General features: G+C 36.7%; 3 protein-coding genes across 3 annotated transcripts; 1 reads left to right on the forward strand and 2 right to left on the reverse strand.

Annotated features, from left to right (window-relative positions):
- The first annotated feature begins 22,816 nt into the window (after positions 1-22,816).
- LOC113290355 (protein MOS2-like) lies at positions 22,817-25,482 on the forward strand. Its single transcript, XM_026539964.1, has 2 exons — positions 22,817-24,501; positions 24,796-25,482. Exon 1 carries the CDS (start codon positions 22,975-22,977, stop codon positions 24,484-24,486), a length of 1,512 nt encoding a protein of 503 aa, XP_026395749.1. The 5' UTR covers positions 22,817-22,974; the 3' UTR covers positions 24,487-24,501; positions 24,796-25,482.
- A 318-nt stretch (positions 25,483-25,800) lies between these two features.
- Positions 25,801-28,953, reverse strand: LOC113290361 (tubulin beta chain-like). The gene is made up of 3 exons (XM_026539973.1): positions 28,421-28,953; positions 26,880-27,149; positions 25,801-26,759 (listed from the first exon to the last, which is right to left on the reverse strand). Exons 1-3 carry the CDS (start codon positions 28,815-28,817, stop codon positions 26,077-26,079), a joined length of 1,350 nt encoding a protein of 449 aa, XP_026395758.1. The 5' UTR covers positions 28,818-28,953; the 3' UTR covers positions 25,801-26,076.
- Positions 28,954-30,634: 1,681 nt separating this feature from the next.
- LOC113290371 (BRISC and BRCA1-A complex member 2-like) lies at positions 30,635-35,562 on the reverse strand. Its single transcript, XM_026539983.1, has 13 exons — positions 35,279-35,562; positions 35,024-35,117; positions 34,757-34,934; positions 34,583-34,673; positions 34,243-34,278; positions 34,035-34,133; positions 33,218-33,348; positions 33,070-33,118; positions 32,852-32,941; positions 32,705-32,758; positions 32,194-32,259; positions 31,337-31,434; positions 30,635-31,234 (listed from the first exon to the last, which is right to left on the reverse strand). Exons 1-13 carry the CDS (start codon positions 35,366-35,368, stop codon positions 31,165-31,167), a joined length of 1,146 nt encoding a protein of 381 aa, XP_026395768.1. The 5' UTR covers positions 35,369-35,562; the 3' UTR covers positions 30,635-31,164.
- Between the last annotated feature and the right edge of the window lie 29,997 nt (positions 35,563-65,559).

Raw genomic sequence — 65,559 nt, forward strand, 5'->3', positions numbered from 1 at the left:
ATTTGGTTTGAAAAACATTTACTTATTTAGAGGTCACAACATAAAACTTTGGTCTAAATTTTGGATGAACAATAAAGTTTTCTCTGGCAGTCATGATAAATTTCTTTTATCATCTGGTCCATTTGGAAATTCAGAAATCGTGTTTCATTTGATAAAATTATGCTAGTCCACCAAAATCTTATAGAGACCATCAATGCCACCTATCAGAATCCTACTACCTCCAATACAGCTTCTGATAAGAAGACACCAAAATACAGAGGAATTAGTGACAAGGTTTATAATATTGAAGACTTCAGTTGCTATGACTGGCTAGTTTATTTTGATGCTGCTTTAATGGAATCTGATCTTACAATGGGATACGCCATTTCAATTGTGGACAAAACAGGAAACATGAGAGATTGTCGTGCAAGCACAAACTGGGCATCTTGCCCACTAGAAGCAGAAGCTAAATCTGGAAATGAAGCCTGAGATGGTTAAAGGAACCGAACCTTGTTAACTGCTGCTTAATCAATGATTGTCAAACGCTGGTGAAGGCTGTAAATGATGTTTCTACTTCTGATGACCTACCTTGGAGAGCTCTCAATAGCATCTACAGATGCAAATTTTCCTTTTCCTCTTGTCATTTGGTTTCCTTTAAATTCAGGACTAGAAAGTTTGTTGATTTAGAAGACAAAATCGATAAAGAAGTTAGAACTAAGCAAATTTCCTATTTCTCTACGGAGAATATTTCAATTCATGAGAAATCTGCTTTTCTAACAAAATTTGATCTCAAAGTTAGACCTTGGTTCTGTAATGTAAACTTTAGTTGTTAATTAAATAGACGTCTTCTTCTTATCAAAAAAAAAAAACTTAGGATTTTGCAATGGTTGTAAGTTTCTTTGAAGACCATGGAACTTGAGATTCACCATGAAAGTTACAATAACCAACTGTAAACTTTCTTATAGCTAGACACCCTGCCCAATCTAACTCAGAATATCCTATCAAAGAATAATCATCACCATGTAACACAATACCACAACCAACAGATCCTTTCAAGAATTTGAGAATTCTCTTGACAAGTTGAAGATAAATATTGATGGGTGCTTGCATAAATTGACTGACATAACTGACAACAAAAACTTTGTCTGGTCTTGTAATTGTAAGTAGTGTAAAGAACCTGTTAGAGCAGCGCTCGGTCGAACTCAAAAGTTTTTCCATCTCAAACTTGTTGTCAATGTTAGATGTACAAAACTATATCTTGATTTCTAATCTACTAAAGTCAAGTCTTTGTCTATGATTAGAGTATGCTAGTTGAATATCAGACATCATTGAATAATCCTATAATATTGAAGATTGAAGAACAAACGAAGACATTTATGAGAACTTCATCAATAAAGAGGTATGTTAAGACTGGCATATCCCATTTACTCGCGATATTTACTAGTCAATCTTATAACACTATGTCGTATGATTTTCGTAGAATTAATATTACAAAGAAGAAAATTCGAGTTCAAGCTTGTCTTGGTTAAACTCTTAAAATGTGATTCAAGCAATGAATGTTCATAGATCCTTAGCGATCTTGCTTAGCAAAAATTTGTTGTTCACAAACTATTTTTGCTTCCAATTGGTCATTTAGAAATTTACCAAGCAACAGTGCATATTGTCTGGTCATTGAAAACGTTTAAAATTAAATATGTGAGAAAAGAAACTAAATTAAATATGCGAGACAAGAAACTGCTTGCGATGGGTAAACAAACTTGTATGTTTTACCAAAATTAGTCTGAATTTTAAGAACTGTATAGGTTCGAAAACCCGGTTTGCAAACCCTTTACATCTGAGTTCGGGAATGAGGTAGGTTCGCAAACCCAGTTTGCTAACCCATACCATATGACTTTCGCGAATTGTTAAGGTTCGGGAACCCTTGTGGCGTGAATTTCGCGAACTATCAAGGTTTGCAAACCCTTGTGTGCTGCCTTCGCCAACTGTCAGAGGTTTGCAAACCTATCCAATTCCAGTATTAATAGAAGTACACGAACTATTCTACATGACTATGTTCTCTTTTGGTACAATTCTCATAGACACTTTTAAGACAACTTTAGATCATTGATTAATCTTCAGTGTTATTGAACATCGGTAGTGCTTGCAAGTTCAAAGGCTACTTAGAGCTACGAACTATCATTGTGTATGGTTCCAGAACCCTTGACGGTAGGGCATGTTCTTCATGTAAATTTAACGCGTACTTCTCACATGGTTACATGAATTCCTAATAAGAATTTCACCCAGACTGTCAAAGTGTTTGTTTGGATATCAAGCTATTTTAGCTTGAATTCAAAGCTACCTCGAGCCTTGAAAATCTATAAATAGAGAGACTTTTGCAACTGGATTTCTGAATCCCTGGAACTCTTATGTCCCAGTTGCAAATCTAGATTCATCCTCTAAAACCTAGGTTTCCCCTTGGAGACATAATTAGGTTACAACTTTGAAGACTTAACTTAGGGATTCGTGAAGCCCGGTCATACTATCTTTAACCCTATCGTTCTTGTATCTGGATCTGTTCATATTGATCTTTGAGGTTTCTGTAATCTTGGTTAGTAATCCAGGCTTCTCAACTAATTGAGATTAAGTGCTTCAGATTCGTGAGGTTTGCGAAACTTTGTCTACTGCATATAGATTTTCAAGCCTAGATTGAAACATATCAAAAAGGAAATTAAAATAGCCTTGTCTGTTATAGGCAGATATGAGTCAAAAGCCTTCACTAAGGTTGAAGCAATTCTTAGGATTTAAACGTCATCTAAGGGAATCAAGTGCGCAGAATTTAGCGAGGTTCAAGAGGCGTAAGGAACATGACTCCAGCTGAATTTCTTGGAGGGTTAATCCAGTCTCAACTATATTCCAATCTGAAGTCTAATTATAAGATAGTGTATGTAGCGGCCTAATACATTGTGGTGTTCAAAGATGGGCGAGGTCTCAAGATTTTTCTGCAAGTGCAGTTTTCCTTGTTAACAAAATTTCTGGTGCCTTGTGGTTTTCTTTTTCTGCATTATATTGTTTTATCTTTATAATAGGAATAACACAAGTAGACGTAATCAATCTTGATAGTTTAAGTAATTATTAATTGAGATCAGAAATAAGACTCGCTCTTGTTGAATTCATATCTTGAAAGACAGATTGCAAGTTTCATACTTGTTAGAATTTTGATCCTCTTGATTTGCATAATACTGGATTGATCTTGAATATTGATTTATGAGATCGTCCAAGAACTCTTCTACACAATCAGGTTCACGGATTTCTTAGTCTATACATAATGATTGTGGAAGATATAAGTGAAAAACATTATTTACAATCTTCTATAAGGGTATTTGCTTTTACCTACTTGCGATTATATTAGGTTTTGTCCATACAGGTTGTCGTACGAAAAATTTGGTGGCGTACTTGATAGCCTCTCCTTTTCAGAACCCACTAAGATTTTATACTTTGTAGGAGACTCGAGAGGATCACCATTTGAAATTGATACCCTTTTTTCGTTTATAGCTTGTGTTTTGCAAGGTGTTGCTTATAACATTTAGTACTCGTAAGAAAATCCAGAGTTTATTTATGCTGGGTCAAAGTGATTCTATGAGATGAATCTTTTTTTTTTTTGGTCAATCATTTATTCATATCAAATTCGTGATTACACGATCTCTTACAAGAATAATAAGAACATCAAAATACAAGATAATCAAAACCCTAATACAAGTAAAGATATCAATTACAAGTAGCAAAGACAAAGAGCCATAAACCGCAACGATATCCAATTTATGTATATGTAGTTGGGAAGAATGATGGTATTATCCGTAATCGATTCCGACCATTTGATATGATTTTCTTCTTCTTCAACAAGAGATGATCCTAAAAGAAAGGAGTAATTTGCACATAATCTTGTAGATCCATATGTGCCTGGATGTTCCAAATCCCTTTGATTGAATATGGATTCAAAGCAATACCGTATTGAATCTTCGATGTTCTTGAATCGAGAATAGCAACGAATCAGCGATCAAATTTGAATAAATCACTCTCAAAGCGAAGATAAATTCGCCCAAATGGCGAAGAAAATTCGCTCCAAATAGCGAAGAAATATGTCGAAGGACATAGAAAACCAAACGAAAAATTAGTTTTATTCAATGATTACCTACTAAAACTTAAAAAGAGAAGAAATCTTTCTCAGATCTGGTCCAAAAAGGACCAAATCTGAGCAAGATGTTAATGGAGGCTGGAGTTTTTTTTTTCCTTAGAGAAAAGATGGAAAGAAGAAGAGAAAGAGGACTACTAAAGAATATAATTAATTTTAGTAGATTCTATGAGATGAATCAGTCCTAGAAGCCTCAATACCCAAGAAGTGATGCACAACTCATAAGTCCTTCATAGCAAATTAAGTGCTTAAACAAGATATAAGAGAGTCAATCAGAGAAGGGGATCTACCTATAAGGAGTATCTCATGTACATACATAATAAGAATCAAGCAATCATAACCGAATTGGATATGAACATAGAATTGATAAATCTGATTGGATGAAGCCATTCCACAGTAAAAAAAATGTTGAATCTCCCAAACCATGCTTTAGGGGCATGTTTCAAACCATGGAGAGATCTTTTTTAAATAACACAAATAGTCAGGTTTAGCATCAATATAACCTTGTGGATGATTCATATAAACATCTTCATACAGAATGCAATATAAGAAGGTCGTTGAAACATCAAGCTGCTTAATAATACAATTCTTGGTTAAAGCATGAACTAGAATGAAATAACGGGGGTCTAACAACCACACCCAATAATTCGCCTAGCAGTCAGACTGGACTTAACTTCGGTTCTTATATTACAGAGCAAAGGCTCAATCAAAATATATAATCAAAGAGCTTTATTTATTTCAATATATTATCACCAACTTAACGAATATAAGATTGAATCCATAAGTCTGACAATATAGTGAACATAACCTGGACGGTGCCTAAGACCAATATCCAAGGTTTAATCAAAGTTGATTCCAACGATGATCAATCAACGCACAACCTGTGATATTTCAATTATAAGGATAAACAATATAATGCGGAAAAGAAATAACACAAACACCATAAATTTTGTTAACGAGGAAACTGCAAATGCAGAAAAATCCCGGTACCTTGTCCAGACTTGAACATCACACTGTATTAAACCGCCACAAGCACTAGCCTACTACCAATTAACTTCGGACTGGAATGTAGGTGATCCCTAACCACGTATCACACTGATTAAGGTACAGTCGCATTCCTTACGCGTCTGAATCCCAGCAGAACTGTACGCACTTGATTCCCTTAGCTGATCTCACCTACAACAAAGAGTTGCTACGACCCGAAAATCAAAGACTTGATAAACAAACTTGTCTCTCACAGATATGTATATCACTTTGATTCCCTCTTAGATATGATCAAGGTAGCATTAGAATCGGTAGATTCAATTAATCAAATAGTTCAAAAACTACAATTCATTGAATCAATCAGAAATCTGGTCTTATGTCTCCCGAATAGCAGTCTAGATTTACTGATAACCTCACAACGGAGACTCTACTGTCTTAGCAGTTATAGTGTGTTGTGCAATCACAAAGTTTGAGATGAAGGTACTTTGTGACTTCTTTGTATCTTACCTACCGGAGATAAAATCGGAATATATCTAATTCGATATTCAATACTAACGATAATGTGGTAAGATCATGATTACGATATTGACGAAATAAAATCAATCGATCCTGGCTTCAAGAATCCCCAAGCAAAGTCTTGATAGTCGTAACCTAATTATGTTTCTCAGTAAACTGGAAACCTAGGTTGAGAGAGAAGCGACTCTAGTATAACTGGGATATACGAATGTATCAGGGATTAGTTTTCCCTGTTGCACGACGTTCTCTATATATATTCTTCAAATTAGGGTTGCTTAGAAACAAAACTAAACATATCTTAATGATGAGTGCCAAATATTGTATATATTTGCACCTTTTTATTGGCATTTAACTCATCATTTTTGCACTAACGCTCCATTTTATCCCATATTCTGTGTTTTCGTTGTTTTCAAGAATAAATACAATTAATTTTGCATTTTTAGGTACTAAATAAAGCCTGGTTAACTCACGGAGCGAAAATAGCAAAGAAACGGCAAAGACTCCCGCAGAAAGGCAGCGAAGATTGATGTTTGCAAGAGCCGGATCAATTAAAAGTGGGCTTGAAGAGGAAGAATTGTTCTTAAAGAAGATATGGGCTTGGCATACCCAAGGCCCAAAACCCTTACCCAAATCCACTTCCATTATCCATACCCATTTCCATCAGAGCCGTCAGATTGGATCCATCTCATCATCCAACGGCCACCTCATCATTGTGCATCAAAATCCGAAGCTCCTGTCAAACACCATAGTACCTAACTCCATCTGAAGCTGTCAATTTTGTTGTATCTCATAATCCAACGGTCGCTACATACCTCTCCATCGTAGCCGTTCGATTCAATCTATATGGGATCATCCAACGCTCTTTACTCGTTGTGCATCAAAGTTCGCTACTCCCGCTCAACACCATAACCTAGAATACCTATACCCCAAAACAAACAGCCCCTAACCCATTCTTCTCTCGAGCTCTTCTTCCCCTTCTTCCCAAAAATTGCAGAGCCTGCAAATCCTTCTCCCCGACACCACCAGCGTCTGCTCCACCATCTCCCATCCCTCGAGTTCCACCACCACAACCACCCGAAAAAAACTCATCTCCCTAGTTTCCCTCTCTCATTCCTAGCATCATTCCTGGATGCTATGAATTAGGCAGTGAGAAGCTAGGGTTAACTAGGAGCGCAGAGAAGACTAAGAAGGCATGGGTTCGTAGCAGAAGAGGAAAGGAAGGACGAGCAAGAGAGTAGAGGAGAAAAATTCAGAGAATCAGTGAGTGAATTCTCGATTTTCAAAATTCGGGTTTTTTCAAAATTAGGGTTTAGAAATTAGGGATTTCATGTAAAACTATAAATAGAAGTTGGTATTGTGTGTGTGTGGGTATGCCCGGGCTAGCCGGAGCACCAAGCTCTAAGTGTTCTGTAATTTTACTATTTCATCTGTTTCATCCAGTAGTATAATTTGATCATGTTTTAGTTCTCTAAGCTAAGGTTGAGATGAAACCATAGCTTTGTACTATGTTATTTATGCTGTTTGTGTGATTCTTGAATGCTTAAAATGTTGTATGATAGATTTAATCTCAGTGCATCAATACTCTGATCTCACAATGTATGTCAAGCATCCATTGTAGTTAGGATAACATTGTGTTGATTGAACTGCAACTCATGTTTGATAGATTATTATTAATCCTTTGACTAGTTGTGCTTGATTAGACAATTAGTGCTCCGGGTTAATACTTTAGTTGCGATTGAACTATCCATTGGTGAAACACCTTAGGTAAGTGATGGACTTGACACTTCTTCCTTATCTGTTACAAGGACAAGAGTATCATACTCAGTTGAATGCTTAGTATAGGTCTAGAGGTGGATTCAAAGCCTAGCAGTCCCTCCCATATCCCAAATTCCTTAGTCATTGTCACTGTAGGTTAAAAATTAGTTAGGAAAATATTAGAAAAACAACATCAGTTCCCTCCTTGTCCCTGAGGACTTACCCTGCTTATTTACTAGCTATAACAGCCCTGTATACTTGCAGGAAAATTAGAACATAGTTTTAGGTATAATTCCTTAGCTATCACTTAAGAATAAAGCATTCAATTTCCACCGTTAGATGAAAAGACCTAATTTTGATTTCAACCAAAGTTAGCTTAGAAATTAAGCATTAACTCTCATTATTGGATGATTTTCTTGACTTGCACACAAAGTGAAATATACACAATCTAGATAGGTAAAACCATACCAAAATGAGTTGGTTCATAAAATGAACTCTTTTAAGATTTAAAAGTCTTTTACTGTGAACACATTAGACTTTCCTTGATATTTAACCAACGATTAATCGGCGACCAAGTCTATGTCTATTGATGTTCTTGAGAATTATTCAAGGATAATATATTTCAAAGAAACATCAATCAAACTTGAATCGTAATTGGCTGATTTAATCAGTTCGTGTATTGTATTGTTTTTAACCAACAAGTTGAGAAATAAGTTCACCAACTTATTAAATTAACGATTCCACGGAAATAAGTTCGGCAACCAGTTCACTAACTTTTTCATTCACGAATCCAGGGACTTAAGTTCGCCAACCAGTTCGCCAACTTTCCCGATTACAAATCCAGGGAATTAAGTTTGCCAACCGGTTCGCCAACCAATCTACCTGAACCAAATACTTAGAAACTAACCCCGTTGGGGAACTAGTTCGGCAACTTATGTTCCAGACTTGTCAAGAGATCCAACAGTGCAAAACTTACGTTGGGCAACATGGATATATGGATACTTCATCATATAAGTTCAGTAACGAAACTCATACTCCCAATCCATTGCTTTTAGTTCTAAATTCTGACTTTAACCAAACTGAAGTAACTATGGAAACGACAATGATAATCTCACCCATATCATTAGTTCGAGTTAAATCAATCATGGTTACTATATCATTACAAAACATCCTGAGTATACATTAAATGATTGATATAAAATGTTCCAAGGTAATTTTCACATGACCGATATGAATCAAATCGAAACATTCCTGAGTAATAGTAATCTGACCCATACTATCTCAAAGGCTAATTTCAATTGACCATCATGAACAATAAATTGTCTGAAAGACTTTTTGCTTAGCACTCATATTTCGAGAACATATTTGAATTACGTTCTATTTGAAACATTCACTGTGTGCGATTACTATATAGACATACGAATTTTGTCTCAACTAGAATATAGATAGAATAGACATAATGTGAGTGTTATATAAGTTCAAAGTCTTCACATACCTCTTGTTGATAAAATCCTTCCAAACGCCTTCGGTTGTTCTTCGTCTTCAAAAGGTAACGCCGTGAAGTCTAATGATCAACTACCAACTTCTATCCTAGTACGAGACATGGCCAATAGTAGACTAGAAATCAAGATTATAGTTTTGACAACTAACATTGACAAACATGCTTGAGATAACAACGCATGCGAGTCTGACCGAGCAGTGCTCTAACATAGAAAAACCTAATTATAGTAGCTTTCACTGTATGATTTACTATCATTAGAATCATCTGCCTTGAGTTTAAGTTTGTAGACCTATTTAGATCCAAGAACATTCGTTCTTTGACAATACTTTACAATACCCAGGTAGTGTTCTCCTAGAAGGCATTATATTAGTTATCTATAGTTGCACTCCATCCTGGATCTTTATAAGTTTTTAGCTCTAACATTCGTTCTTGTATAATACTTGTAATTACCCCAAGTATTATTCTCATGTGATGCATTATATTCATTATCCGTAGTTTACTCCATCTTGATTTTTGATTGTAGTTTTTTAAGTCTTTAGTTGTAGAGAGAATATAATTAGAAGCTAGAGGAGTAGGATGTTTCATAGTATGATGCAAAACAAAATATGATGGTAAAGCCTTTGACATATGAATATCAAATTGAGATCTTATCACTCTTCTAGTTGTAATATCTGAAGTATGATGCTCAATGGTGTCAATCGCACCAGATCTTGAATCAGAATTATTAGCTTGAGAAGTATGTTTCGCATCTGCTGTAAAGTATCATTTGTAGGTGGCAAATCAAGAATTCAAGAAGCAATATTATTTTTGTGAAAAAATATCAATGATTGTTTCAGGTATAACAACATTCACTGAAGTAAGGGACATTAAAATAAAGTTGTCACCACTGGAAGAACCAAAAAGAAATACCGACTCTTCAAAAGTAACATGTCTAGATATGTAGACCTTGTTCAATTGAGCATCATAACACATACAACCTTTGTGAAAATAGATATATCTATGGAAAGTACACAGAGTTAACTTTGGACTTGATTTATGTTTCCTTATTGCAATAATATCATGATAGCATGCACAACCAAAGACTTTAAAGAAAAAATAATCCGTAACTCTATGAAATGAGATTTCATATGGAGACTTGGAATCCAAATTTTATGAAAGGTTCATATTAATAATGTATACTTAACTGCATTTAAGAATAATTATGTTCAAAATTTCTTTGGTAATGAGGCATGAAAAGAAGCAGTATTTTTCTATTCATGTAAGATGTCTATTTTTATCTCTGCCACTACGTTTTGTTGGGGAGTGTTTGTACAATAACAAGTAACTATAATCCCACACTCATCTAAATATGCAACAAACCTTTCATAAGTTCCAAAGCTCCATCTACCTGAAAATTCTTAATTGTAGTAGAAAATATATTTTCTGCAGTGTTCTTAAAATGCTTAAAATAAGACAAACTTTTTGATCTAAGATTCATTGGATATAAATCTGCTAAAGTCATCTATAAAAATGATATACATACATAGCCTGATAGTATAGGTGCATGACCCCAAGTATCAGAATGCATTTTGATAGGCTTATATGTAATCATAGTAGACGTAGTAAAAGGCAGTTTAGTATGCTTACCCAATTGACAAGGATGAAATCGAGTATTGTATTCAGAATCAGAAATCTTGATAACCTTCTCTTATTGTGTATTCTTGAGATTTGGTTTGACAAATGACCAAGTCTTTGATGCCAAAATGAAGCAGGTATTTGGATAGAAGTAAAATAAATAGGATGTTGAGCTACAGTCATTCTAGACTTTATTGGACAAATATTTGTCTTCTCCTCCCCCTCAACCAGGACCACATCATTATTAAGATCTTCGATCACATATCTAAAAAGATCAAAAGTGATAGTACAAGAGTTGTCCTTCACAAACTTAGCAACTGATAATAAATTTGAGCGATCTGAGGAGCATATGATACTTCACTCAAATTGAATTCAGAATTAGCAATTAGTAGAGAGGATTCTACTGTGAGAAAGATATGCAAATTAAATAACTACATTGCCTACTATAACTCTATCTCGGCCCTTATAGAGATGGACTAGGCGACTATAATACAACAGAATCACTACTCATGTGAGTAGTTTCACCGTAATATGAAAACTACTGCACATAGTTGGTAGGCTTGTAAAAGGTCCTAAAAATTATCCCCGGCCAAAAACTTGGTGGGCCCGGAGAAGTGTATAAAATTAAGCGCAATAAAAACGCGGGCCTACAGTAATACCGCAAGTGCACGGTCGTCGGTTGTAGCTCGTGCAAGTACGGGTCGATCCACAGAGATCGGGAGTGTTTGGAGTGTTTCTAGCTAATTGGGTTCCTAAATTGCTATTGGGCTATGAAGCCTTTTGGCTTAAATTGGGCTTTGAGTACTAATGGGTTTGATAACAATAAAATGAACTGAGCTTGGACTCAGTTATCTTTGAAGTATAAATGGGCTTTGGCCTTAAACTTAGGCTTTTGATTAAGCCCACAGTTGATTGAATTGGGCTTTGAGTCTTAAACCTTGTTTTGGGCTTTTGGGCTCAATGGGCTTTTGAAAGGCAAGAGGAAGAAAACAGCAGAAAACAGTAGCAGCATAAGCAATGAATGCAGCAAGCAGCAGAAAACAGTAGCAGCATAAGCAATTAAGACTGCACAGCAGCTGCAGGGCAAAAGCAACAGCAACAGCAGCAGAAGTGGCAGAGAAGGCAATGCAGCAGCTGCACAAGCAGTGCACAACAGCACAAGGCCAAGAAGAAGGAAAGGCAGTTAACAGGAAAAGAAGTAGCAACAGGGGAAGAAAAGGCAGCACAATGCAGCAGTGCAATGCAGCAAGGCAAGTGCACAGCAGCAGTGCAAGGCAAGTGAAAAAGATGGCAGTGAACAAAACAGTGAAGACAATAAAGAAAACAAGCAGAGAACAATGCAAGAACTAAACAAAGCGAATACTAGACAGCAAAGAAAGATAACAAAACAAACCAAGGCCTAAGGCCAAGGGCAGGGATGTGGAGAAGCTAACAGAGCAAAGCTAAGGCATTCTTCTAGAGTGGGAAGAGAACTAGCTTGCTCATTGTCACTAGTGAGCACTAGTTTCTCCCCACTACTCAATCAAATCAGTGCAACCTAAGCATACAAAAGGAATGGCAAGATAATCAGCTTGCTATGAGCACTGATTTCTTCCATTACACAATCAGTTCAATGCTTCAAAGGTATCTAGCCTAGCATTCCATCAAACTAACAGTGAATTAAACATAACAGGAACATTAACAAAGGAAAAACATCAAAGGAACTTATCAACACAATGCATCAAAACAAGCACATTAACAGGGTAAACACTAACAGGATTAACATTAACAGGAACAACTTTAACCTAACATGATAAATTAACACTAACAGGGAACAACAGGATTAACATTAACATTAACAGAACATAGTAAACATGAACATAAATAAAATTGAACTGAAATTAAAAACATTAACAGGACATGAAAGTCCTGGATGATGGCTATTCCAAGCATACCTTTCTACACCACACCCATTCTCTATTTATACCCACAGACACATTTAGGGTTTTCCCCCAATTTTCCCCCAAAACAGTAGAACTAGGGTTTGGTGAAACTCACCTAATTCCTTGAAATAACAGCTCCATCACGTCGACCCATCCTTCTATTTGTCCTCCTCTACCTCTCCATGTCTTCAATTGCTCCTCACTTTCGACCTAATTTACCAATTTTGCACGCTAGGGTTTCTGATAGAGAACGTGCAGAAATTGAGAAAATAGGTGGCTAAGGAGAAGGGAAACTGATGGTATTGGTTACTTTGATGGACGTGGTGACAGAGAGTTGGTGGCGGAGCAGGTGGTGACAGAGGTGGAGAAGGTGGTGGTGTACGGTGGTTTCTGCAGAGGAGTGGGGAAGAAGAAAAAGAAGAGGAGAAGAATGGGTCGAGTTTAGGGTATAGGTATAGGTTGCTAGTGTGTGAGGCGGGATATCAAATTTCGATGTTGGCGAATCTGAGTCACTGGATGCGAAGCTGGTAGGTGAATCGGACGGTGATCCCTGAAGAGTCTGGTAGCGACCGTCGGATGCTTTGATACAACAAAATCAACGGTGAAGATCGAGTTTAGGTGTTGTAGTGTTAACCGGAAGTATCGATATTTGATGAACAGGCAGAGAAGCGACCGTAGGATCTAAATATGATCTAATCTGAAGGCTTGGAATTTAGGCACTATGGTGTTTTGCAGGAGCTTCAGATTTTGATGCGCGATGAAGGAGCGACCATCGGATGATGAGATGGATCCAATCCGACGGCTGAAGATGGAGGCGGTTTTGGTTATAGAAAATGAGGTTGTGCGCACCATTCTTCGCGGCTTCCTTGCGTGATTTCTCCCCTTTTCACTACTCTTTTCTCTTTTCGCTCCGCGATTCATCCAAACTTTATTTATTACCTAAAAATGCAAAATTAATTAATAAAAAATTTATTCTTGAAACAATGAAAATACAGAATATGGGATAAAATGTAGAATTAATGCACAAAAGATGAGTTAAATGCCAACAAAAAGGGATAGATATATACAATATTTGGCACTCATCAAATACCCCCAAACCTGAATTTTACTTGTCCTCAAGTAAAACAAACTAAGGAAATCCTAACTATACCACTGTCGCTGGTCTCTCGAATGCATTTAGCGTATGCACTAAGCCTTTTAAACCACTAAGTGTCCCTAGTGGACGAGTTGAAGTCTCGTGAAGGTTTGCTTAGAACGTACCTACAAAGTTCTAGGTCAAAATATAAGCTCATATTCCATCAAATGTGACATGTGCAAAACAGTTTAAGCTCACAGCAAAATGGAGATGTCAATCTAGCTATCAAGGCACAATCCTAGCACTGATAACAAAAAAACATGTGATAAGAGTGTAAAGTGTATCTACACATGTGTAAAGAAAGATCTGAAGTTATGACTACTAATCACCAAGAGATAGTTTCTCAGGCTAAGAACCGAGGTCGAAATCTAGCTAGCTGTCCGGACTTTACGAGAATTGTGAATGAGTTGGAGGTATTTCACAATTACTCGCGTTGTACATCAATGGCATACACCCTCCTTGCTTATTACAATAAAACAACAAAATGACTATTTACATGACTCTTATTTACATTGACTATTCTCTTTTATTTTTGGAACAAGAGATGATGGAATTGATAAATACTTGATTTTTTTTTTTTTTTTTTTTGTATTTTTGATATTTTTTTTTTTTTTTTTTTTTTTTTTTTTTTTTTGAAAGGAAACACTTTTGATACATAACAAAAGGAAACAAAAGATTACATGACACTTTGCAAGAGGTAGCCCTTTTTGATGCACCCAGTTAAATTCGATGGTTGTCTTTCTTAATGTAACCTCCACCTTCTATCCCAACCAACCAAAGAACAAGCTAGTCAAGTTTCGTTCAGTATTCTAAAGTGATTGGCAATCGTAACTTCCTATCAAACACCTTGAAGATCGAGGCCATACATGTATTGGTAGATCGTGCGCGTGCAAATTTCTTATCACTATGTGAATTGTGCTAGAATCAGGGTGCCTAAATATCTAGACTAAGACTCCTAATAATACATATTTGCACAAGAGTCAACATTTCAAGGTAAATGAGCTCCATTTTTTATGTTTTTCAATTTTTAATTTTTTTGAATTTTTCAATTTTTTCAAAAAGATGGAGTTTGTTTTCAATTATGGCATATTATCGTGGTATCTACTCTATACCCCCAAACCTAAACTAAACATTGTCCTCAATGTTTCAAAATATGGAAAGAATTAAAATGCAACATATGGAAAGGGACATGCTGAGTAGAGTAAAAGGAGAGAGAATACCCGATTTCGGCGAAAAGAATTAAAACTCCGTTATTCAAGGCAAAAATCCAACATATTTCAGCCGAGATCATATTGGATTAGCAAAATATACAAAAGGAACAAAAGGATTTTTTAAAATTTTTCTACTGGATTATATACAAAAAATTCACCATACACTAACAATCTAAAGAGTTGAGGATCAACCCAAAAGACAAAGTGTTGAAACATAGACAGTTTCAAAACACTAAAATTGGACTGAAATGAGAGCGAGAGTGAAAAACCGGATGAATCACCCCTAAACCTAAATTTTTCAACAGGTTTACTTTTAAGCACAAAATCTAACAATTTTAGGGGTGCAGGATTCACAAGGTCTAACTGAAAATGGACTTTGTTTGGGATGGACAAACATGCATATTCCAACTGTGGCTCCTTAAAAGTATTGTATTTAGATGCAAAATATTCCAAGAGGACTTGAGAGGCACACAGTTCCAATCCTAGGTTGGGAATCTTCAGAAAAGTTGGTTTAAAATTTTTGTTACAAACCAAATCTAGGTTGGGTGGAATAATCTCAATTGTGACTTAGGCAAGAAGGTGACATCTAAGTTTCTCACATGCATGAGATCAAAAGTACCAATATTATCAGTCACATCAGCATTTTCTAAATCATAATCAAGTTGTGTAGCATGCTCATCATCACAACACAATTTCACAAGTCCAAATTCAGAATCATGGTTATCCGAAATATCCAAATTAACATCAAAAGAAGCAATATATTGTGGCTTAAGTATGGAATCAGACACATCAACTATATTTTCATGCATAGGATCATTAGTGTCAACAGAGATTCAACATTACCTAAGTCATGCTCTTCACAGGATAACTGCACAATATCTAAATCAGTAGCCTCATCACATGTATATGGAATACTAGAAGAAACATCATTCATGAAGGTCGGGGCAGAAAAGCCTAATGTATTTGAACCCAAAGGTTCCATAACATTTTCAGCATAGACATGTTCTTCTAATATAACATCATCATAATCATCATCATCACAAATACATGAAAATCCTACTTTGTCAAAACCATTAGTGTTTTTCGTCCATACATCTGCCTCTAAAATAGGTGAATATGGATTGACATTTTCAGCAATAGGGTATGAAACACTATATCCAGAATTAAGCTCATTGGGAAAATCAACATCTGACTCATGGTGATTACCCATATCATGTGGCATGGTCCTAGTTTCCCTATAGGTTTCCCACTGATGGGTTTTCTCTGCAACTTCAGCTAGAAATAACCATGCATCGTCCACAGTTTTATCAATGAATTCACCATTACACATAGATTCAACCAAGGCTCGAGACTTAAAGTCTAGTCCCTCATAAAGAATGGCGACCAGTCTCCACTTCTCGAGGCCATGATGAGGACACTCAAACAACAAATCATTAAATCGTTCAAAATAATGAAAAAGTGTTTCTCCATCTAACTGGACAAAACAATTAATACTTCGACGAATAGAGATGGTCCTATGATGTGGAAAGAACTTTCCGACAAATTGATTTGTGAGTTGGTCCCAAGTGGTGATTGACTGCGGTCTCAAACCGTAAAAACATGTTTTGGCCTTTTCCTTTAAAGAAAAAGTAAACAAACGCAATTTCAAAGAGTCTTCGGATATATGGTCAGGTTGTAAAGCCCGGACAATTTGTTCAAACTCTCTTACATGGTTATAGGGATTCTCAGAATCGAACCCTCGAAATATAGGAAGTATTTGTATCATGCTTGCGTTTAGTTCAAATGGGCCATCAGTCTGGGGTAAGACGATACATGATAACTGGCTTATTATGTTAGGGTACATGTATTCATGGAGACTACGGAGTTTATTCACACACTCGCCCATTTTAAAAAAAATTTGGTTTTAATGGGTTTTCAAAATTTGGTTTTTTTATGGGAAAATTTTGGTTTTGATGGGAATGAAAAACATTTGGTTTTTAAGGAGGGAGAAAAATTTTGGTTTTTGAAATTAGGAGCAATTATTTATTTATTTATTTATTTATTTATTTTTTTTGTGTTGGGTTTTGAAGCCCAAATTTTAGTTTAAAAGAAACTACAAACCTAACAAACAACTAAATTACAAGCCCAAATAAAAAAAAAATAAAATAAAACTAATTATTACAAACCCACAAAAAAAATAAAAAAATAAAAATAAAACTAAAATTATTACAATCCCAAATAAAGAAAGAAATAAAATTAAAATAAAAAAAAATTATTACAAGCCCACAGATTAAAAATGGAAGCCCACAGGTTGGGTTCTCTTAATGGGTTTAGGCTTACCTTTGAAGCACAGCCCAGCTGCTCTGATATTGTTGCAAAAACCCAGTTGGGTTTTGGTTCTTTTCCTTGGTGGCGTCCCAGCAGAGGAAAAACAGGTTCAGAACAGCAGGTCCAACAGCAATTGAAGTGAAGCAGATGCAGATGCAAATGCTATGCAGTGAAATGCAAAAATAGCTAATAAAACAACAAGAAAAACACAGCACCAATCCCCGGCAGCGGCGCCAAAAACTTGGTAGGCTTGTAAAAGGTCCTAAAAATTATCCCCGGCCAAAAACTTGGTGGGCCCGGAGAAGTGTATAAAATTAAGCGCAATAAAAACGCGGGCCTACAGTAATACCGCAAGTGCACGGTCGTCGGTTGTAACTCGTGCAAGTACGGGTCGATCCACAGAGATCGGGAGTGTTTGGAGTGTTTCTAGCTAATTGGGTTCCTAAATTGCTATTGGGCTATGAAGCCTTTTGGCTTAAATTGGGCTTTGAGTACTAATGGGTTTGATAACAATAAAATGAACTGAGCTTGGGCTCAGTTATCTTTGAAGTGTAAATGGGCTTTGGCCTTAAACTTAGGCTTTTGATTAAGCCCACAGTTGATTGAATTGGGCTTTGAGTCTTAAACCTTGTTTTGGGCTTTTGGGCTCAATGGGCTTTGGAAAGGCAAGAGGAAGAAAACAGCAGAAAACAGTAGCAGCATAAGCAATGAATGCAGCAAGCAGCAGAAAACAGTAGCAGCATAAGCAATTAAGACTGCACAGCAGCTGCAGGGCAAAAGCAACAGCAACAGCAGCAGAAGTGGCAGAGAAGGCAATGCAGCAGCTGCACAAGCAGTGCACAACAGCACAAGGCCAAGAAGAAGGAAAGGCAGTTAACAGGAAAAGAAGTAGCAACAGGGGAAGAAAAGGCAGCACAATGCAGCAGTGCAATGCAGCAAGGCAAGTGCACAGCAGCAGTGCAAGGCAAGTGAAAAAGATGGCAGTGAACAAAACAGTGAAGACAATAAAGAAAACAAGCAGAGAACAATGCAAGAACTAAACAAAGCGAATACTAGACAGCAAAGAAAGATAACAAAACAAACCAAGGCCTAAGGCCAAGGGCAAGGATGTGGAGAAGCTAACAGAGCAAAGCTAAGGCATTCTTCTAGAGTGGGAAGAGAACTAGCTTGCTCATTGTCACTAGTGAGCACTAGTTTCTCCCCACTACTCAATCAAATCAGTGCAACCTAAGCATACAAAAGGAATGGCAAGATAATCAGCTTGCTATGAGCACTGATTTCTTCCATTACACAATCAGTTCAATGCTTCAAAGGTATCTAGCCTAGCATTCCATCAAACTAACAGTGAATTAAACATAACAGGAACATTAACAAAGGAAAAAGCAATCAAAGGAACTTATCAACACAATGCATCAAAACAAGCACATTAACAGGGTAAACACTAACAGGATTAACATTAACAGGAACAACTTTAACCTAACATGATAAATTAACACTAACAGGGAACAACAGGATTAACATTAACATTAACAGAACATAGTAAACATGAACATAAATGAAATTGAACTGAAATTAAAAACATTAACAGGACATGAAAGTCCTGGATGCTGGCTATTCCAAGCATACCTTTCTACACCACACCCATTCTCTATTTATACCCACAGACACATTTAGGGTTTTCCCCCAATTTTCCCCCAAAACAGTAGAACTAGGGTTTGGTGAAACTCACCTAATTCCTTGAAATAACAGCTCCATCACGTCGACCCATCCTTCTATTTGTCCTCCTCTACCTCTCCATGTCTTCAATTGCTCCTCACTTTCGACCTAATTTACCAATTTTGCACGCTAGGGTTTCTGATAGAGAACGTGCAGAAATTGAGAAAATAGGTGGCTAAGGAGAAGGGAAACTGATGGTATTGGTTACTTTGATGGACGTGGTGACAGAGAGTTGGTGGCGGAGCAGGTGGTGACAGAGGTGGAGAAGGTGGTGGTGTACGGTGGTTTCTGCAGAGGAGTGGGGAAGAAGAAGAAAGAAAGAGGAGAAGAATGGGTCGAGTTTAGGGTATAGGTATAGGTTGCTAGTGTGTGAGGCGGGATATCAAATTTCGATGTTGGCGAATCTGAGTCACTGGATGCGAAGCTGGTAGGTGAATCGGACGGTGATCCCTGAAGAGTCTGGTAGCGACCGTCGGATGCTTTGATACAACAAAATCAACGGTGAAGATCGAGTTTAGGTGTTGTAGTGTTAACCGGAAGTATCGATATTTGATGAACAGGCAGAGAAGCGACCGTAGGATCTAAATATGATCTAATCTGAAGGCTTGGAATTTAGGCACTATGGTGTTTTGCAGGAGCTTCAGATTTTGATGCGCGATGAAGGAGCGACCATCGGATGATGAGATGGATCCAATCCGACGGCTGAAGATGGAGGCGGTTTTGGTTATAGAAAATGAGGTTGTGCGCACCATTCTTCGCGGCTTCCTTGCGTGATTTCTCCCGGCTTTTCACTACTTTTCTGCTCTTTTCGCTCCGCGATTCATCCAAACTTTATTTATTACCTAAAAATGCAAAATTAATTAATAAAAATATTTATTCTTGAAAACAATGAAAATACAGAATATGGGATAAAATGTAGAATTAATGCATAAAAGATGAGTTAAATGCCAACAAAAAGGGATAGATATATACAATATTTGGCACTCATCAATAGTCACGTGCATGATGTGAAGTAAAAGCTGCAAAATGTGCAAGGATTCCAACAAAGTAACATATTCTTGTTATGGAGAATCAATATAATTCTCCTCCTCAATAGATGATTCTTCACAAAGTAAAAGCCAAAAACATCTTTTTCAACTGTAGTTGGTTATGAATATTAGAAGAAGTATATCAATAAGAACACCTAACATCAGAGTGACTTATTCTCTTACAAATTTGACATTGAACTGACGAATAATAAAGAAAACAAAATAGAACCTTTTTCATTTGGAGATTTAACATATCCATAACCTTTGTCACAATTAGACTTAGTCATAGGTTCTGACATTCTAGGAGGTGTGGATTTAAAAGAACGTTTAGAATGTGAATATCTTGACCTTTTGGTATAAAAAGCAACTGAATTGGAAGCATCAAGAAATGATCCAACGCCTGTAGAATCTTGTCTACCGACAACCCACTGCTCATGATTCAATACTCGAGATTGACGACCAGCAAACGTAGAAGGAATATTTTGATCGTGAGCCATAATTATAGAAAGATAGAAATCAATACTCAAACCAATTAGAGTCTACATAACCATATCTGAAACATTATCTCTTATAAAATCTAGTTGATCAGAAATCATTTGATTCTGAAGAATATAATCGATCGTAGAAAGAAAAATCTTCTTAATACTTTGAATTTAATTTTTCAACATAGATTTTCTTGAGAAACCTCCATAAAGTTACTCAAGTAGTTCCATATTTCTAGAGCAGAATGCATCCCAAAATCAGCAGTTTGTGAAGAATCACACAAGGTTCAAGTAATACAACCCATGACAAACTTATCAAGACACTCAAATCTAATAAAGCTTGGATTTATTCCATCAGTAGCATGATGGAATTTTTTAGGTCGTCTGACAGAATCATCTAGGAACGCAAGAAGATTTGTAATGGAATGAACATTTGTAAATTGATTTTTCCAAACTAAATAATTTTTAAAATCATAAATGATGAACATTGTTGAATAAAAGATGAGAAAACTCCAAATGAGTAGCGGGGGAAATAAACTGAGAAGCCAATAAAGATAAGAATTAAAATAAATTTATTTAGAACCAAACAAAAATCAAGATTATAGAAGAATTTTGAAAATCTGAAAGAGTTGTACAATTGCATAAAGTAAGCTTATGGGGATTAGGTTACTAAATTTACGAGGGGCATTTGCGTTCAAGAGATATATAACCATGATGTCACTATAATCTAATATGGGCATTTTCAAAAAGTGAAAATATGAGAAGTTACTAAACGAGGAAAGCACATCACAGTTGTTATTTATATGAATTGAAATGCCAGCTTGTAGATGAAAAATATCAAGTTTCTCCCTATAACGTAAGTGATTCAGTGTTGTACTGACACTTGCATCTCTCTAGATGCTAAAGTCGCAAAATAAAAGTTGTGCCTTCATGTACTATCCTACTAAGCAAATGTAGTAGACGAGGCGAATAGACACAAAACCTTGTCTGATTTTCGCAGAGCTCCAAATGAGAGGTCCCATGAGCAGCATTAAAAACAAATGTGATGTAGGATATCTAGATGATTTCTATCTATTAAATTGATTGTTTCTTAGTTATTGTTTTCTGATTTTGCTAGCGCTTTTATGAATCTATTAATTTCAACTTATACACTTTTTTGCTACATTAAAATGTCGAAAATGATTTGTGACTCCCAGAAACCCTAATCCTATTGCTCCCAACATTAGGTGGCGCACACCTAGGATAAACCAATTTTTGGAAATGCATCGTATTACAGGTGATTATGTTATTCTGCAGTCTGTAATAGTTAAGCGACGTAGTCAGTTAGGAAGTAATTCAGTGGTTCTGTTTTCATGGAGTTGCGACTTCTGTTTCAGTTCATGTATGTAATCTAGTTATGTAGCTTGCTTTGGTTTCAGTCTGTATTGCTTTGTAGTGTTTCTGTATTCAATACCAATTTTGGTATATTTATAATTGGCCTGGCCTATTATTTTCTTTAATATAACATTATCATTCGAAAAATTTGGAATGGATGGAGTTGCATTTGGCATATGCTAAAAGTGAGCTTGGCAAATGTTGCATCTTAGCCTTTAAACCTAATTGACGGCTAAAAGAATGAACAGAAACCTAACGACAGTTCTTTTACTTCCGGTTTTATTGGCTGATATATTTATGAGATACTGTAACAAATCAATTGAAATAAAATCCAACGTGTACGCCACCTAATGTTGGGAGCAATAGGAGTAGGGATTCTGGGAGTCAGAAATCATTTTCGTAAAAATGTTGTGGAGGCGAAACAAAGTCAAGGAAACTACCCAACGGTTTGGCAAAGAAGATTATCATTTTTATCAATATCAAATGTATACATACCATGTTATCAGATGGCACTTCCAAAATTTTGCTCCAATTTGACATGAAAGGTAGAGTTAGCTTGCCCCCTTGCGACATAATCAGCTCCTCTATTCGCCGCTTCGGCTCTCTTGGTTAGTTCCTCATGAGGCTCGCTGGTAGGCTAGCACAACAACCTTTTCAAATAATGTAATAGCACACAGTTGGAGCTTAACTTGTTGGGCTTAATTTAAAGACCGGCTTGTAGATCAGCTGGTTTCATGCGCTTCACGGAAGTTCATGCGCTCCAAGAGGTCCCAGGTTCAAGTCTCAGATGGCGCAAAATTACAAGAGTTTGACATGAACGGTAGAGTTAGCTTGCCCCCCTTGCGACGACTTTAGCCACACTATCCACTTCGGCTCTCTGGGCTTAGTTCTTCATGAGGCTCGCTGGTAGACTAGCACAGCAACCTGTTCAACTTATGTAGTAATACGTTATTTGGAGCTTAGCTTGTTAGGCTTCCAATTAGTTAAAGATGTAATCTTAATAAAAAAAAAAACATTTAATACTCTAAAAAAGAAAAAAAGAAAAAATTACTGGTTTCTGTATTTGGGATATCTAGAACCGACAAGTTAGTGAAATTTCTCGCCTTTATAAATCTCAAACTATACTTTCCTAAAAGTCTCTCCTTTCGAGCAAAGACGGTGCCCCATTACGGCTCATCGCCCAATCTATCCTCTCCTCGACTCATATTTCAGGTATTTTTTAGAACCCTAATTTCCTTCTGTTCAATTCAATTAGTAGAAATCTCTAGTTTCAAAAACAATCATGAAACTCTCGTTTTCTCTCAATTCCAAATCAAACCCTAAACCTAGATTTAATCAAGAAGCAGAGAAATCAAATGATACCAGACACGAGTTTGTTACTGAATTTGATCCAACAAAACCCATAGATGATAAACGAAACAAAACCATTATCCCTCCACTGGAAAACTCATGGAAACGTACAAATAAGATGAAAAATCTTGAAAGTCTGACAAAAGCTTCTGCTACTGATGATCCTGAAACTCGGTTCGAACTAGAAGCAGCTCCAACTACAGCTGAAGTTGGAGATCAGGGTTTCAAATATGGATTAACTCTAAGAAAAAAGGAGGATGATGAAAACGGTGATGTTATGGTTGAGGATAATGGTGCTAAATCTGGAGGTGTCGTTACTAGTTCTATTGAAAATTTGATGCTGAAGAAATATAAAGAGGATATGGAGAATTTGCCTGAGGATCGTGGATTTGATGAGTTTATCGATTGCCCTGTTGAGGGTTATGGTGAGGCTTTACTTGCTGGGTATGGGTGGAAGAAAGGACAAGGGATTGGAAAGAACGCAAAGGAAGATGTTCAAGTTGTTCAATATGTGAGAAGAGCTGGAAGAGAAGGGTTAGGTTATGAACCTGAAATTAATGATAAGAAGAAAAACGGGCGTCCTCTGCTTGTTGCTCCCAAAGGCAAAGATGGACGGACTCGACATGTTGTTGGTATCGATGAGAAGCTCGTAGCAGCAGAACCCAAAGGAATTTTCGTGGGCAGAATTGTTAGGGTTGTTAATGGGAGGCATGTGGGTTTGAAGGGAAAGGTTGTTAAGATATTAGATGATTCTGAATCTACTAGGGTTATTTTGATGCTATTAAGGAGTGAAACAGAAGTTACGGTGAGAGAAGCTGAAGTTGCAGAGTTGGGTTCATTGGAAGAGGAAAATTGTTTAAAGAAGTTGCAAGAGTCGAAGACTCGGGGACCAAAAGATGATAAAAGACGTGATGACAGGAGGAGGGATTCCTCGAGTAATGGAGGTAGAGAAATAAGGGATTTGGGAAGTAGCGATACTAGGGAGGTGAAAAAGAGGAAAACTGAAGGAGAAACACGAAATGCAGCCAAACATGATAATAGTGAATTGAGCCAGAGAGGAAAAGAGAGGGATGAACCGTCTTGGCTGATTAGTCACATTAGAGTTAGAGTAGTCTGCAAGAAATTTAAAGGAGGGAAACTGTATCTGAAGAAGGGAGAAATAGTTGATGTTGTTGACCGAAATGTATGTGATATTGCAATGGACGATAGCAAAGAGGTTATTCAGGGTGTGAAGCAGGACATCCTTGAGACAGTGATTCCAAGGCGTGGGGGTCCAGTTTTAATTCTTTATGGAAGACACAAGGGGGTCTTTGGGAATCTTATGGAAAGGGATACAGAGAAAGAAACTGGTGTTGTTCGAGATGCAGATAATCACGAGTTACTCAATGTTCGCCTTGAACAAATTGCAGAGTACATTGGAGATCCGAGTCATTTAGGATATTGATCTTCCTTGACCAAGGTGTGCATCATGCAATTTTATTACCCATTATATATTAAAAAAGGATCTATATTGATGATGTTACTGATCTCCTGTGTTTGTTTATTCTTCTCTTTGCAAACTAGCATCAGTCTTTCAGATTGTGTAACTGGTCTTTTTATTTTTGAACGCTATGTGCTTGTTGTGAAACTGATTAGTTTTTTACCTGAAGATATCTTATTTTAGATGAATAATTGCATACCCTTTTGTTTTCTGTTTCTTTTCTTTGAACTATCATTTAAGGGATCTAGTTGTTTCTAATCTCGAACTATACAGGGGAAATGCCGATTTCTCTAAGGACTGCTTCCAACTCTTGATGAAGGTGAGGATGAATTGGTCAGCAACAGGGAAACATCCTTCTCAGAATGCTATAACAAATGCATCTGGACAAAGAATGTACCCTTCAAAATCCAATTCTTCATGTGGTTAGCAGTCCAAAATGCAATCCCAACGGTGGAAATCTCAACCAAAGGGGGTGTGGACTCACCAACACTAATTGCTGCGTTTGTTCTACTCACCAAGAAACTATTGATCATCTATTACTACATTGCAGTCATACAAGGAAAATATGGGATTATTTCGTAAGCAGTTAGAAGGTAAATTGGAACTATCCAAACTCTTTGCGAGATCAGCCCGAAGCTTGGAATGACCCTAAAGAAAAATTCACGGGTCTTCAAATCTGGCCAACACTACTATTCGCCAGTTGTTGGACATTATGGAGGGAAGGAAGCAAGGTCTGGCAAATGGCAGGGGCAGAGATCTTAACACTGTCGTAAATGGCAAATGGCAGGGGCAGAGATCTTAACAGTTTCATAAACGAAGTTGAAGGCATTGTTATATCTCTGGGGTTTATGGACCTGGCTGATTCAATTCAATCACTTTTTAGGGAGTTATCAGCTCTTTGGGATGTAATTTTAGCGTAATGATTTTTCTTTTAATAAAGAAGAACTTCAGAAAGTAAAATATCAAAACTCACAACAAACAAAAACCGATTGCAAACTCCACCTCCACCAACATAGAGTAGGCCAAACGTGCAGAATATAGAATTTTCAGGATACAACTCATTTATTCACTTCTAGGATACAACAACTCATTTGTTCATTCACCTCTAGGAAGACCAGCAGCATACGAATTCAATTAAGAGAACGAAATTTGGCTTTGGGTGGCAAGATTTGTAGAAGTAGAAGTAGGTTATTCACTCTCAGGTTTTGCAAGGGAGCAACGAGTATAATGGACGAAGGATACAAAATTGCTTCCAACACCAAAAAAAAAAATATAAAATTTACACAGGATACAACCAATCATTTATTCACTTCCATGAAGACCAACAGCAGTACAGCATACAGATTCACTTACAAGAGTAAAAACAGAACAAGAAATGAAATAATGAACTAACAAGGAAAGGAAAAAATAATACTTTGACAGCAACATAGTAGTTAACATAAAAGTAATACCTCAGCTTCTCACCCTCACATGAATATAATTTCTACTGGTTCTGAAATAGGAAATGGTTGGTTTACTACTAATACTCAACTAGTATTTATATGTTCAACTTCTTCAGTTCTCATAGTTGTCTTCCACTCCTTCCTCATATTCACCCTCCTCGTCCTCCTCAACAGTGGCATCCTGGTATTGTTGGTACTCTGACACAAGATCATTCATGTTGCTTTCAGCCTCTGTAAATTCCATTTCATCCATTCCTTCCCCAGTGTACCAATGCAAGAAAGCTTTGCGCCTGAACATAGCTGTGAACTGCTCACTCACTCTTCTGAACATCTCCTGGATCGATGTAGAGTTTCCAATGAAAGTTGAAGCCATCTGCAGTCCAGTGGGTGGGATGTCACATACACTCGACTTCACATTGTTTGGGATCCACTCAACAAAGTAGGATGAGTTCTTGTTCTGCACGTTTATCATCTGTTCATCGACCTCCTTAGTGCTCATTTTTCCTCTGAACATGGCAGAGGCTGTGAGATAACGACCATGACGAGGATCTGCAGCACACATCATGTTTTTGGAGTCCCACATCTGCTGGGTCAGCTCAGGAACAGTAAGAGAGATGTATTGCTGAGACCCACGGGAGGTGAGTGGAGCAAATCCGACCATGAAGAAATGGAGACGAGGGAATGGGATAAGGTTCACAGCCAACTTTCTTAGATCAGAGTTCAGCTGTCCTGGGAAACGTAGGCAGCAAGTGACACCACTCATGGTTGCTGAGATGAGATGGTTAAGATCTCCAACTGTATTTTTACAGAAAGATGTGGTTTATGTCAAGGTTTTTGTTATTCATAGATATCAGATATATATACTCGACGTCAAGGACATTAAACTTAAGTTATTCTACTAAATCAAATACTTACAGCTGGGAGTGCTCAGCTTTAAGGTCCTGAAGCAGATGTCATACAGAGCCTCATTATCCAGGACCATGCATTCATCGGCATTCTCCACAAGTTGGTGGACTGATAGAGTGGCATTGTATGGCTCCACAACAGTGTCTGACACCTTAGGAGAAGGGAAAACTGAGAATGTCAGCATCATTCTATCTGGGTATTCTTCTCTCATCTTCGATATTAGAAGGGTTCCCATACCAGACCCAGTTCCACCTCCAAGGGAGTGACATACTTGAAAACCTAGTATCAACCAGGAGTAACAAATCAAAAAGATCAGCAACCATGAAATACTTAAAAGATCATGATTTTTGCACTATGCAATGGCATTTTTTGTAAGGAAAAAAGATACCTAATAGACTTGAGAACCTGACACAAATTAACAATAACTAACGAAAAAGATCAGCATCCCATGAAATTTTTAAGCAATTGATTCTTTTCACCAGAGAGTAGCAATAATGAAACATTTGCAACAAAAAGAAGAAGAAAAACACCAAGTCCCGAAATGAGTTTGTGAGAAGGATAGGTATTCACGTTCAATCAATAAATCTAGTCTAACCCATCTTAAAAGATAAAAAAAACATAATCCAATTTCAGGTAGTAACAATCAAGACTCATTAGTTTGATTCCTTGAGCAGCATAAAAGGGTTTAAAAAGGTATTATTACCAGAAGTAAGACAATATTCAGTTACTTATGAACACATTTTATAATAGTACTGCATCATGTCCTTGTCATTTTCAATTTCCAGAGATGGAATACATTAACATCGTTTTTCAGTAGTGACAAAATACAAAGGAACAGCAGATGTAACAAAAGTTTGAATCCAGATCTTGTAAGTAAACTGATCTGAATGATGAATTCGACAACAGTTATCATGCTAAAGCCTAAAGGTGTCTCAATTGCCACTTCAATTATCACCTTAGCCTAATTAACTACACACACCATAACACCAATCAAAAAACATGCAGCTCAAAAGTAAAATAGAAAAGAAATGCATAAGAAAAACCACCAAAAATCTCAAAAACAAAATGCATTGGACATTCCATGAGAGATCAAAACTAGTTACACTTGCAACATTCACTTAAAACGCAGATCTCGCCACTTAAATCAACTTTATACACAGAAAAACTTCAACTAAACATCTAAAATACAGAAGAACGTAACAAATAATAATATATCAGGATCTTGACAATTGATTCATGTATAAGAATTCATTCACATGATATCAGTTCATTCAACCAATTTCTCATACAGTTCATGTAAATGAGAGAAATCAATTCATTTTTCATCAGCTAAATTGCAAATCTAATAATCAACAGACAGAAAAATAAACTAAAGAGAAAATTCACACTAAGAGAATCATATATCACCATCGAACAGTGCGATTCACCACAAACAATATTGAAAATCAAAAATCACTAACGAAAATATGAGCCACCGACATTAAATTACAGGAAAAAAAAACTCAGAAATAACAATAAATGGTTAAAAGAGAATAGAAATGCAAAATTACCTTGAAGACAATCACAATTCTCCGCCTCTTTTCTAACAACATCAAGAACCGAATCAATCAACTCAGCACCTTCAGTATAATGACCTTTCGCCCAATTATTACCAGCACCAGATTGTCCAAACACAAAATTATCAGGACGAAAGATCTGACCAAATTGACCAGATCTAATACTATCCATAGTACCAGGTTCAAGATCCATAAGAACAGCTCTCGGTACATATCTCCCACCTGATGCTTCGTTATAATACACATTAATCCTTTCTAATTGTAGATCTGATACTCCTCCTTTAAACCTTCCTGTTGGATCTATACCATGTTCATCACATATCACTTCCCAGAATTTTGCTCCGATTTGATTCCCACATTGTCCTCCTTGTACATGTAGAATCTCTCTCATTTTCGATCGATTTTTTCTGAAATCTCTTTCTCTCTTTGATTTAGAAGAAGAAGTTACGATGGTTATATAAGAGAAAGAAAGAGAGAGAGGGATGAGGAGGAGGAGGATGAAGAAGGAGATATTTTGGAATTGGTTACTGCGCGGGAATATATGGACGTTCCAACTTTTTCCAGCGAAATTCCAACCCCAGTACTCTGATTAGTTATTATTTAGGGGTTAGTTATTTTACATCATGGTTACACCGTTTTCGGATTGGATCTGGATCTTGAGTGCATGGGAGTGATAATATAAGACGCAGGTGTTTTGTTTTGTTATGTGGTGTAACTGATCGACTGTAGGATTATATTGTTTTGTGAGGTTATAGGTCAATCGACGGATGAGCGCAGAGGTGTAACTTCCTTAAGTATGGGGTAGTGTCTAGTTAAGTGTTTTGTGGATGTTTTTTTTTCTTTTATTTTTTGTGATATAAAATCACCCTTGTCACCGTAAAACTGTCGAGATATTCATTTAATAATTGCGAATAAATAATTGTAAAATGATGCAATTAGGGTCTACAGTGTTGATATACTAGCGTCGATAAAAGACAGAAATTGCCTTCAATAATGTGAACTGAAATGACTGAGAATGAACAGTAAAATCGTTCAGCGATCAGTATTTTCCAACAGTCCAAACTGGAAACAGAAAAGTAAAGCTTCTGAAAAACTAAGCCACATAGCTTTGGCATTTGGGCAAAGCACACATCACTGAGAGGCTACCAATCGAAGGCAATTAAAAGAGGAAACCTGTTTTGAGGCATACATTCGGCTGAAAGTTATCTAACCGAACCTTTAAATTATCAGCCGAACCTAGGGTTTTTTCCTAGGTTCGGCTGAAAGTTTGAGTATGCCTCGAAAAATCACGGTATGACTCAAAATAGGTTTTAAAAGAGAGCACTCAGACATTGCATTTGGTTTGCAGGTGGGCCTGGCAAGGAGGCACTGTTCTGATTTGCACTCTTGCTCTGCTCGAGTCGAGACCAAGGTGGCGTTTGAAGGTGTGCCTCATTGTCTGGACGCACATCACAGCCCGGATGTATTTAGCAAATGCAAATTTTGGTTTATTTCGTGGATGCTTCAAGTAGTTACTAGTTATAAAACAGTAACTAGTAAGCTAGTAGCACCACACTGGTTCATTGTCTATCAGGGACTGTTGCCAGAAGTTTTGCAGTAATGAATTTTTACGAAAATTACCAACGCTTTACATCCAAAAGTATCGTATTCACCAGGTTGCTGCTAAGATTTCATGTAGATAAGAGAGTCTAACTGCATTTAGTGCCATTGCTGTTTCCAATTATTTATTTTTCAGCAACTGATAGTGAAATGGGAACACAATGGGGTTGGATAGTCAAGATCACTATGTCTAGGTATGATATCTTATTCTTAGAATGATCTTGCAAATCTTTCTAAGAGCCCCACTAATAAGAAAATGCCAATGTGCCATCACTCAATACTATATATATAACAATAACACACCATCTAAATAATGCAACAAAAGAAGAATATTATTTTCACTTCCAAAATGTTACACTGCTTGAACTGTTTAAGGATGCAAATTTCCACTGCTTTTTCTGGTGATGGAAATTGATAAAGGTGAAAACCTTAGTTTTGAGGTTTGAATGGCCAGCTATCAAGGTCGGTTCACACAGATATGATTCAAATAGTGAATTTTGGCAAGGATAATGTAGATAATGATTTGTCTTCTTGAGAGCCCACATAAAGGAGGTACAAGCACTGTAGGGGCTGTTTCTAAATGTGGTATACAATAACAATAGCATTCTCTAGTGTAAAGTTTGATGCAGTTGAATTTAATAGAAGAAAGAGTAGATGCTGATTTTGACATGATTAGGAATCAATCAGCACAAATATTCAGACAAAAGCAACAAAGCACAGATCCTGTGTTGCCATTTCGGCATATAATATTTTGACAAAACAGGTTTAAGTTTGTCGCTCTAGACTAAGGCTAATCTTACATGTCAGCATCCTAACCCAACTACTCGTACAAAATTTCTACAACCCGTTCAGCATTTTTCAACTGCAGTCCTTTGATATTAACTGCTGAAGGTTTCAACGTTGAATGTTTCTCTACTTAGCTTATCTCTTTTGCTTTCCATTTGGAAAACATTGAAAACAAAGCTTAGCTGTGAGAACAATATTTTTAGGGTACTGAAGTGCACAAGATGAACTACAATATTACAGGATGGAAGGACGCATATGTCCCAAGCCAAATAGAGGAACAATGAGTTTAAAAAAAATAAAATACAATAGCTTACGGTTGATATGAAACAATGATTACCTCAACACTGCAACAACTAATGATGTTGAACTAGGATGTCGTTGCAGTACTTCTTGAAAGTCAAGCCTTCTTCCGCCAGAAACTCACTGCCATCCACACAAACTTAAGTTTCTATTTTGTAGTGCACAATGCAGATAGACAAAATGTTGAATCGAGCTTCAGAAATTAGAGGTGCTAGATTTACTTACAAGATTCGCTCAGCCATTTGTGATGCATCCCATCTTGGGCTCCATGGACAATCAACCAAAGGAGGTGACGCTACTGGTGTTCCTTGGGCGTTGAAGTGCTATAATATAGAACATGAAATAGTGAATAACCTCATAAATAATATTAGAAATAACTTGCTAATGAGGCAACATAACATGCACTTAAAACTGAAGACACCATCTTAGGAAGGGCAGGAGTGAGCCATTCAGCAAATCGCAAACTAGTTAACAACTAGAAACTTAATCTAAACACATGCCAGCAAGCATCATCCTGTTACATAGGCTGATTCTTTCACAATACTGAAGTACTTAACCCAGACTAACCTAAGGAAATTTGGCAGATGCCTACAAGCCTATGTGTTAATTTTCCCTCCTGCAACTCACAGAGGATCACTGTTTAGAAACAATTGGGTGAGAACCAAATAGAGAATCTCACTGATAAATTGATAATGTGCCTAAAGCGCAGAACAAGTCCTTCCTCAACCTTTTTTTGTCACTGGTTTTACTTCTAACTGCGTCCTAGCAGAGTGTTTCTAAACGACCACACGAGCAGTTCGTATAATAGCAATATGTTATTAGGAGTAACAGGGCAATGCATAGAATGAGCAAGGCATCAGGACATAATGGGCTTATGGTGCAAGGCAAAAGCTTCAATTTATGGGGCGTAATCTCACTCTCAGACATTTATAGACCACGATATTCTTGAGTTGAGCCTCAGAACATGTGCCAAAAACCTCTTGTAGGGTCCATTTGAGCTTTAAAGACTGGTTAAACCATGTATACGAATATATCTGTAAGAAATAGATTGGTCATAGCACGACATCACACATGTAATTTACCTGTGAACTTTGCAGCATCAGAGTTGGTTGTTGCTTAGGAAACTGAATCGGAATGGAGATATGCACCTGCAGTGGCAACGTTTCAGGAGTCTTTTCCAGTACAGGAGATGAATTTAATAGAGCAAAAATGGAGTACCAAAAAAGTAAAATGGAAATCAGTTACAGACATTCACCCCAATACAACTCTACAAAGTAAGAACCACGGTAAAGAAAAGGTATCTATGTTTTGCTGGTTTGTTCCCAAACATGTCAAACATAAACTCTAAACTCTAATTATAGTTTAGGAATTCGTTTACAAAGAAAAGCAAACAGTATTAAAGTGTTTTAGGAGAAATAGGGAGCAATACTAATGTTTTCAGGCACAAAATTTGATCAAAATCCTTCTGTTTCTTCTAAGGACGAATGCCTAGGGCAACTCTTACTTGCATAAAACAATTTCAGAAATAATTACCTACTTCCATCAGTAACCATACACATAATTAAACAAGCATAAGTGACAGCTCTATCGTACCAGAAATGTAAACACCCCAGTTGCAGCAAGAAGTGTGGCCTTTCTGCAAAAGACCTGATGGAATAGAACAATCACCCAATCAAAACAAATAATAGTCGGTAATCGATCAGATATTAAGCAAAATCAAGATATATTTAATATGCATACTGGATCTGCTTCTATAGGCCTTCCACATATTGGAGCTAAAGCCTCTATAAAGCGTCTTCTAGCACCAACTGATGCAACAGCATCCACAATCTACAAAAGAGGTATCATGGAGGATTTTAGACCAACCAGCAGTGACGAACTGAAATAAAGTCGTAAGAAGAAGATCTATCATCTAATGTAGATGAAAAAGGTGATCTTTGAACAGCATATAATCAGACCTGAAGCTTGAGATTTTCTTCTAAAGTAGGCAGATATTCAGCCATGCACCTTTGAGAGATCAAAACAAGACAAGAAGAAATATCAGCAAAAACAGATGTGGTTTTTTGGAAAGCAGGTGCAACCATAATGTTAGGATGAGGTACTTACATTCCTTCTGACCATGGAAGAAGCTTCACATCTTCAACAGAGAATAGTGCTTTCAGCTCTGAGGAAGAGACAAGTTTCATTCTAGGAGCAGAAGGCGCCGGACCATATTTTCTCCTAATAGGAAATACAACCTGCACCAATCTAATATTACAGCATCCAAATAGGAAAATAACAAGAATCATTCTTGAATTGTCAAATCTCAAGTTATGTTGATCCATTAATTTGTAGTTTTTCGTGATTTATCATTTTGATCATATAATTAGATAAGCTAGGCCACTGCGTTCTAGAGAACTATCATACCTGAGAAACAAGTTAAGGATGTTCTAGTCTACAATCACTGCCTATTTGCCATAAGAGAGAAATCTTAGCAACGGTTGCTGTTTGGAATTTTAACAAGACCATGACAGAATTGAAGACCAAATTAGCCTACAGAGCATTTGCTTCTAGGGAAACTTCAAACTATAGACATCCTGTTTGAAACTTTGGATATATGGAAAGATTAAGCATCTTTATACGAACGACAATTATAGATTTGTATTAACTCCTGTACTCCCTTGATGCCACTTACATTTGCAACTCTCGTCCTGGTAACGAGACTATATAATAAAAATACTACTGCTTGCAAGAGATAATTAGAGTTGTTTTATCTTGAAACTGGATTCCCACACTTAATGTGCAGTTTGGTTTCCTCCGTGCATAAGTGGTGTTGAGTTCTCAGGTGGAAAGTTTTAGATGTCTATCACGAATCAATAATCCTTTATAGTAGATGGTTATGGTCACAAACATATAACAAACAAATTCTAAGACATGAAAGCACCTGTAAGTAGATGATTTGCTGATGCTTCCACGGACACCCATGCACCAGTTTATTTAAATCTATGTCCAGCAAAGGTACAGCAAATCTAACTTCTTCTGGCTACACTAAAATTCAAGGAAAAACAAATTAACCAAGACTACAAGAGAATTATAGCAATGTAATCATGGGCCACCAAAGAAGCAATAGAAATCATCTAGTGTATCTTTACCTTGTCAGGTCCCGAAATCATACAAACTTCAATGCCCTGTTCCATGAACAAGTAAGTTAATACTAACATCAATTGGTCAAGTCTCAAGACACCCATTAAAGTACTAGCAAAATCTAGACAGTTAATTAGAATAGATAGGTTAACGGAAGTTAAGTTTCAGGACAAGTACTATATTGAACCAAACAAAACAGTTTCTTTTTGCATGGGATTTAAAGGGCCGCAAAGAATACAAAAAATCTACAAGTGGTTCATAAATTGGGACTGAATAGTTTGTAAGCATGGCCCGACAATTACAATCTCTAAGGTAAGACAACTGATCTCATTTTGAATCTTAACCTACCTCCCTAGAATGAATGGTGCTAATTTCGAACTTCAATCTGTCATCGTCAAGTTCTGCAATTCTTTTCCTCTGATACAGTATGTAAATATCCCTACAAGACAACCCATTTAAAGAGTCAGATACACATATATATGCAGAAGAACAAAAAATAGTTCATTGTCGACCACAAACGACCTTAGTTCATGAATTAGTGCCAAGAGCTTTGAAGGATCCTTGATATTCCAATCACACAAGCTACTTTTAGGTGTTTCCGCATCACCAGCAACAAAAAATGGATGAAAACTTTCATCTTCAGCAGCAAATATAATATCAGGTGCAGCTAATGGGTACTGTGCATTGTATATAACATCCCCTGTAACGAATTAATCGACATTAATCAAACCTCAAAATCAAAAAAAAAAAAAAAAAACAATAGGATCAGGTAAAATTGAGATAACTAACATTTGATGTAATCTAGGCAGAGTGGTATGAGAAGAGTAAACCGATCAGCTAACTGTGGGTTTCCCTTTCTACAACCAGACCATATTCGATCAACCTGCAAGAAGTCAAAACCAGTTTAAGCTCTAAACCTAAAAAAAAAATATAAAAAATGGAACAAATTTTGCATATACGATCTAGGGTTTTGCCAATGGTTGAGATACTGAAAAGATCGAAGTTATGAAAAAAATTGAAGCTTTTTAAACTTAAATTACTTACTTTGACAGAGAATGGAGAGTGAGTGAGGAGGTAATTGAGTTGGGCAGCTATCAGTGGAGGCAAAGTACCACCATTGCTAACTACGGCCATAAGCCAATCACTGTGGAAACTTGGAATCTCTGAGTTTTCTTTTCGAAGTTTTTGCTGGTGAAGATCCTTATGGAGTTGAAGAGATTCACTGTTTACTTTTTGTTCATCATCGTATCGGTGATGTTTAGGAGCAGATTTGGGGAGGTCTCTAAATGAAGAAAAGTAAATTTCTATTATTCTGGTGAAAAATAATTGTATCGGAAATTCGGAATAGTAGGACTAGTCGTGGGATGAGACTCATGTGTGTCTGCATGGCAACCAGACCTTTATGGCCCAACTACGCCAAATTTCAACAGCGGCACCCTAAAAAAAGAAAATACAATTCTATCAACATTGTCAGTATACTGTGTATCGGTTCACTGGGAGGGTACCAAATTTCATATAGGACAAACAAAATAATGTTTCGTTTTATATAGGACTTGGTACCCTCCCCAGTAAACTGGCACCCCTGATAATAGCAATGAGTTATATTGGCTAAATTGGATAAAATCACTTTTTCTTTTGTTGATAAACAAGGACCATTTTATCGAAGTAACAAGAACATATCGTAAAAGTAACAAGAACATATCGTAAAAGTACAATACTAAGAAATACGACAAGAGAAACATTATCGAAGTAAGATAAATACAAGTATGAATAAGATCTGATTAAATTGGGGGAAGAATATTTTTTCTCGGTATTAATTTTGACCATTTAGTTTGTTTTTCTTCATTAGAAAGATGTGCTCCCAAAATAGGAGTGATTTGCTCAAATCTCTTATAACTAGTGATGAAACTTCCGTAGTCAAACAAATTACCGATGAAGATTTCGTCGCCGGATAAGTTGATAATGAAGATATGTCGCCTGAGACGACAAAGATGAAGATTTTCCCATTGGAGAGCATCACTATTGAGCTTAAAATCCAACTCAGTAACCAAGAATCGTTATTAACGAAAAAGCGGGGGGTCTAACAGCCGCACCCAATATTTCACTTAGCAATCTGTATGGACTAACTCCAATATACTTTTTTCAAGGGAATCAACTAGACAGTCAGATTCAATCTTAAGAAAAGTATATCAAAGAGTTATATCTCAATTTCTCAATTCAATCTGCAATCAAACAAATGGGAATTTTGCGAGCCCGATTGAATATAAGAAATAACTTGGATGGTATCAAAAACCAATATCCAAGTGTCAATGAATTTAATCAACAACCAAAGGTTGGATTCACAATTGATTGAACTTACGCACAACTTGTGATATTTCAATTATATAAACAAATATAATGCGGAAAAGAAATAACACAGACACCAGAAGTTTTGTTAACGAGGAAACTGCAAATGAAGAAAAACCCTGGGACCTAGTCCAGATTTAAACACCACATTGTATTAAGCCGCTACAGACACTAGCCTACTCACACTGATCAAGGTACAGTTGGACTGGAATGTAGTTAACCCTAACCAATCTCACACTGATCAAGGTACAGTTGCGCTCCTTACGTCTCTGAACCCCAGCAGGATTCTACGCACTTGATTCCCTTAGCTGATCTCACCCACAACTAAGAGTTGCTACGACCCAAAGTCGAAGACTCGATAAACCAATCTGTCTCACACAGAAAAGTCTATTGAATAGATAAATCTGTCTCCCACAGATAAACCTATGAGTTTTGTTCCGTCTTTTGATAAATCAAGGTGAACATGAACCAATTGATAAACCGGATTTATATTCCCGAAGAACAACCTAGTATTATAAATCACCTCACAATAATCTTAATCATATGGTAGCGAAACAAGATATTGTGGAATCACAAAGGATGAGACAAAGATGTTTGTGATTTCTTTTTATCTTGCCTATCGGAGATTAAATCTCGAAAAAATCTTATAGAAGATAGTACTCAATCACGACAGAGAACGACAAGATCAGAACATGCAACTACATAGAAAATAGTTAGGTCTGCCTTCACAACCTAATTAAGTCTTCAAGTCGTTAACCTACAGGGTTTTGGAAAAACCTAAGGTTAAAGGAGAATCGACTCTAGTGGCAACTAGTATCACACAGGAGGTGTGGGGATTAGATTTTCCAGTTGTTAGAGTTCTCTTTTATATAGTCTTCAAATAAGGGTTTGCAATCAATGTTACCTTGGTAACTAAGCATTCAATATTCAACATTAGATGAAAACCTGATTAGACTCAAGCTAATATATTTCAACCGTTAGATCGAACTTAACTTGTTACACACAAATGAAAAGTGACTTCATTTAGATATGGGTAACCGTACCTAAACGTGTACACCTTTGTTGGCTCAACAATAGTTAATCGAAGTTAGCCATATGAACAATTTCATATCAACCTGATTCATCTTAACCATAACTAGTTCAAATGACTCATAGTTCTAGAGTTGTTCAATTGTTTATATTCTCATAGAAGTATACAAGACACAATTGAAGCAAAATCGATTTTGATTCACTCGAATCAAGTCATGAACATTATAGCCACGGTTTGCAAAAGATAGCATTCCTTATTATATAAATGTATTAATTCATTAAAAAATCGATTTTAGAACATTATCCACTCAAGTATGCAAACGGGTACGCATACCTTAGTGGCCCGACTAAGTTTGGGTTCGCCAGTGTGCGAACGGGAACGCATACCACCAAACTCAGCAGAAATTCATGGACCTGAACCTCATGCCAGTACGCGTACCGGTATGCGTACAAGGTTCTCGGACTTTCACTAAACCAACCAGTACGCATACGGGTATGCATACCATGGTTCCCGGGCTTGGACTACATATATGCAAGTACACATACTATGCGTATATCCAATTGTTTTAAACTCTCATTCAACCATTGAAACATTCTTGGAAGACGACAATAGTTGTCTCACACAAACTATTAGCTTCAAAGAAATTTTCAACTGATCGAACGATCAATACGAAACATTCTGAGTCTACATCAAATGACTGTCTCAAACAAATCATGTAAGATGTTACAAGGCGATTTTCACATGATCATCTTTTGACTTTTGTCAAGAATATAAGATGAACTTGGTTAAAGTGAAATCTTACCAACACATATTTCGAGGAATACGTAAGCGAGTTAAACTCGGCTCGAAATATCAAATGTGCATAATTGAAGTCTATATAGCTATATGACTTTTGTCTCAAATAGGAGATGAGTAGATATATTTTTGAGTGATAGATGAGTTCAAATCTCCACATACATTTTATTGATGAAGTTTCACAAGCTTCCCTTAGTAGTTCTTCGTCTTCAATCGATGAACGTCGTGAAGTCTAATGCTCAACTACACTTTCTATCCTAATCCGAGACTTAGCTATAAGCAGACTAGAAATCAAGACTTATAGTTTTGGCAACTAAACTTGACAAACAAGCTTGAGATAACAACACTTGCGAGTTCGACCGAGCAGTGCTCTAACAATTAAAGCGAAGATAAACCTAAAACAGTAGATAAAACCACCATAACGGTGTAGATAGGTAGAAAATATACCACAACTAAGCTAAGACCACTAACTAATTTAAAAAGAAAAAATAGTAAAGAATTATGCTCAAATCCGGTCCAAAATGGACCAGATCTGAGCAGAGAAGGATTGATGTTGATGGTTTTGTTGAAAAAGAATAAGAAAAGTGAGAGAGATAGGAGAGGAGAGAGAGAGCATTGATAAAATCAGTTGAGAGGCGCTTAAGGTGTTGTCCGTGATATTTTTAATTTTATTTTTTGTTTGAAACAGCGGTTAAGGTGTTTGTCCGTGATATTTTTTTAGTCAAAATAACATTACACTAGGTGTTAATTGGAGATATGAACATTACTCTTTTTCCTAAAGACAAAGATTATTTTTTCTCAAATACTTCTTATGCTACTAAGATGGTCAGAAATATTATCCAGCAATGTGAATTACAAAATGAGAAGTTTTTTGGATTTCCATATACTTGGAGTAATCATAGGAACGATGAAAAGTTTGTTCAAGCAAGAATAGATAGGGCTAGCTAATTCAGATGACATAACATTTTTTGTAAGGATATTTGAATAATCTTATTATTTTTCGATCTGATTACGCACCTATTTTATTAAACACAAATCCATCAGAGAAATATTTAAAAAAACTTTTTAGATTATATGAAAATTGGTTAAAGGAAGACTTATGAGGATAATTTATTACTAAAGCTTGGGCTTAAGATACTTCAGGATCAACTGATTTTGTATGGTTTCAAAACTGAAGTACACTAAGCAAGAAATTAGGAAATGGAACAACAATGTTTATGTTGATCGGAATCTTCATACACAGGAAATCCAGAGAAAATTAAAACTTGTCGGCAGAATACTAATAAACTTCATGATAATAAGATTTACCAGCAGCTCAATTATTGGTATGGGGTAGACGCGAAGAATAAATACCACAATTCTATAAAAAATCTTCTTCAAAAGGATGATAAAAACTCTAAATACTTAGGAAAGGAAAACTACAAAATAAGAAGAATAAGAAGAAATCATATTGATTTCGTAAAGGATGATATTAGGTTATGGCATTATGATATGGAAACTATGGAACAATAGTACCGTTGGGATTAGGAAACAGCTAATAGTACCATTGGCAGGAAATCATAATCGTAGTGTTATGTTAGTTTTCGATTATTGATTTGATTAATCAACGGTAAAGTTGAACCTTGATATCACCTAGTTTGTTTATTTCGTGATCCTTCTCTTCCGATATAAGGTCACTCGTACTAGATCAAGGATCAATGATTTCAGATGTGATCTATATTTATTTCATATTTTATTATTTCGGTAATTTTGATCTTGGTTGAGTTTATTTGATTTAGTGGAAGAACCTTTTGTATCTCAACTTATCAGTGATTAACTTGTTGATATGGAAGATTGGAAGAGCGGTTAACGAAACTGATTAGTCCCTAAGTATTTGATATTGATACGTGACTATACGAATATGTCACCAATTTTGACGTATTTTTGCTTCATATGGACCGATCCTTATTGAGGATCTATAGCAGGACCGATCCCTACCTTGGGAATCTCTTGTAGGACCGATCCCAATAGCAAAATGCATTACCGGTTTCATATACATTGTAAGATTTGTGTGAATATCGTTTGCTATTTAGGAAAGTTCAAGATGTTAACATAATGAGTAATTTAAACATGTGTTGATATTTTATTTATTAATTATTCGAAGGTATTCCTTGATAATCGATGTGAGATCCCAAACCGAAATATTTGAGAATCTTTTATTAAGGTTTTCGAATGTATACGTCTTTATGTTCCCAGTAATAAAAACATATTTATATATAACAGATATACTAGTAAAGTATACTTGTATGATAGCTAATATTGAGTGGTCATGCATGAGAGATTTATGTATATTAGTTGGATATTTATTGGAATTAGACAAAACCGAAAATTGGATTTATTGCATATCTTTTGATATTTTCAGTCTTGGTCTATAAGTAGTGAATTTTGTTCTTTTTACAAACTTATACTGACTAGTCAGGGTGATAGCCGACAAATAGTATTATTCATAATATTACTCTAAACAAAAGAGCAACCTAATTAGGCGAAATCTCTTATGTCCTCTCTTTGAAGTCTTTTGTGGGATCAAGAAGCATCTAGAGTATTGTTGGTGGGAAACTACAATCATATTGTTATTTTAGTTTTCGATTATTAACTTGATTGACTAATGGTAGTTGAACCTTGATATTCACCAAGTTTGTTTATTTTGAGAACCATCTATTTTGATATAAGGTCACCCAAACTAGATCAAGGATCAACAGAGTTCATATATGTTTTTAGATCTGAAGATAGGCTTGTGATCATCCATTTTTTAAAGACTCTGTTTTGTGCGTGATCGATCACATGGACGACTGGATATTTGAAATCAAGTTATTTGTGTAGGTACATGGAAGACTGGAGATTTGAAGACAAGAAGACTTCTTATTGGTTTTTTATCTAAATGATATACTTTGTGCACACTTGATTGGATCGAATACGACATAGCTTGTTTATCTTTGATAGACTTTCATAATTTGTTGTATAGATCGACGATCTATCATTTAATGGTTCTCTTCATGATCTGAATCTGATAGATTGTGAACCTAGATATAATTATCCTGATAATCAAAATCTTGGTTGATCTAAACCGAATAAAAAAGTTTATTAATTTAAACGGAAGACATTTTGTTCAACTCGACATTATCTCTGATTTAGTTCTTGAGATTTAGAATGGTTACCGAATATAGATTAGTCATTTACATTTTCAGAATACGATCCAAAAAGTTAAACGCAAGAAGTCTTCACAGCAGGTGAAGCAACTTAAGATAGTGGACTCTGCTATACGAAGTTGGTAGTAGTATTTGTATAGCAAATTAATTATAAAAGTATCAAGTAATGTACTAGGTCTCGGAGTTTTCTGCATTTTCGGTTTCCTAGTTAACAAAATCTTGTGTGCCGTGTGATTTAATTTACTTGCACATTATATTGATTTGTCTTTGTCTTTATAATTAAAGTAAATACATCAGTACGTTAATCAAACACTTGGTTTGATCCCATAATTGGTTCAGTTTCAATCTTTAGCGATATACTAAGTGCACATCATGTGGTTGTCATCTTCTTGACAATTTATGTCTATATAAGATCACACAAGGTGTGTCTTGAATAGGTTGATATAGAAGACTGCGGTATACTTTCTACCCTCATTAGTTCTGATTGTTTCGAATTCAATATTCCCCCGTGTTGCATACTTATGGATGCATCATGAATCGAATGCATCAATATGTCGTGTTGCTTGCCATAATAAACTTTATTATGCAAATGCACTATTATATTAAGACTTGTTGCTTTTGGGGTATATGTATTTTTACTGGTTTTCCTATGATGCTCGAAGAGACACATCATTGAACCTAAGGTTGCATCGGTTCAGCATTCAATGTGTTGTGAAAAGGGCGTAAATATCTTTTTTCCACAATATGTAGAAATTACAATAAGACAACACACATAAGGAGGAGGTGTTGGCTGAAATTGTCAAAAAACAATCGACTGACGCTTTGTCATATTAATATTTTATAGACAAAATAAATAATTATGTCATATTTTACGTCACATTTTCACACTTTTTCGAAGACATATATCGCATAAATATATATGCTTTTAAAATCAAGTTGTTATAATTAAATTTATATAGCAATGTCATTATTAAGATAATTTAAAAAAAAAACCCGAAAAATAACTTAAAAGCATTGTTACGTCTTTAAAAAGCTATTCAAAGTATCATCATGTCTTCATAAATATATTTATTCATTAAAAAAAAAACTATCCACTTAGATCCCAACATTACTACATCTTGAGCCAGATATTTATGGTTTTTTACTCTTCATGCTGCTTTCGACGTTGTTAGCCTTACAGTCTCAGCCTTGATTGTTCTGTAACTCTTTTGTATCACATTTTGTAACATTGAATACAAGATCTTAGATATATGTCTCTTTGAAGAATGATTACTAGATCTTTATTGCAACAACTTACAAAAATCATCCTCCTCGGGATCGATAACTTGGAGATTAAAATCTCTAGTAACTCGGTTACGGGTGTTAAGAACGTCTAATATCTTACCAGATACTTTTCGTTTATTTTGGGGGTTCTCATGGACAGGTTTTAGAAGATCATTGTCCTTATTGTAGCACTCTGAAAACTTATTATGAAGATGTGAAAAAGCGGGTTTCTAACAACCACACCCAATATTTCGTTCGACAATCTGTATGGACTAACTCCAACAAAATTCGGCGATAATCAACTAGACTTTCAGACTCAATCAAGAAAATATATCCATGAGTTGTATATATATTTCTCAATACAATCTGTAACCGAAAAGATAGAAATCTGTGAGGCCGATTGATATGAGAAATAACTCGAATGGTATCGAAAATCAATGTTCAAGTGTCAATCAATTACTACCCAACAAACAAGGTCGTATTTCCAAATTGATTGAACTTCGTACAACCTGTGATTCAATTATATAAATAAATATAATGCGGAAAAGAAATAATACAGACACCAGAAGTTTTGTTAATGAGGAAACCGCAAATGCAGAAAAACCCCGAGACCTAGTCCAGTTTTGAACACCACATTGTATTAAGCAGCTACAGACACTAGCCTACTACAAATTAACTTCGGATTGGAATGTAGTTGAGCCCTAACCAATCTTACACTGATCAAGGTACAGTGTTTCTTACGCCTCTGAATCCTAGAAAGACTTTACGCACTTGATTCCCTTAGCTGATCTCACACACAACTAAGAGTTGTTATGACCCAAAGTCGAAGACTTATAAACAAATCTGTCTCCCACAAAAATGTCTACTCTGATAGATAAATCTGTCTCCCGCAAAAATACTTATGAAATTTTGTTCCGTCTTATGATAAATCAAGGTGCATAGGAACCAATTGATAATCCGGTCTTATATTCCCGAAGAACAGCCTAGAAATATCAATCACCTCACAATAACTTAACTATGGTAGTAGAACAAGTTATTATGGAATCACAAAGAATGAGAGGAAGAGCTTTGTGATTACTTTTTATATCTTACCTATCGGAGATAAACCTCGAGCAAATCTTAGAGAAGATACTACTCAACACAATAGAACAATTAAGATCAGAATGCGCAACTACATATAAAATAGTTGGATCTGGCTTCAGAATCCCAATGAAGTCTTTAAGTCGTTAACCTATAATGGTTTTAGGAAAAACCTAGGTTAAAGGAGAATCGACTCTAGTCGCAACTAGTATCACACACGAGGTGAGGGGATTCGGTTTTCCATTTGCTAGAGTTCTCCTTTATATAGCCTTTCAAATTAGGGTTTGCTAAGTTAGCTTGGAAAAAAAGCATTCCATATTCACCGTTAGATGAAAATCTGATTTAAAAGACAAGCTAAGTATGCTTGAAACCAGATCAATCTCTCTCCACCGTTAGATGGTCTTAGATTGTCACACACAAATGAAATATACTTTCATTTATATATGGGTAACCGTACCTAAACGTGTATATTGAGTTGGCTCAATAATAGTTAACCGAAGTTAGCCATATGAACACTGTTGTCTTAACCACATTCATCTAACACATCTAGATCAACTATGATGATCAATCAATCATGAAATATAATCAAATGAACCTAATTGTGTTTCATACAGTTGTTCAATTGTTGACAATCACATAGAAGTATATCTGATCCAATTGAAGAAAAATCGAAATGATTTGTAATGTACAAAGTACAAGAATCAGTTCATGAACATTAAGCCACGGTTTGCAAAGATTGCATTCCATATTTCATAAATGTATTTGTTCATGAGTATGTAAACATACAAAACTGATTTTAGAACTTTGACCGTTAAGTTTGCAAACGAGTACGCAAACTTTAGTTCCGGACTTTGGCCTTGTCCAACAATTTGCAAACAGGTACGCAAACTATCATCTCGGACCTAACTCAGGTAGAACCGTTCGCATACTGGTATGCCAACTTGGTTCCCGGACTTCGCAGTTAAAACCATTCACATACTAGTATGCAAAATTTTTTTCCTGACCTGAATGATACCAACACAGTTTGTGGTAGGTTCGGAAACCTACAATAAAATACTGCAAGTGCACATCGTCTAACTCGTAGACAATGGCAAGTACAGGTCGTTCCTACAGGGAGTGTGAAATACTCAACCAACTAAAATCAAGAATCAACTAATTAACAAAGATGATTTTTTTTTGAGAGGTTTCAGAAATTCGGACAAAAATGAAATAATAAATAATTTTAACGAAAAACAGAATGATAGAAGGTTGTTAGGATTTTCGGTTTCCACCAATTAATTATGCAAACTCTACTAATCTTTAAAAATCTATTCCATGCATTTTCAAATACTGTTTCTCCGCTATAGTTTTCTTCGTTTCATGGGTAGTGATTCTAAAGCATTACCTATCTATCCTTGCATACCACGTCTAGGGATTTAACCGAAGCACGAAATATCAATTCAAAAGCATAAATAATCAAGAAAATCACATGAACAATAAAATACCAAGCTATATGAAGAAAAACTACTAGTCATTTAAATCATTATTGAGCATATAAATGTAGAGTTTACACAATTAAATTGGTTTATACCCAAACCCTAACATAACTCTAGCTAGCCATGGCTTTATCAAAAACCATAAACATATTAAAATCAAACTTTAGCTAAAGATAAACGAAAAATCGAAAACAAAACTCCAAAATCCTTCTCCTGTTTCTCTTCCAGCTAGCTCTGTGGCTGGGCGCCCCCTAGTATATTTTGAAACAACACATAAATATAGCTCACAAATGAATTCACGTTTTTCTTCTTCGTCGCCACATCACCTCCCAATAGAAGTCTGCCACATGTCATGAAAATATAAATTCACCCAATGATGTTGTGTCGCGTGTCATAATATGACGAGACATTGTAAAGTATCACCGAATCTCCACTTTCCATAGTATATGAATTTCATTTAGAAAACATGATATTTTTTGCATGTGTTGGGTCCCGCCTTAACTGTATTTGCAAAATGACGTTAGTTGGCTTCAAATATTCCTTCAGATTCTTTATATAAATATAGCAAGAGAACTTATGTAAGGACAAGATATATTAATCTTTCCTTTTTATTCATTTGCCCGGGTCATGGAGGTGATATTCTTCCATCTCTATGCTAACAATAATAAAGTCCTCTTGACCATCTTAGTGGCTTAGTGTGCTGACATCGACTCGCTTCACCATTAAGTCTCATATTTTTGATGTTTATTCGCGGATGATCGAATTCATTGTACTTTCTGCAGCACTAAACATAGTGTCATTAGAAAATATTGAGTCCAATAGCTAAATATGGGTATAAATGTAGCACTTTCGTGCTATCAACACCCCCACACTTATATTTTGCTAGTCCTCGAGCAAAACAAAGAATTGACCCGCTACACAGCTGGTCCATATGAAAATAGAGACCCGCTACAACCAGTGGTCATATCATTTTTTTCTTGTTTTTTTTAGACCCGCAGAGCTGGTCAAATAATAAGATAAAGAGATAGAGACCCACTACACAGCTGGTCATAGAAAATACCATACACACCCGCTACACAGCTGGTCATGACCCTCAAAAACCATAACGACCAATAAAAAATTTAAAGACCCGCTACACAGCTGATCATTTTTTTTAGACCCGCTACACAACTGGTCATAATTTTTTTTTTTAAATCCTAACCAAAGTGCCACTCCCCCACACTTAAATATTACATTGTCCTCAATGTAATTGAGTCATCCAACGTAGAAATCAAGGTGGGAAATTATAAATTGCAAAAAAAGAAAAAAAAACAAATAAAAAAAAAAGATAGAGAAAAGGGAACAATTCTGATGGGTTGACTCCCACGAAGCGAAATGTATTGTTTCCCTGCTTTCAATAGCACATAATCTCAAACAAAATGAGGTTGATACCCCAAAGTAAGCTGTCAATCATATATATAGAGTCTGAAAAGTTGGGGATCAACCCAACCAATCCGGTCAGCTGAAAATATGCACCTGCAAAAACTATAATCATCCAAAGATATATGTGAATCCATTCCCCATAAATAACAATCCTTAGTAATCAATCCATGCATTGTCAGGATATGTAAATCATTCACACAAAGAGGTATAAATTCTTCAATAGCTTCTAGTTGAGGTGCACGCCCTAAATCAGGTTCTAAATCAGCGGAAATAACTTTTATGGCTGATATTGGTTCCAGTTGAGCAAAATAGGGCACACGAACATATGTTGGCTCAAATGGAGCAATAATATCATGACTCATAGACCCGTTATCATCTAAAACGGTTTCATTATCAATATCATCAAGACAAAAAAATTCTGAACTTAATGGCTTAAAGGTCATGGTCGAAACTTTCTCGACCGATGGAACTAGCCGAGACTCGAACAAACTAGAGGTTCTAGTTTGGATTTCCATTTATTAGTGTCTAACAGCGATGTGGAGTCTAACAAGGCATTGACTTCACAAATAACACTATCGTCATCAAAATCATACCCAAAATGAGCTAAGCAAACCTCTAATGGATCTCCCAAGTGGCTCTTGCAAATATCTTGCGAGTGCATACTTTCTTTTCGCCCGCACTTCAGACTAAAGTACCTAAAAAAAATCAAACAAACTGCGTAAAAAGAACTAAAAGAACAATAAAAATAAATTATATACAAAAATTAAAAATAAGCTATATACAATGATATCAACTAGCGAGTATTTTGCTATCACTCCCCGGCAGCGGCGCCAAAAACTTGGTAGGTTCGGAAACCTACAATAAAATACTGCAAGTGCACAACGTCTAACTCGTAGACAATGGCAAGTACAGGCCGTTCCCACAGGGAGTGTGAAATACTCAACCAACTAATATCAAGAATCAACTAATTAACAAAGATGATTTTTTTTGAGAGGTTTCAGAAATTCGGACAAAAATGAAATAATAAATAATTTTAACGAAAAACAGAATGATAGAAGGTTGTTAGGATTTTCGGTTTCCACCAATTAATTATGCAAACTCTACTAATCTTTAAAAATATATTCCATACATTTTCAAATACTGTTTCTTCGCTATAGTTTTCTTCGCTTCATGGGTAGTGATTCTAAAGCATTACCTATCTATCCTTGCATACCACATCTAGGGATTTAACCGAAGCACGAAATATCAATTCAAAAGCATAAATAATCAAGAAAATCACGTAACAATAAAATAACAAGCTATATGAAGAAAAACTACTAGTCATTTAAATCATTATTGAGCATATAAATGTAGAATTTACACAATTAAATTGGTTTCTACCCAAACCCTAACATAATTCTAGATAGCCGTGGCTTTCTCAAAAACCATAAACATATTAAAATCAAACTTTAGCTAAAGATAAACGAAGAATCGAAAACAAAACTCCAAAATCCTTCTCCTGTTTCTCTTCCAGCTAGCTCTGTGGCCGGGCGCCCCCTAGTATATTTTGAAACAACACATAAATATAGCTCACAAATGAATTCACGTTTTTCTTCTTCGTCGCCACATCACCTCCCAATAGAAGTCTGCCACATGTCATGAAAATATAAATTCACCCAATGATGTTGTGCCGCGTGTCATAATATGACGAGACATTGTAAAGTATCACCGAATCTCCACTTTCCATAGTATATGAATTTCATTTAGAAAGCATGATATTTTCTTGCATGTGCTGGGTCCCACCTTAAATGTATTTGCAAAATGACGTTAGTTGGCTTCAAATATTCCTTCAGATTCTTTATATAAATATATTCAGAGAACTTATGTAAGGACAAGATATATTAATCTTTCCTTTTTCTTCATTTGCACGTGGTCATGGAGGTGATATTCTTCCATTCTTATGCTAACAATAATAAAGTCACTCTTGACCAATCTTAGGTGGCATTAGTGTGCTGACATCGACTCGCTTCACCATTAAGTCTCACATTTTGATGTTTATTCGTTGGATGATTGAATTCACTTGTACTTTCTGCAAAAGCACTAAAATAGTGTCATTAGTCAAAATATTGAGTCCTAGCTAATATAAATATGGGTATAAAATGTAGCACTTTCGTGCTTATCAGTTTGTACACATACGGTGATGTTTTCCAGATATGGGTTTTAGTTATAAACTCCCATTTCAATCATTGAAACATTATTAGAAGACGACAATGGATGTCTCACACAAACCATTAGCTTACAAGCAATTTTCAAGTGATCGAATGATTAATACGAAACTTTCCAAGTCGACATCAAATGACTGTCTCACACAAATCATGTAAGATGTTTCGAGGCAATTTCCACATGATCATCTTTTGACTTATTATTTAGTTTCCAAAAAATAAATTATTTCCAACTAAACTCGTCAAGAATAATGATGAATGTAACTAAAGCAAAAAGCTACCAACACATATTTCAAGAAATAGATAAGCGAGTTATACTCAGCTCGAAATAACAAATGTGTATGATATGAAAGTATATATCGTTATACGACTTTTGTCTCAATAGGAGAAAAATAAAATAAAATAGATGTCTGAGGGATAGATAAGTTTTAGTCTCCACATACATTTTGTTGATGAAATTCCTCCGAGTTCTTCAGTAGATCTTCGTCTTCAGTGGTAAGCGCCGTGAAGTCTAAAACTCAACTACAATATCTATCCTAGTCCAAAACTCTTATAAGTAACTAGAAATCAAGACTATAATTTTGATCAACTAAACTTGACAAACAATCTTAAGATAGCAACGCTTGCGAGTTCGACCGAGCAGTGCTCTAACAAGATGAGCTTCATCCAACACAAGTGATTGAATTACCAAGAGAACAAACTGAGAAAAAGTTTGAGAGAGAGACAAAAATCTTTCCTCTTCATAACAATATTTCTACACCGACTACAATATTACGATAATAAGGATACTCTATTGAGTTTTGTCGGGATACTTTTTGAAAATATATCATGTAATCCTTAATAACTATTATATGATGAATTAGATAATTAATTTGTCTCTAACAACAAATGACAAAATTTTAACCCACAAATGAAACATGTGAATTGCACGCAACTCAAGCGATTAAATCAAAACGTCTTGTGTAAGCAACAATCAAAGATCCAAAATATGAAATGCTATATATAAAAAAAATTAAAATAAAATAAAATTCTAAAAGAAAATGGAAAACATTATAAAACTTTAAAGAACAATGATTATGTGTTGTCTACATATTAATGTACTTTGTTGATGCTATTACGCTAAATGACTATAAAAAATATATGATACAACATCAAAAAAACAAATGCAACTCGAACTTACAACTCGTTCATAAACATGCAGTTACAACTGTGAATGCTTAGCTCATTTGCAACAAACTTGAATAACTAACTAAACGTGCACAACATACTTTTCAAAATGTGCAATAAATCACGCACAATTGCTCACTGCTCAATTGCGAATCTCTTTGTTCATAGTTTGTTTACAACTCACAATTGACTTCTTTGGCAGAATGCGCGTCGATGAATAATATAATACAGTGTAGCTATAAGAGACTCTAAAATCCATACCTCTACTGATATCCCATGTATGGGGATCCTTAAATGCATATATCACAACATGCTTAGCTATTGAAATTATTTTTTAGATATCCCATGTAAATGAGTAATTGTTTTCACAAAGATAAGACTCCACTAGAACCCGCGGCAACGTAATCTCCACAAACCCTTAATGCATCGCAGAGTAAGTGAGGTTTATATAGGTTCAGAAGAGGTTATTGGAGAGATCTTTTTACGAAGAGTCACAACTTTATGAATGAAGAGATTCGAATTCAAATGAGTGAACACAATCATTCACAAGTAATTCAAATTTGAATTTCAAACTAACTAATAATTTCCTATCCGAAATTCCCTTGTGTTGGAGAGAAATAAAAAATTGAGAGGAAAAATATACTCATTTAATATGACGTAGCGTTTACCTATTCTATCTTTTAGCATGTCACCTCAGATAGAGAAGAAAATAAAAAGAAACGAGAAAAGTGAGATGAAATAACATTCTTTTTTTTTTGCTCTTTGTTTATGGTCAAAAACCTTTTCTGCCGATTTTGGTAATTTCGGTGAGTGGGTGAGAAACAAATCTAAACCCTAAACAAATGTACTGCACGGGAGTACTTTAGATTCGAGAGATCAATCTATACAAATCTGGCCTAAACCAAGAAATGGCCATTCCGGATTTGCTTCGGTCACAAAGAGGAGGAGAAGGGCTGGTTTAGGGAGGGAAGCGAAGAGAATGTTGAGACCAGAGCAGTTTTGGAAGAGTAGTACTTGACTTGTATCAGAAGATGAAAGCTTTGAGAAAGCTAGCAAGAGTTGTTTTTCTGAGTGTTGTATTTCTCCCTGACCAAAAACTTGTCTTTTGGTGGAAATAGTTAAAACCTATTTATACAAGTATAAGTGAAATGTACTCTACCCTCGTAAGAAAAGAAACAGATGGGAAGAGGTGGTAACGCCTGGTATTGATGGAATTTGATGGAATTGATGTTCCATAATGAAAGAGCGTTTCACCATTACTTCCTGCATTTACTAACCGTCTTATTCTTATTACACCTTCTTGAAACGGGCATTTGTGTATGTCGCACGTTGTAGACCGCCAAACCAAAACCCTAATGAGCATCCCCCAGTTTGTGACATACGTTTTGATGTCTCGAGTGTTTTCGTGGAAAAAATGTAGCATGTTGCTGGTGTTTGATAAGTTGAGCTTGAGAGGCTTTCCGGCTCAGTGGAGACCTTCGACGGTCGAGATTTTGTATAAGAGGAATCGTGGCCTTTGATGTAGGCGCGGCATGCCAAAGTGCAAGGGTTGCACGGCATGTGCCAGTGGCATGTGTGGCATGCCTTGGTCCTGGGTAGCACGTCGGGTGCAAGTGGAAGTGTCAAAGTGCAAGTGTTGCATGGCATGTGCCAATGGCATGTGTGGTATGCCTTGGCCCTAGGTTGCACGTCGGGCGAAGTGGAAATGCCAAAGTGCAAGTGTTGCACGACATGTAGCAATGGCATGTGTGGTATGCCTTGGCCCTAGGTTGCACGGCTTGGCATGCCAGGTTGCAAGGGTTGCACGGCATGTGCCAATGGCGCGTGTGGCGGCTTTGGCCCTAGGTTGCACGGCTTGGCATGCCAGGTTGCAAGGGTTGCACGGCATGTGCCAATGGCGCGTGTGGCGGCTTTGGCCCTAGGTTGCATGGCTTGGCATGCAGGTTGCTAGGGTTGCACGGCACGTGCCAATGGCGCGTGTGGCGGCTTTGGCCCTAGGTTGCATGGCTTGGCATGCAGGTTGCTAGGGTTGCACGGCACGTGCCAATGGCGTGTGTGGCGGCTTTGGCCCTAGGTTGCACGGCTTGGCATGCCAGGTTGCAAGGGTTGCACGGCATGTGCCAATGGCGCGTGTGGCGGCTTTGGCCCTAGGTTGCACGGCTTGGCATGCCATGTTGCAAGGGTTGCACGGCATGTGCCAATGGCGCGTGTGGCGGCTTTGGCCCTAGGTTGCATGGCTTGGCATGCCAGGTTGCAAGGGTTGCATGGCATGTGCCAATGGCGCGCGCTTTTGGCATGCTTGCCATTTTGTGCAATGGTGGTGCGTTTTGGATTTTTGGCATGGTTAACGTGATGATTGCGCGTTGCTTTGCGGTTTGGCGTGGTTACCATATTTAGCGCAACGGTTGCGCGTTATTTGTAGTTTTGGCATGGTTGCCATATTTTGCACAATGATTGCATGGTACATGCAATTGCTATGTTTTGTGTGATGAGTGCACGGTGCGTGCATTTGGCATGTTTGTCATGCTTTTGCGCAATGATTGTGTTGAGTGTGTAAACACGTCATAAATTACATCTTAATTTACATGTATTAGTTCTCTATTTTAGACAATTTGATGATTTTGTTTAGTTTTGCAGAATTTAATAAATGAAGCTCAATTGACCGAAACGTGGAATTTTATCTGTAATATGGACGAAATTGGAAGCTTGTGGTAGATGTCAAAGCTAGTCACCCAATAACAAGACCGGAGGAGTGGAAGTGAGCCGGACCGAATATGGGTCAGGCGAAGTCTAATCTAAATAACACATGAAGACTTGTGTATGTCTCTAACAGTGTTAGAGTTAGTGGGCCTAATGCTAATGTGGTCTATATCAAGACCGTCCAAGGAGGAAATCAGCTAAAGAGGGATGACAAGGATAATGGTTGTTGGCTTATATGGGAGTGTGAATTCGTGCATCCTCCTTAACGAGTGTATATATTCACATTTCAATCTCTACCCTTGATTTAATTTAGGGAGTTATGTAACGAGGGTCGTGATTCTCAACATGGAGGATAATGGGGCCATCAGTTAAATAATCAACTAATCAGAAGTTAATGTGAAATATACACTCGTTAGAGGAATGTGAACAGATTTGGACTCCTCATATGGTTGAACTAAAGTTTGCTGCTTTGAAAACACGTGAAATGAAGAAGGAAATGATAAATGGGCACATGCTGGATAATAGGGGACGGGTGGTTGGCATATGGAGAAATAAGTTCCACTTCTGGTCGATGGAGTTTAGTGCAAATATGCACGTGAATGAGAGCCACAAAATGCACGGTCAACACAAAGAAATAAGGAAAAAGTATGAAATGAAATTAAGAGAATAAGCTGCTTACCATGTAAGATATTCACTTATTATATGAAGATATTGGATGGTGTTTAATGGGCAAGAGGTGTCGGCATCTTACCATTCCAGGATTGCATGCAGTAATGTCATTGACATGGAAATTATTCTCATTTAATGTGAAGATTGTGAAGGGGATGATATAAATAGTGGGAGCCTGTACATTCATGGGCATCTTGGGTTTTGGGGGAGAAAGTTGCAGACATTTTGAGAAAGAAAAACTTGTACTCCATTTTAATCTTTTTGGTTTTTCTACTTATTTGTTCTCGTGTAATCGAAAGAGAGGAAGCAAGAATTTGGAGAACTTGACTATTTTTGTAAGTCCTTTTGAGTTGAATGAAGATGAATACCATCATTTCTTTTATGTCAGCTCTTTCGATTACGAGTAGCTAAATCATTTTTTAGGATTAGAGAGGAAGCCATATTATGTATGCTAGATTATTTTAAATTATTTTCTATACTAATATTTCTCCATGGTCCTTATATTCTTGTTTTGTGTTGTTAATAATTTTATTTCACATGTCCCTGGCTTGAGTTTATCATAGAAAATATATTTGGACAAGCAAATTAGGGGAATAAAATTATTAGTCATTTGAGAATTTTTATTGGTTTAAAAGATTTATCTTCCGAGATGTACTTTGTGTCCTAAATTGTCTCGAGATTTCTGGGAGAAGTTTAGAAAATTATTTAACTTTCTAGTATACATAATAGCGATGGAATCTCGAAATCCTAGATTTTCACCCTATTTGAATACAAAATCATCATCTCAATCTTTTGGTCCATTTTAGCAACTTTAGTTTAGTATTTTATTTTATTAATCTTAAACCGAATCTCTATAAAAGTCCGAGAACCGAATCCCTTATTACTTCCACTTGTAAAACTACATCAGTTTTTGGCGCCGCCGACGCGGACTTGCCTTTAGGTTAGGTTTTATATTTTTATTTTTATTTCTCATTTTTTAGTCTTGTTTAATTTTATTTAATTATCTTTGATTTTACTTGGGTATTTTCTTGTTTTTATTATGCACGCAATATTCAACATTTATTGTGGAATTGCCTACCAAAAGAGGTAAGTTATAAAACCCAATTTTTATTTATTCTTTTTGATTTTATTTCCTTTTGTATATATTTCCTTTATAAAAAAAAATTTTAAAAAAATATACGTTGCACACACCATATTGCATCGTCAGAATTACCAAATTTAGGAAACCTGTGGAAAAGTACGCTGAACCCGTGCCTTGGGCCTTATGGGAGTTACCAGCCGAAATTCCACAAGCCTCAGCCTCGTACCTGTAGGTATATTTTGCTGAGGTAGCCCAATCTTGCCTAATTTAGTAAACCCTGCATTTGCATGTGCACGTTTTTCTTGTTGAACAATAGTATTGCTGCTTGTGTATGCGCCATTGGGTCCGTGTAGGACATAGACTTGAAGAGAACAACCTTTTTTATTTGAGTCCGACCTGTTACACAGACCTAGGTAATACTTCTATTTTTGTCGAAATGGTTAACGAAAATGATGGTGAAGTCCCGCCGCCAACCAAAACCCTTAGGAACCGTTTGAACCCGTCTAGAGTGATCCGTGAACCTGGGGTTGTGTTACCGGCTACTACTGTCAAATTTTACATTAAACCTGGGACATTTAGCATGCTTCGTAAATTTAGAGGGATAGAAAATGAAAACCCATATACCCATATAAGAGACTTCGAGATGATTTGTGACACAATGAATTGTCCGAACGTCACAAAAGATATGCTTAGGTTGTGCTTGTTTTCTTTTTCCCTATAAGAGAGAGCCAATGAGTGGTACCATTTGATTCCCTCTAAAACAATCACTACGTGGGATGGCCTTGTAGAGGCCTTTGTTAAGAAGTTTTACCCACACCACAAGACTGTTGTTGTTAGGCAGTCTATCCAAACCTTTAAGCAGAAAATAGGGGAGAGCCTACATGATTATATAGAAAGGTTTAATGAGTTGCTATACCAATGCCCACATCATGGCTATGATAAAGGCCACATGGCTCAAATCTTATATGAGGTCCTGGATAGTGAAACCAGAATGCAGGTAGAAACAATGAGTGGTGGAGAATTTACCCATCAAGACCCAGATGAATGTTTTGACGAGTTCATCGAGTTAGCTGAGAAGACTCGTCAATGGGATTCAATGAAGGAGCCTGAAATAACTAGGAACCCTATCCATAGGGTCAATAGAGTTGATAATGGGTCTGATATCTTTAGGCGTCTAGAGGCCTTAGAGATGAACCATGGGTCCAACCAGACTATGAGCTGTAACAGTGAGCCCAAAACCCATCCATGTACTATCTGTGGTGATCAAGGTCATATTGGACCTCATTGTCCCCTGTTTTACCATAGTGAAACAACCCGTGACCAGTTTAGTGTCCTACATAGTGGTATAAACTCTAAATATGAGGGTCGACCCAAGTTTGACCCATACTCTAATACCTATAACCCTGGTTGGAGACATAACCCAAATTTCTCTTGGTCTAAAGGTAATCATCAGGGTAGCCCATTTAGCAACCCACTACCAGGTTTTGCTAGGAACCAAACTCAACCGAGCCCAGTTGACCAAAAGGTGTCGTCTCTAGAGGAAACTCTAAGACTCTTTATTGAAGGTAGCGTCCGAAATAATGCAGAGACTAAACAAAATTTTGACACTTTAGGTCATAGGTTCGATGAAATTCAACGTAACCAAAAAAACAGTGACCGAGCTATTTCCAACATAGAGACTCAAATAAGTCAATTGTCAAACAGGTTAAGCGATAGGGAGAACGGGACATTTCATAGCCAAACGACTCCGAATCCGAAAGGAGTTAACCAGGTTAATGGAGTGGTAAAACTTTAGAAAACTCGGTAGAACCACCTAAGGATAGTAATCCATCTGAAAAAGAGACTGAGGTTGACCAAACTTCGTCTAAAGACCCTAATGGGCCTGAGAATGCTAAGAGTCCAAGTGAGGAAGCTACCCCTGAGAGAGTATACGTACCACCTGCACCATTCCCTCAGAGACTCGCTAAGAAAAAGCCTAGTACTTATGCTGAAATCCTAGACATCTTTAAGCAAGTTAAGATCAACCTGCCCTTATTAGATGCAATAAAACATGTACCGACTATGGCCAAGTTCCTAAAAGAGATGTGTACTGTCAAGAGAGACGCGAGTGTCCATAAAAATGCATTTTTGACCCAACAAGTTAGTTCCATAATCTCACGAAAGTACCCAGTCAAATTTAAAGATCCCGGTTGTCCTACTGTCACATGTGTCATAGGTAAACAAACGATAGACAATGCTCTATTAGATCTTGGGGCTAGTGTGAATCTTTTACCTTTTTCGGTATATGAACAACTTGGACTAGGTGAGATGAAACCAACTAGGATAACTCTACAATTAGCCGATAGGTCAGTTAAAATCCCCCATGGAATTATTGAAGACGTTTTGGTTCAGGTAGAAAACTTTATCTATCCAGTTGACTTTGTGATGTTGGACACTCAACCTGTCTCTAGTCAAGATATCAATATCCAAATCATCCTAGGTCGTCCGTTTCTAGCCACTGCAAACGCATTCATACATTGTCAAACTGGCCTAGTAGAATTTTCCTTTGGGAATCAGAAAATCTCGGTGAACGTTTTTAAGGCATTACAAGCCCCACTGGACCCTGAACACTATGAGTCTATATGCATGATTGATTCTCTAGTTGAGAATACCTTTACCACCAATAGTGTTAGCGATCCTTTAGAGGCGTGTTTGGCCCACTTTGGATCCTACTATGATGAGGATAGTCATTTTGAAGAAGTTAATGCGTTGTTAGATTCTGTACCAGTAATGAATTATGGGAAATGGCAACGTAAACCAGAACCTCTTCCACCGACCATAGATAAACCCCTCCCATCATCAGTTAAGGCACCCACCATTGAATTAAATCCACTACCAGATACACTGAAATATGTATTTCTTGGTAGCGAAAATACTCTTCCTGCGATAATTGCCTCTGACTTAGAGCCCGATCAGGAAAGTAGACTAGTTAGTGTTCTTCGTGAGCACAAGACTGCAATAGGGTGGACTATGGCAGATTTGAAAGGAATTAGTCCTACCGACTGTATGCACCACATCTACCTAGAAGAAGGTGCCAAAACCTCAAGAGAAATGCAAAGACGTTTGAATCCTAATATGAAGGAAGTTGTTCGCACTGAGGTGCTCAAGTTATTAGATGCGGGTATCATATACCCCATATCTAATAGTAAATGGGCCAGCCCTGTCCAGGTTGTCCCAAAGAAGTCTGGGATTACGGTAGTTGCGAATGAGAACAATGAATTGATACCTACCCGAGTTACCACCGGGTGGAGAGTATGTATAGACTACCGTAAGCTGAACTCAGCCTCAAGGAAAGACCACTTTCCTTTACCATTCATCGACCAGATGTTAAAAAGATTAGCTGGCCACAACCATTATTATTTCTTAGATGGATATTCTGGTTATAACCAAATTCCTATAGCACCGGAGGACCAAGAGAAAACAACCTTCACATGTCCATTTGGTACTTTTTCTTACAGGCGTATGCCTTTTGGGTTATGCAATGCACCCGCAACATTCCAACGTTGCATGCTAAGTATCTTCTCGGAAATGGTTGGGAGATTTATCAAGGTCTTTATGGACGATTTTTCGGTTTTTGGATCCTCTTTCGATGAATGCTTGCACCACCTTACACTAGTTCTAGAACGTTGTAAAGAAAAGAACTTAGTCCTTAATTGGGAAAAGTGTCATTTTATGGTAAAACCTGGAATAGTGTTAGGACATGTGGTGTCCTCTAAGGGAATAAAAGTTGATAAAGCCAAGATTGACCTAGTTTCAAAATTAAGACCACCTAAGAATGTAACAGATGTTAGATCTTTCCTTGGCCATGCTGGATTTTACCGTCGTTTCATCAAAGACTTTAGCAAGATTGTTTTACCCATGTCGAACCTACTTGCTAAAGATACTGCCTTTGTATTTGATGAAGCCTGTGTTCAAGCTTTTGAGAAGCTTAAATTATTGTTGACTTCTGCCCTTATCATCCAACCACCCGATTGGAACCTCCCATTTGAACTCATGTGTGATGCGTCTGATTATGCGGTTGGTGTTGTCCTTGTCCAACGACGTGATAAAGCACCTAGTGTGATTTATTATGCTAGTAGGACCCTAAACGATGCCCAGTTGAACTACACAACCACTGAGAAAGAAATGTTAGCCATCGTTTTTTCTTTGGAGAAATTTAGATCATATCTCGTAGGGTCAAAGGTCATAGTATACTCTGATCATGCCGCACTCAAATATCTTCTTTCGAAGAAGGACTCAAAACCTAAGTTGATCAGATGGGTATTACTTTTCCAATAATTTACTCTAGATATTCGCGATAAGAAAGGGCCTGAAAATGTAGTAGCTGACCATTTATCCCGTATACTTGATGAGACTATAGATGATGAGAGACCAATCCATGATGTGTTCCCCGACGAACAGTTATTTGCCATCTCTGAGTTACCCTGGTTTTCTGACATTGTTAATTATTTGGTAATTGTTCAAATGCCCGACCATTGGTCTAAACAGGATAGAGCTAAATTCTTGTCTGAGGTTAAATACTTTTTCTGGGATGATCCATAATTATTTAAGCACTGCCCTGATCAGATCATCCGTCGTTGTATTCCTGACAACGAAATCTCTAGTGTTTTGACTTTTTGTCATTCTGGAGTTTGTGGGGGTCACTTTAGTTCTAAGAAAATAGCTGCTAAGGTTTTGAAATCCGGTCTTTATTGGCCAACTCTATTTAAGGACTCCCACCTATTTGTCAAAGTTGTGATAGATGTCAAAAGTTAGGAAAGATGACCCGACGTAATATGATGCCACTTAGTCCTATACTAATAATAGAAATATTTGATGTGTGGGGAATAGATTTTATGGGTCCTTTTGTCAATTCCTATGGTAACTTCTACATCTTATTAGTTGTTGACTATGTGTCTAAGTGGGTTGAAGCAATAACTACCAAGACAAATGATCGCCACGTTGTGATTAAGTTGTTAGAGACAATATTTTCTCTCGATTTGGTATGCCTAGAGCAATCATTAGTGATGGAGGTTCCCATTTTTGTAACCGGTCTTTTGAGACACTCATGAAGAAGTACTCCATTACCCATAAGGTTTCTACACCTTACCACCCACAAACTTGTGGCCAAGTTGAAGTGTCTAATAGGCAAATTAAACAGATTTTAGAAAAGACCGTAAACCCTACCCGAAAGGATTGGTCTCTGCGCTTAGTAGAAGGATTGTGGGCTTACCGAACCGCTTTTAAGACTCCACTTGGGATGTCTCTGTATATACTTGTCTTCGGTAAAGCCTTCCACTTGCCTGTAGAATTAGAACACCGAGCTTATTGGGTCATTAAACGGCTAAACTTTGACCTACCTACTGCTAGTGATAACCGTAGACTTCAGCTCAATGAGTTAGAAGAAATTAGTAATGATTCTTACCAAAATGCGAAAATTTACAAAGAGAAAACCAAAGTTTTTCACGACAAATCGATTCTTCGAAAGACGTTTACACCAGGCCAGAAAGTTCTCTTGTATAATTCTCGCCTTCACCTTTTTCCTAGTAAGCTTAGATCTCGTTGGACCGGCCCATTCTATGTCAAGACCGTGTATCCACACGGTGCTATTGAGTTTAGGAACCATGATACTGGAGAGACTTTTAAAGTCAACAGTCAGCGGTTGAAACCATTTATCGAATTGACCAACCCTGAAGTGGAAAATACAAATTTAGAGGATCCCGTTTATCACGACTAATTTTCTGCAGGTACAGTCAAGTTTGGCTGAAGACATTAAACTTAGATCTTTATGGGAGGCAACCCATCCCTATGGTACATGGTCATGGTAACATATTTCCCTATCTCTTTTCTTTTGATTAGCATTTCTCTTTGTTCATGAATTCATTTTTTTTATATCTGGAACATCGAGGACTATGTTCAACTTAGGTTCGGGGGTAAGGGAGAAAATTTTTAGTTGTACCAAAAATCTCCAACATTTAGAGTCACATAGTATTCAGTTAGCTAAGTTTACATATTGTTTCTCACCGAAAATATAGAAATTGGAATTGCTAGGGATAACATTCTATTGAGACATTAGAGAAAAAGACATTGAGATCATTGACACTCAGGAGAGAAAATTCACCTTTTAGATGGTAATCGTGATGGACCTAACCATCCATGATGGGGAGACAATTAGATCAGAAGGAAATGCCAGAAAGACAAAGCAACCTCCCATGTAGTCTTAGTTATTGGATTACGACTCTCTCTCGGTAGAAACTTATCATCATCAACAAGCGGAGCGACATCAAAATCTATGAAGAAAGTTGAAGACGTTTAAGGTTTATAAGCAACAATACAAAGAAAAGCAAAATTCAAAATCAAAGTTGAAGACTTAGAGCAAAGAAAATCAAACGATGTAAGAAGTTCATGATACCAAGATATTTCAAATTACAAAGATCCAAGTGCTAAAGTCCCTGTCTCATGGCCATGTAAATATTAGTCTTGTCATTACCGTGCTGCAAAAAAAAATGGAATTACATTTAAATTTTATTATTCAATAAGGCCATAGGGAATTAGAAATCTATAAGGAAGTTCAAGCAATAAATCGAAGAGAGGAGTTAATTGTCAAGGTTCTACGAAGTTCAAGAGTTTATCATCAACTGTTGAAGCCGAAGAATTTCTACTGATCACTATGAGAGAGTCAAAAAGAGATGCATATCGGTTGCTCTGTTAGTCCGCTTTCCATCTGGCACAAGATCTTTCTAAAACTGGTTCAACTCATCACACGTAATTTGTCCAGCTGTATAGCAGATGTCCCTCTCATCTTTATCTCTCTCCTAATATTATCCAGCTGTAAAGCGGATGCATCTTACAATGTTTATCTAGATGTATAGCGGATATCTCTTTATCTAGCAGTATTGCGGATGTGTCTCCCCTTTTGCTATTCAGCTTTAGAGCGGATACCTTTAATATCTCTGGCATTCTAGTTACTTGGCGATAGGTTGAGAAATGTTATGTCCTCGTAGCTCTTGGATACTTGTGATTAATCCGAGTTGGAGTAAGGTTTTGTGGGTACACCTCTGATAAACCCTCTCGAGAAATGCTTATTTTTTTCTCGAGGACTAGAAAAATATAGGTTTGGGGTATTTGTTGAGTGTGTAAACACGTCATAAATTACATCTTAATTTACATGTATTAGTTCTCTATTTTGGACAATTTGATGGTTTTGTTTAGTTTTGCAGAATTTAATAAATGAAGCTCAATTGACCGAAACGTGGAATTTTATCTGTAATATGGACGAAATTGGAAGCTTGTGGTAGATGTCAAAGCTAGTCACCCGATAACAAGACCGAAGGAGTGGAAGTGAGCCGAACCGAATATGGGTGAGACGAAGTCTAATCTAAATAACACATGAAGATTTGTGTACGTCTCTAAGAGTGTTAGAGTTAGTGGGCCTCATGCTAATGTGGTCTATATCAAAACCGGCCAAGGATGAAATCAGCTAAAGAGGGATGACAAGGATAATGGTTGCCGGCATATGGGAGTGTGAATACGTGCACACTCCTTAACGAGTGTATATTTCATATTTCAATCTCTATCCTTGATTTAATTTAGAAAGTTATGTAACGAGGATCGTGATTTTAAACGTGAAGGATAATGGGACCATCAGTTAAATAATCAGCCAATCAAAAATTAATGTGAAATATACACTCGTTAGAGGAGTGTGAACAGATTTGGACTCCTCATATGGTTGAACTAAAGTTTGCTGCTTTGAAAACACGAGAAATGAAGAAGGAAATGATAAATGGGCGCATGCTGGATAATAGGGGACGGGGGGTTGGCATATGGAGAAATAAGTTCCACTTCTGGTCGATGGAATTTAGTGCAAATATGCACGTGAATGAGAGCCACAAAATGCACGGTCAACACAAAGAAATAAGGAAAAAGTATGAAATGAAATTAAGAGAATAAGCTGCTTACCATGTAAGATATTTTCTCACTTATTATATGAAGATATTGGATGGTGTTTAATGGGCAAGAGGTGTCGGCATCTTACCATTCCAGGATTGCATGCAGTAATGTCATTGACATGGAAATTATTCTCATTTAATGTGAAGATTGTGAAGGGAATGATATAAATAGTGGGAGCCTGTACATTCATGGGCATCTTGGGTTTTGGGGGAGAAAGCTGCGGACATTTTGAGAAAGAAAAACTTGTACTCCATTTTAATCTTTTTGGTTTTTCTACTTAATTGTTCTCTGATAGACGCATTTATGTGTCTAATTGTTCTCAATGTTTCGTATTGTTAGTACTCGTTTTCTTCTTTATTATAGTGTTTTGTGTGTTTGTAGGTATTTTTTGGAAATAAATATTGTTGGAAAATTCGGCTCGAAAAATTATGCGGAGCACCCCCGGAGGACATGTGCTATGCGGACTCTCATTTTGGTTAAGGGGTACTTAATTACTAAGGGGCACCTCAGTTGGCCAACTGCTATTCACACCCCGTCTCTGTTGGGGGAGGTCATCATCTACATTTTGAATTTCAAATTTGGCGGGAAAATAATTCAGACACAGGCAGAATTAGGGTTGGACTTTTTAGCGTGCTAGAAGGAGATTCAATGGCTGATATTCATTGGGATGACTTGAACTAGCCTAACAGGCTTGGTAAAGACCTTCGGTTCGATCCAGTTTGGCTGGATATTTCGCGAGAAGAAAACAGGGTAACACGTTCAGGCGAAAGATATTCACGGGATTTCTTGTTATTTTGGAAAGATTATTTGTGTCTGAAGCGTGTTGAATCAATCCTACAACGTGTACTGTCATGTTTAGAGTGTTTATGCATCATGCCAGCGCGTGAATTACTAATTTAGGGAAGAAAATATCCGAATATTATTTTCTCTTTACTGCCGAGTAATATAGAATTATTTGGAGTTATGGAGGATATTTCTTGTGCACGAGAGGATATATATAGTGCTGAGGAGTTTTAGGAATGGGGGAGATAGTTTGGGGAGATTACAGAGCATCACATAGTCGAGATAATCACTTGCAGGAAAATTCTTTTCTGCTGGTGCAGCGAAGAACTTTAGACGCACAGAAACTGCCGTTCTTCAACAGTGACAACGAAAATCAATTGGGGGTCGTATAACTACAGTGTCTGTGACAGTTACCTTTTATCGTACTTTGTAACAGTTCGGTTTGTAACAAATATAATTGTTACAAACCCGGTTTTTCATTATTTCTCCCTTATTCATCATTTGTAAACCATTTTTGAGCATAAATGAATTTCGAGCGTGTTTCCAACATGATGATGTGCTAATTCTCTCGCAACCAAGGCAATGAGGAAGCTATTTACACATGAATAATTGGTAATTATTTATTTTCTCTAATTTATAATTCACTCAATCACTGCTTTTGCATAGTTTTTAATGGTTTGCATAATTTTCTTCATTAGTTGTGATTCAATTAGATAGGTTATACTTTGTTTAGATAATCTATGCTTTGGGGATACAATTAATATTTGAGAATTTGCCTGATTATATGTGAATTAAGAAATAAGGGACTTAAAAGATAATTAGAGTTTTAGATTATTTACCATAATTTATTCATGTGTAATAGTGGAATCAGTGTCTTGGTTATTCCTAATATCTTGAAATCAAATTTTGATCTAAGTTTTCTTTACTTTTAAGTTTTATTAAGTCTATAATCTTTTGCTTTCACAAGCCTCAACGAACCTATTACTACAACAACTTTGAGATATTGAGATAACATCAATTTTCGGCACCGCCGACGCGGACTTGTCTTTAGGCTAGAGTTTTTAGATTTTTTTTTTTCTCTTTTAGGTTTTTATTTGGTTTATTTTATTTGTTCTTCTTTACGTTTTTGGGTTTTTATCTTTTCCTTACAGAATTTGGAGTTTGGAGCGAAAGAAAATTTTGCCAAAGCTTTTGGTGAATACTTAAAGACTTGGAGTAAAAGGCAAAGCGAAAGGAGCGAAAGAAGAAGATTTTTTTTTTATAAAAAAAAAAGAAAAAAAAAACAGAGAGACATTTTTTTAGATTTTTTTTTTTTTAGACTTTCCTTTTCTTTTGCATTTTATTTTTGGACTTTGGACTTTAAACTTTGGGACATTATTTTTTTAAACCCCACGGAAGGGTAGTTCAAATATAAACTGTGTGCAGAGAAGGACGACGATTACGATATCGTCTCGGCCCCTCGGGTTCGTACACTGACATCGGAGTCGGTGGCCTGAGTCGACCACAACGGTTCATCCCCCGTCTGGAACGGGAGGTAAGTTTGTCGAAACACTCGCGAATCCCCTGTCAGCGAGTTTACTGTCTTCCTTCGTGTGAATATATGCTGAGGACTTGAAAACGGCTGCTTTAATTTCCTAGTAAAGGGCAAGGATTGGCCATACAAGATAAGGGTTCGGATTTCATCACCGTTCTCTTCTTGCCCGCCTTAAGAAAACGATACTTAACGCGAACCTAAGATTTAAAATTTGGAATATAACGAGACCGATAAGGTAACGAGCTTAATAGGAAAGTAATTCGAAAAATATTGGTTACTCTTTTTAGCATACTTCGAAGTTCATGATGGTTTCTGTGAGTTGAATGCGTGACTGTGCCGCCTTGTAATACCGGTGAGACCTTGGGTATCAAAGCTCCACTGAGCTTCCCTCGTCTCGATTCAACTTACTTTTACTCGGATTGATTCCAGAGGGGTTTGCTTAAATTGTAACGAATTCCCTTTCGAAGGATTAGAAGCTGGTCTAGAAACAATCTAAGTGGAGTCATCATGCTTTTTGTTTGCTATAAATCAGTAGGTTTGCTGTGGTAGAGTCAGACTTGTTTGTGTTTGCATAGAACTTCCCTTCCTTTTAGGATTTTTTTTATTTTTCTTTTTCTTTTGTTTTT

This window comes from Papaver somniferum, chromosome 1, assembly GCF_003573695.1.
Source record: "Papaver somniferum cultivar HN1 chromosome 1, ASM357369v1, whole genome shotgun sequence".
Lineage (NCBI taxonomy): Eukaryota > Viridiplantae > Streptophyta > Magnoliopsida > Ranunculales > Papaveraceae > Papaver > Papaver somniferum.

Excerpts from the sequence above, each read along its gene's own strand:
- LOC113290355 (XM_026539964.1), top strand. The coding sequence starts at position 22,975 with ATGAAACTCTCGTTTTCTCTCAATTCCAAATCAAACCCTAAACCTAGA.
- LOC113290361 (XM_026539973.1), bottom strand. The coding sequence starts at position 28,817 with ATGAGAGAGATTCTACATGTACAAGGAGGACAATGTGGGAATCAAATC. Across the intron at positions 27,150-28,420 it reads GAATTGTGATTGTCTTCAAG|GTTTTCAAGTATGTCACTCC; the intron begins GTAATTTTGCAT and ends GGTTGATACTAG. Across the intron at positions 26,760-26,879 it reads AAAGCTGAGCACTCCCAGCT|TTGGAGATCTTAACCATCTC; the intron begins GTAAGTATTTGA and ends GTAAAAATACAG.
- LOC113290371 (XM_026539983.1), bottom strand. The coding sequence starts at position 35,368 with ATGGCCGTAGTTAGCAATGGTGGTACTTTGCCTCCACTGATAGCTGCC. Across the intron at positions 31,435-32,193 it reads TGATGCTGCAAAGTTCACAG|CACTTCAACGCCCAAGGAAC; the intron begins GTAAATTACATG and ends TCTATATTATAG. Across the intron at positions 31,235-31,336 it reads CAAATGGCTGAGCGAATCTT|TGAGTTTCTGGCGGAAGAAG; the intron begins GTAAGTAAATCT and ends TGTGGATGGCAG.